Source organism: Pinus tabuliformis, chromosome 8 (assembly GCF_031772625.1).
Source record: "Pinus tabuliformis cultivar Carrire ecotype Pingquan chromosome 8, CPIR1, whole genome shotgun sequence".
NCBI classification, from domain to species: domain Eukaryota; kingdom Viridiplantae; phylum Streptophyta; class Pinopsida; order Pinales; family Pinaceae; genus Pinus; species Pinus tabuliformis.
The window spans coordinates 1801130781-1801202869 of record NC_142294.1 but is presented as its reverse complement, the minus strand read 5'-3'; the positions used below and the strand labels follow the sequence as shown (position 1 = coordinate 1801202869).

Sequence of the window (72089 nt, the reverse complement as noted above, 5' to 3'; positions counted from 1 at the left end):
CGAGTTGGCACTGCTGACGTAAGGAGAGGTTGTCCACGGTCTTGGGGGACATTCCTCGTGATCCTCACCAAGAACTCCGAGCCCCACTCCATCCTCCCTTCGAGCTTAATACACGGCCAGCTGTTCTACAGGAACAGCAGTTCAAAACTGCTCTACAGGAAACAGCATTTATGACCATCCTACAGGATCAGCAGTTAAACTCTAGATTAAACAGCCGAGCTCCTAGAATCATGGATACTTGTTGGATCATCGTTTTGTATAAGTATAGAGGCCTTAGCCTTGGTTAGGTTGTTGAAACTCTCGTATTACTATTGTAATTTTGGAGCACAGCTCAAGTTTCGTTCTCTTTTGTAAGCCAATTTGGCATGTTATCAGATCATGAATAAAGAAGGCCACTTTTGAGTTAGTTCTGAGTTTTCTCAAGGAGCTATAGCTCTCAGGTTAGGGCCCAACCTGAGAGCCATAGACCTCCTCAGTGTTGTAATGCATTTACAATTAGGTCCAGCACTTGAGTTTGTTTAGTTTCCTATGCAATTCGGATTTCCAGCTTGTTAGTTTAATTGTTTTCATTAGCATAGATAGGACTGGTATGATGCTTTGCTTTCAATATTCAAGTTTGATAGGTTGGTAGAATAAATCTCTTGGAGCTCCAACAAAAACAGGTTGTAAAGGCTCACTGCCATCTCACTGTTTGGGATTGGGGTGTAGACCATGATCAGCCACCAAAAAGAACAGCAGTCGTTTCATCTCCACGCAAGTTGCCACATGAACGTTTTTCCTTAAGGATTTATTCATACATTCTCAACATTGATCCATACTGCACTCTCACGCATTAGTTTTATTGCTTGGTTTCCATTTTGGATTTATAGGTTTCATGGCATAATAGGTTAATGAATTCCTTGTTTTCATGCACAAGTCATTTGTTTTATTTACACTGCTTTTGCTCAAGCGATTTCCTTCGTCGTTTTCTTCATCCACCTGCAAGTTCTATTCACCCTCTATCTCACTCACGTGCCCTCCAACTCTCTCATTTCACGTACAACTCCATCTCCTTCACTCTCGTTGATTCCACCCTTCCAAAACATCAACCCATTGCATGCACCCTTCCTTCGTCTGACTTTCCATTTCCTAAGACATCATTAGGTCCATCTCCATCTCCCTTAGCCTCCCACACCACTCCAACACTCCATCAACTCCTAAAAACCTCCACGGCCAACCATCCTGTAGACGTGCACAGCCATCCTGTAGAAAACAGAGTATCCTGTAGGATCCCCTGCAGCCTTCCTGTAGGAGGCCATTCACGTCGTTGCCGAGCTTCTGAACGTGAGGGACCTCTGTGGATGGGTGCTAAGGATCCTTAGGAACCTCTCCTAGCCTCCCCAACCTGTCCCACACTTTCCTTCCTTCTCCATCCCACCTGCACAATCAAACCCTAATTAGGCCAAGTTCACACTCATTCCACACACCTAAAGGAAAAACACAAAAACACATTTCTCATGATGCAAGTAGCTTAGACCCATGCATTTACACTTGTTAGAGGTAATGACAGCATTCATAGGGGTTGCATCCACATTCTTTGCATTATAGAAGATAGACTAGTTAAATTAGGGTTTCATGGATTTACATGCTTTAAATTGCTTTTGATTCAGTTTGTCAAGCAGCATAGCCTTCCTTTGAGTTAGCTTTCGTCCATCATTGATAAAGCTTCTTCTGTGAGCCTATAGAAGTTGGCTTAAGCCCTAGCGGACTTGTGCCAGCTGACCAAGTGACAGCTGCGACAAGGGCTAGTACTTGTGCATACAGCACCGTCGCTTCCAAGTTTGTACGAACTACCGGGTTGATAAAATTAAGAGACAGGAAGCCCCAGGAGTTGTAGCATTATTGCTACAATACTGGAGCTCACCATCTTTTTGGCGCCGTTGCCGGGGAAGCGTCAGAGTATTAGCACCTGTTGCTTTTCCTCTACTTTCCTACTCTTACCTTCTGCTAAGTAGTTTGCTTCATTTCCATTCTGCAAAAGTAGCATAGACTTTCCTGCTTTCCTAGACTAATCTTTCCTGCTTTCTTAGATTAGTATTTCCTGCTTTCCTAGACTAATCTTTCCTACTTTCTTAGATTAGTATTTCCTGCTTTCCTAGATTAATCTTTCCTGCTTTCTTAGATTAGTATTTCCTGCTTTCCTAGATTAATATTTCCTGCTTTCCTAGATTAATATTTCCTGCTTTCCTAGATTAATATTTCCAATTCCGCAAATTTCATTTGAGTAATCTAGTTAGTTGTAGATCACTTTGTTTCAGTTTTGCAGGTACAAGGAAAAAACAAAAGCACTAAAAACAGAGAAGAGTCCTTTCCCTTTCATGCCTCGTAGGAACCGAGATAGATCAGGCAAATTCCTACCAAACACCCCCACCACATCACTAAGTCACCCTTCTCTCTTCTTTGGTGACAGTGACCCAGAGGAACCTATAGGTGAACATCCCGAGATATAACAAGACCCTATAGAAGAAGAAGAGTTAGAAACCACTCCATCTGAAGCCATGGCTGATAACAGGAGAGAAGATGAGAGAATAGAAGGAGCTTTCCCCATCCGAGAGACCAATGGGGATATGAAAATAAAAAACATTAGCCCCTCTGCCTTGCCTCACTTCCATGGACTGACCACTGAGGATCCTGATACCTTCTTGTTTGAGTTTGCTGTCCTTTGTCGAACCTATGACTATACTGAGGATGAGCAAAAGTTGAAGCTTTTCCCTTCCACTCTTAAGGATGCAGCACTACGCTGGTTCATGGGATTACCTGGGAATAGCATCACCACTTGGGCTCAGATGCAGCACGCCTTCAATACCAAGTATAGGGATTATTGTAGGTCCAAGGAAACCAAGGGAGAGATCTTTCGAATGACCATGGGGAATGATGAGTCTTTAGAGGACTATGAGGAGAGGTTCCAACTTAGCTATAAACGGGCCAGATGCACACTTGACCCTGAATCCCTCAAGTTGGTTCTACTCCGAGGAGTCCCTGAAGATCTCCTAGACACCCTTCACATGTTAGCTGGGGGGGACATTTACCAACTGCCTTATGAGGACATCAAGACTGTGTTTCGAAATCATTCCAGGGCAGCTAGAAAACGAGGTAGAGGAAACCTCCTCTCCACCGGTGTCCCTTTCTCCAAACATGAGCTTACAAACCAATTAGAAGATCTTAAGAGTGAGGTGAGACATACCATTGCCATGCAGCTGGACACATTCAGGATCCAGCAAAAGAAAGAGGAAGCTGAGAGTGCCTTGGCTGTCTTCTGTCCTAGGTGCACCAGAAGACACCCTAAGAACGAATGTCCATTGCATTCGGTCGAAGTGTGTTTCGTTTGTGAGGAGGACCACCCAACAAATCAGTGTCCAACCTTGCCTGGGTTTAAAGCCATGTACCAAGGAACTGAAGCCCCCACTGAACCTCTCTACTTCATCAACCAAAGGAGGCCTCAAGGATCTAGACCTTATCAGTAGGGGATGCAAGGGGCATCTCAAGCTTATTACAACCCCAACCACTTGACTCCCATGCCTTCCTGGGGTCCCCCTGCTCATCCTTCCTGGTCCATGCCTCCTCCATGGTCTTATCCACCTCAGTACCCTACTCAACCTACTTCTCACCCATATCACTCACATACCCAGTCGCAGCCTCAATGGAGTGCTCCTCAGTCGGGGTGGAGGCCCCAATACAACACTCCTCCTGCCATTTTGCCTCCACCACCAGTTCAACCTCAGCCTTTACCTCCTGCTCCTCCAAGGCAACCTCAGATGCCTGCTCAACCGAACCCGAACCCCAATAATAGACAGGCTCAGCAGGTATATACTGGGGAGACCTCATGCCCTACCTATGCTGTGGAGATCCAGGAGATCAATCTTAGATCTGGAAAGACTCTTCCAGATCGCCAACCTCCTCCCCCAGAGGATGAGGAAACCCATCAGGAGAGTGAACCAAAGCCTACTCCACCCTTTCCTGAGAGACTAACAGCCACCACACAACTGAACCCAGAAGAAGATGAGCTTTTGGGTGAGCTCAAACAGTTGTGTGTAAAAATCCCACTTCTCCAAGCCATCAAGGATGTGCCAATATATAACAAGCTGATTAAGGAGAAGTGTTTCAAACACCCAGGCAGACGGAAGAAAGATGCCTCAACTATCAATGTCATAGGACAACTGTCTGACCTTATGCTAGGACAAGTCATCTACCCAAAGTACCTAGATCCTGGAAGTCCTGTAGTAGATGTACACATCAATGGCACCATTATCCCCCACACCTTGATTGATCTGGGGGCTGCCATCAATGTGATGACCAGGGATACCATGCTTAAACTCAATCTTCAGGGTTCCTTGAGAAAGACCTCGACAGTACTGCAGTTAGCAGATCGCTCCACCGTGACTCCCGAAGGGATTGTGGAGGATGTCTTGGTCTCAATTGATTCTTGGGAATACCTTGCGGATTTCCTGGTCCTGCAACCAAAGGCCAAGCTTACTGGATATCCTCTCATCTTGGGAAGGCCTTGGTTAGCTACTGCAGATGCTTACATAAGTTGTCGGGCAGGAAACATGACCATCAAGAATGGTCCCATGTCCAAGCAGCTAGTCCTATACCCTCCTGCCCAACCCTCTTTAGAGCATGATTTACCACTCTGGTTGGAGGACGGAGAGGAAGACGAGGTGTACTCTGCACCTCTGTGCACCCTAGATACCGCTAGAAGAAATTCTCCTACCGAGGATGATTTAATTGAGACCCTGATCCAGAATCCACCTTCCAGTGCACTATCTTTAGAGAAGTTGGTGGAGGATGCCCAAGCTAGCACCTTAGTGGACCTTTGTACAACCAGCCCTGTCACTCCCAGAGTCAAAAGTGTGGAGTTCGGCCCTGAGAGAGCGTTAAAGATCAGCTCCTCTCTATCTCCTTCCCAGGAGAAGGAGTTGTGTAGCCTATTGGCCAGCCACTTAGATGCTTTTGCTTGGAGCTATAAGGAGATGAAAGGAGTCCACCCCTCGGTCTGTACCCATCATATATACATCAAAGAGGATTGTAAACCAGTTAGGTAACCCCAGAGGAGAATGAATCCAGCCCTTAAGGACATTGTCAAGGAAGAATTGCAAAAACTGTTGGATGCTGGATTCATTTACCCCATCTCAGATAGTGAATGGGTGTCCCCTCTAGTGTTGGTTCCCAAGAAGAATGGGAAGTGGAGGATCTGTGTAGATTACCGGGAGCTGAACAAAGCTACCAAGAAGGACCATTTCCCTCTACCTTTCATAGATCAAGTGTTGGATGGACTGGCAGGAAAGAAGTTCTTCTCTTTCCTGGATGGGTTCAGCGGGTACAATCAAATCCAAATCAGCCCGGAAGACCAAGATAATACCACCTTCACTTGTCCTTGGGGTACCTTTGCCTACCGAGTCCTTCCCTTTGGGCTATGCAATGCTCCTGCTACTTTTCAGAGAGCTGTCTTGAGCATCTTCTCGGAGTTGGTCCATGATGCAGTGGAAATCTACATGGATGACTTTACCCCTTATGGGGCCAACTTCCAGGAAGCATTGTCCAACTTGGGAAAGGTCCTAACCAAGTGCATCGAGATGAACTTGTCCCTTAGCCCTGAGAAATGTGAATTCCTAATGACTGAAGGGACAGTGCTAGGCCATACCATTTCTTCTCAAGGATTGCAGGTGGATCCTAACAAAATTGCTCTCATCAAGAGGGTTCCACCTCCTCAAAAAGTAAGGGATGTCCAGAGTTTCTTGGGATTAGCAGGATACTACCGGAGATTCATTAAGGACTTCAGCAAGTTAGCCTCACCATTGTTTGGTCTGTTGGCAAAAGATGTGGAGTTTAAGTGGACTGACGATTGTCAGAGGAGTTTGAATGAGATAAAGGACAAGTTGGTGTCTGCACCAATCTTGAGAGGTCCAAACTGGGCCCTACCTTTCCACATCCACACTGATGCCTCAAACAAAGCCATAGGTGCAGCCTTAGGACAAGTTGAGGAAAAACTTCCATATGCCATTTACTTCGTTAGCAAAAACTTGTCCAAAGCCGAGCTGGACTACACTGTAACCGAGAAGGAATTCTTAGCTGTGGTTCATGCACTGAACAAGTTCCGACATTACATTACTGGTTACAAGACTTTTGTACATACTGACCATGCTGCTATTAGATACTTGATGAATAAACCAGATGTGAATGCTCGTATTATTAGATGGTTACTTTTATTGCAGCAGTTTGATCTAACCATTGTTGATAAACCAGGAAAAGAAAATGTTGTTGCTGACTTCTTGTCTAGATTGGATTTGTCTGCAGATGAAGATGGGACGGTGGATGACCAGATGCCTGATGAGCATCTGTTTGCTATCTCAGTACTCTCTCCATGGTTTGCTGATATAGCAAACTACCTTGTTTCAGCTCAGTTCCCTCCGCACCTCTCTTCAAAAGAGAAGAGCAAAATCATCAGAAAGAGTGCCTCATTTACATGGATTGGGGGCAACCTGTTCAAGCTTGGCCCCGATCAGATCTTAAGGCGTTGTGTAAGGGAGGAGGAAGTCTTTGACATTCTCCTCACCTGTCATGATGGGCCTTGTGGAGGACATTTTGCATCAAAGAGAACTGCCTTCAAGATCCTGCAGGCAGGCTACTATTGGCCCACACTTCATCAAGATGTTAGAAGATATGTTAGCCAGTGTGACCAATGCCAAAGAATGGGGAAACCGACCCAAAGGGATGAGATGCCTCTCCAACCTCAAGTGACTCTCGAGCCATTTGAGAAGTGGGGCATGGACTTTGTGGGCCCAATCAATCCCTCTTCGAGGCAGAGATCCTACATCATTGTGTGTATTGACTACTTGACAAAGTGGGCAGAGACTAAAGCAATCAAAGAAGCAACAGAAGAAAAGGTGGTCGAGTTCTTAAGAGAGAACATCTTCTACAAGTTTGGCTACCCAAGAGAGCTGGTGACCGATCAAGGGAGCCAGTTCACCTCCAACTTGGTTGAAGATCTATTAGCTCATCACAAGATCAAGCATAGGACTTCCACCCCCTATCATCCTCAAGCAAATGGGCAGGTGGAAGTCACCAATAGAGCTCTAGAAGGGATCTTGACCAAAGTGGTGAACAGCAGCAGAAAAGACTGGGCAGATCGCCTAGTTGAAGCCACATGGGCTTACAACACCACTTGGAAGACCACCACCGGTTTCACACCTTATGAGCTGGTCTATGGGAAGAAAGCTTTACTATCCATTGAGTTTGAGTATAGCACTTTGAGGTTGGCAGCTCAGCTGGACCTAGATCTCAGCCATGCACAGCAAGAAAGGTTATTGCAGCTGAATGGACTGGATGAACACCGCATGCAGGCCCTCCTTCACTCAGAAGTGGTTCAACTTCAGAGGAAGGTGTGGCATGACCAACATCTCCATGACAAGCAATTTCAGCCGGGAGATTGGGCTTTGTTGTACGATTCCAGATTCAAAGATTTCAAGGGGAAGTTGAGAACCAGATGGCTAGGACCATATGTGGTGGAACAGTGCCATGACAATGGATCTGTCCTCATTCGAACCATTGATGAGGAATCCATTCCCATGCTTGTCAATGGGCACCGATTGAAGATCTATAGAAGACCTCTCTCAAGACAAGAGTTTATCAGCACTATGGAGAAATCTGTTTTGGTCATAGAGAAGGGTTCTGCCTCCGCTTTGGGCATACCCTGAAGGATCTAAAACACAAAAAAAAAAAAAAAAAAAAAAAAAAAAAAAGAGAAAAATAAAGATCCTTGGGTGAAAACCTCTCTGAGGCGCCCAAGGCAGGCAGTAGGGGTGAAAACCTCATTGAGGCGCTCCTATTGTCTTTTGAAAAAGAAAAGAGAGAAAAATAAAGATCCTTGGGTGAAAACCTCTCTGAGGCACCCAAGGCAGGCAGTAGGGGTGAAAACCTCATTGAGGCGCTCCTATTGTCTTTCTAAAAAAAAAAAAAAGAAAAAAAAAAAAGAAAACAGGAAAAAGCAATCAGCACAATAAAAGGTTTGCATGCAGATGTTCTATGGAGGAGAAGAAGCCTCTCCACTCCAAGCCAGGGGCCTTCATCATGCTAGCAAAGGATGTCATCAGCACCTCCTCCAAGAACAGCAATGTTTTTTAAGGTATGTGCAATTATTATCATGCTTTGGATCTTCTACAGGAGGATACAGTTTTTCTACAGGAACAGACAGTCTTCCTACAGGAAGACGCAGATCTTCTACAGGAAAGTTCAAAATTTCTACAGGAAGCTCTGTGTTCTACAGGAAACTTCCTGTAGAAGGTTGCGACGGCCGAAATGTGTTTCAAATGAAGATCTAGCGACTGAGGAGTGGATTGAATGCATGCATGCCAATGATGGCACCCCCGAACATTGCCATTATCGTCCTCCACCATCCTCGTCGCCATGCAACCAAGATCCCTGCAGCAGCACAACAAAGTAATCAGTTCTCGTGAGGAAGCATCTGTCAAAGAAAAACTAAGCACCGAGAACCATACCACATCCACGTTGATACATCAGAAGCGCTGGGATCGTGATCGAGAAGCCAGAACCACCAGCATGCAGCATACACCCGAGGAGAAAGAACGGTGACAAGACCCCTCGCGGGGATCCTGTAACAGTTCAACCTGCTCAAGTGAAGACCGTTCACAGCACCGCCATCTGAGATCAAACACGGGTGCATGAACACAAAACCATTCACTCCATCGCCAGCATCCTGTAACCACGAGCCTACAGGAATGTGCAGCCACAGGCGGCAGGTAGATCCATCGCTAAAAAAACTGGAAATCATGTGCAGCCGCACGCAGGTAAGTGTTCTAATCCTTCTCTCCATCAAACTGCATGATTATTACTTCGATTTGTTTTGCATGGCATAAAGGTGAATGGTTGAGCGGCCTAAAGGCCAGTGATTGGCCACGTCGGTTAGTAAAGGGTTAGTCAGAGGACGAGGTGGCAGCCACGACGAAAGAAACACGCAGCAAGCACGTGAAGATCAGTCCCGTCAACCGAGAAGTGAAGTTTAACCAAAAAGGGCAGCGGCAGATCTGTGGGAATGAATGCGGCAACAAACGAATGTGCAGGCGGATGATGGGTGACGTCACCCAACGGTCCGGCGGGGACAGCTCACCCCCGCGCCACGAGCTGCGCTGATTCAAAATCTAATCGGCTCGATTAAGCGTGTATCTCCATCAACCTTACTTCAAAACTCGAGTAGATCCTCTGCTTACCTCTGCATGTTGATACGCCGAGCTCTCGCCTACCTGAACGCTGGTAAAGCACCTCTCGACCGCCAGCCAACTAAAGCTCTTCCCGAAGCCTGCACACTGCTCCTACAGGAACAGTTTCTACAGAAACGCCATCCTACATGAACGCGGCTCTACAGGAAGGTGAAGTCTTCACGTAAAAAAAGGTGGCAGAAAAGAGGTAACCCTGCAACTCCTTCCGCAATTGGTTTTTTTAAAGGTGGCAAGGCCATTAGTCACAGTGTGGTCATAAAGAATTGGATTGCCGTCCCTATACTATCGCTCCTACAGGATAGCTGTATAATCAAACTGTGGTCTGAAAATTCATTGCATGTTCTGTCTTTAAGACCGAATTTCCTGTGTATCCACCACCTCTGGTATAAACCACTATGTTCATCATGCCTGGCAGGTTTATCAGGCGAGAGCCCACTAATTCAAATGCATTAAGGAGAAACCCGGCAGTGGTTGAGCTCTTCACTAGAGCACAATGGATGCCTTTCTGTGATAAACTACAGGGCTACGATGATGAAGTAGCCGAGGAATTTTTGCGGGCTCTGCAGCCTAAATCACAGACATTGGCCACGGTAACCTTCAGAGGTCTCAGCCTCAAACTCACCCCAGAGCATATCAGTCGGATTACAGAGCTGCCCATGGGTCTGCCATGGGACAAAGAAGAGCGGAAGATGAGCCAGCAAGCAAAGAAGGATTTCTTCCCACCTGAGGAAGAATTCTCAGAGGATAAAAATGGGGTAAGAAGGACGAGCCTAACACCACCGTGGAATGAAGTCAGTTTGCAAATAATGAAGTATATTACGTGTGAAGGCCAGTTCAGTATAGTATATGCATATCATTTCCGGCTCCTCACTGAGTTAAGGCACGGAATTGACGATCCTGTAGACCAAAAACTAAGCATCCCTTATTATCTTCTACAGTCCCTCATGGAGTGTGCTACCAAACTAAGACAGGGCATCCCTGATCAGATAGCCCATCATGGGTTAATAAAATTGCTTGTGGAAGATGCCTTGCACTCATATAAAGTTCCCCTCTCCTGGGAGTCATTTAGGAATCTGACACGAGATGGAGACATTAAAATGTTGATCGAAGAGAGTGGCTCCTCCAGCACTGAAGACAAGGAAGAGGTGGCTGAGGAAGAAGAGGCTAAAGAAAAAGCTGACTCCCCCATCCTGTTAGCAAGAGAAATAAGGTCAAAAATCAGAAGAGACAGAGTCGGGGAAAGCCACGTCAGCCCAATTACCTCTCCAGCACTCGCAAGCAAACATAAGGATCAAACCCCCGTAGAAAAAAGAGAAAAAGGGAAGACACCTACCGCTACAGGAAAGGAAAAGTAGGCTTCTACAGGAAGCCCAAAAGCAAAGACCAAGGCTTCTACAGGAAGCCCAAAAGCAAAGACCAAGGCTTCTACAGGAAGCCCGACACCAGCGTCTACAGGAAGCACAAGGTTGCAAGAACAGGCTTCTACAGGAAGCCATGCACAACCAAAATCTGAGAAGCAGAAGGTGGATGTTTTAGCCAGAGAGGCAGCGGCTGTATTAGCTGGCCTCAGTACGCCACCTAAGCCAAAGGGAAAAAAGAAGAGGGACCCTCCTCTCTACTTCAAAGCACGGAGGAGTGTTCGGATAAAAACAGGAAAACCACAGCAGCAGTCCAGCAGCCCAATTGTCATTGAGGACACCCCTGTTTCTCCCAAAGACAAATCTCCCTCAAAATTCACAGTTACCTATGAAAAGGGCAGCCTAAAGAAGAGCACATGGCAAGACCGAGTGGACCTGTTGGACGAGAAAACCAGGCTACAGGAAGCTGCGAACGTCCTACAGGATACCTTAGCTCGACTACAGGAAACCGAACAGAAAGAAGAAGGAGGACCTTCATCACCCAGGGCGGATGAGGCAGAACCCCCTCAAGAAACAGCAAGAGAGCATATACCTGAACCCAGTCCTTCACCCAATCTGAATTCATATTACACTTTCTTGGAGGCAGGCAAGATCATCCCACAAAAATTCACCGTACCTCTATTCTTCGAATTGGAGAAAGAAAGAGTCCGCTCCCATACCTGGATGCAAATTGCCAAATCAAAGGGGTGGGGGACATAGGCCCTCTACAAGATCAGCTCAGGGAGGTCAGAAGTGAGTTCACTATGGCTAAACATGTGGCTAGCTGCCAGCAGGCACTTCTACAGGAAGAAAACCAAAAGCTACGGTTGCAGCTGCAGGAACTCCAGGCAAAGGCAGGACTATCCTCCAAGGGCATCACATCTGAACAAGAAGGCAAGAAGGAGCTGACCACCAATATTGAAGGACCAAAAACAGTTCTACAGGAAGAAGAACAGCAGCTAAGAATTGAGGTGCAAGCCTTAAAGGAGCAGCTGCAACAAAAGGGGACGCAATTGGCTTGCATGGCTAGTTGGGCCATGGAAGCCTTGCAGTGCAGACATCCTGCAAAGTCCTATGGGCTGTACTTAAAGGATCAGTGGCTACAATTCCAGATCAACACCCTAGCACAAAGAGGTATTGAGCAAATTCATGACCCACAGCAGTTTACTGAAGTATGCAACACTAGCTCAGCAGAGGATAAAGCTAAGCTAGCAGAATTTTATATCCACAATCTAATTTTACCCAATGAGGTCTCTTGGGATCCCAATATCGCCTTGGGCGATATGCAACTAATGGCTTTTGCATCATGGCTGAATCATGAGGATCAGAGAGCCACTGAATAGAAATCGGTCATGAACCGGGAAGTGAGTGAACCACTGTATATTCGGGCAGAACTAGAAGATCCGGTTGCCCTCACCTCAGCCCGCCAACAGTTATCCAATGATCCTGTAACTTCCTTGAGATTTATAGACTAGCAAGCCCAAGCAATAGCCCATTTTGAAGACATGGACAGACTCTTGGGAGAAACTGCTGGCCATGCTTGTGCACGTAGATGGCATGCTTTGGCACATAGCTTGAAAATCAGGGAATACCATACCCCGACCAGAATGAGGGAAGCATTTGCAATGGTGGACCTGTACAAGAAATCAGTGCAAAGACTTCAGGCCAGCTGGATTGGCCTCAAACTCAGCCCTCCATTGTTGCTAGGATTGGCTGAAGGAGGTACAGGAAAGGAAGAAAGGGCACAATTGGAAAAAGTGGAAAATACAGCAGGGTTTCATATCAACCATGAAGACATCACCACAGAAGCTTGGGATGTAAGGGGAGCAGTAAAGGCCATGAAGGATGAGGATCTTGACTAAGTTGCTCAAGGATGAGCAAATGGTTCAGCTGGGGGGTGATGATGAGCCCCAATTTTGGTACAATTTGGGCTCATTTTTGGCCTATTTTGCTTGCTCAAACCATTCATTTTTATTGTTCATGCATACACTTCTTAGTTTATTCATGTTGTTTGTAGGAGAAAGGATAGGCACTTTATCTACGTAGCTAATGCATTGTGATTCCAGGTTTTGGCATTAAAAGGGAGCAAAAGACAACGAAAAGGTGGCAAGGAGACAACGAGTTGGCACTGCTGACGTAAGGAGAGGTTGTCCACGGTCTTGGGGGACATTCCTCATGATCCTCACCAAGAACTCTGAGCCCCACTCCATCCTCCCTCCGAGCTTAATACATGGCCAGCTGTTCTACAGGAACAGCAGTTCAAAACTGCTCTACAGGAAACAGCATTTATGACCATCCTACAGGATCAGCAGTTAAACTCTAGATTAAACAGCCGAGCTCCTAGAATCATGGATACTTGTTGGATCATCGTTTTGTATAAGTATAGAGGCCTTAGCCTTGGTTAGGTTGTTGAAACTCTCGTATTACTATTGTAATTTTGGAGCACAGCTCAAGTTTCGTTCTCTTTTGTAAGCCAATTTGGCATGTTATCAGATCATGAATAAAGAAGGCCACTTTTGAGTTAGTTCTGAGTTTTCTCAAGGAGCTATAGCTCTCAGGTTAGGGCCCAACCTGAGAGCCATAGACCTCCTTAGTGTTGTAATGCATTTACAATTAGGTCCAGCACTTGAGTTTGTTTAGTTTCCTATGCAATTCGGATTTCCAGCTTGTTAGTTTAATTGTTTTCATTAGCATAGATAGGACTGGTATGATGCTTTGCTTTCAGTATTCAAGTTTGATAGGTTGGTAGAATAAATCTCTTGGAGCTCCAACAAAAACAGGTTGTAAAGGCTCACTGCCATCTCACTGTTTGGGATTGGGGTGTAGACCATGATCAGCCACCAAAAAGAACAGCAGTCGTTTCATCTCCACGCAAGTTGCCACATGAACGTTTTTCCTTAAGGATTTATTCATACATTCTCGACATTGATCCATACTGCACTCTCACGCATTAGTTTTATTGCTTGGTTTCCATTTTGGATTTATAGGTTTCATGGCATAATAGGTTAATGAATTCCTTGTTTTCATGCACAGGTCATTTGTTTTATTTACACTGCTTTTGCTCAAGCGATTTCCTTCGTCGTTTTCTTCATCAACCTGCAAGTTCTATTCACCCTCTATCTCACTCACGTGCCCTCCAACTCTCTCATTTCACGTACAGCTCCATCTCCTTCACTCTCGTTGATTCCACCCTTCCAAAACATCAACCCATTGCATGCACCCTTCCTTCGTCTGACTTGCCATTTCCTAAGACATCATTAGGTCCATCTCCATCTCCCTTAGCCTCCCACACCACTCCAACACTCCATCAACTCCTAAAAACCTCCACGGCCAACCATCCTGTAGACGTGCACAGCCATCCTGTAGAAAACAGAGTATCCTGTAGGATCCCCTGCAGCCTTCCTGTAGGAGGCCATTCACGTTGTTGCCGAGCTTCTAAACGTGAGGGACCTCTATGGATGGGTGCTAAGGATCCTTAGGAACCTCTCCTAGCCTCCCCAACCTGTCCCACACTTTCCTTCCTTCTCCATCCCACCTGCACAATCAAACCCTAATTAGGCCAAGTTCACACTCATTCCACACACCTAAAGGAAAAACACAAAAACACATTTCTCATGATGCAAGTAGCTTAGACCCATGCATTTACACTTGTTAGAGGTAATGACAGCATTCATAGGGGTTGCATCCACATTCTTTGCATTATAGAAGATAGACTAGTTAAATTAGGGTTTCATGGATTTACATGCTTTAAATTGCTTTTGATTCAGTTTGTCAAGCAGCATAGCCTTCCTTTGAGTTAGCTTTCGTCCATCATTGATAAAGCTTCTTCTGTGAGCCTATAGAAGTTGGCTTAAGCCCTAGCGGACTTGTGCCAGCTGACCAAGTGACAGCTGCGACAAGGGCTAGTACTTGTGCATACAGCACCGTCGCTTCCAAGTTTGTACGAACTACCGGGTTGATAAAATTAAGAGACAGGAAGCCCCAGGAGTTGTAGCATTATTGCTACAATACTGGAGCTCACCACCAGTCCCAACAATTCAGAATTATTGGGGATACTCTTTATCGTCGTGGGGTGGACTATGTTTTTCGACATTGTTTAGCCCATGAGGAAGCTGAAAGGGTTCTAAATGACTGTCACTCTGGAGCGTGTGGCAGTCATATGTCTGGGTATGACACAACCCAAAAGATATTACGCGCTAGCTACTTCTGGTTGTCTTTGTTTAAAGATTGCATTAACACAGTCCGAAAATTCCACAACTGCAAAATTTTTGATCGAAAGATGCACACTCCACCTGCTCCTCTGCACCCTATAATTGTCGTCGGTCCTTTTGTAAAATGGGGTATCGATTTTATTACATGTAACCCTCACTCGGCCGGGGGGCATGCCTATATCATCCTTGCGGTAGATTATTTTACCAAGTGGGCCGAGGCGATGCCTAAATTTGAGGCAGATGGAAAAATAACTGTGATTTTCATGTTTAATCATATAATTTCTAGGTTTGGTGTTCCACAAGTGATTATCACTAATCATGGGTGTCATTTTCGAAACGTTATGATGACTGAACTTACAGGCCAGCTTGGCTTGCGTCACGATAGTTCAACTCCATATTATCCACAAGCTGATGGTCTGGTTGAAGCCATCAACAAAGTTCTAGTCATCATGATCCGACGAATCATTGGGATTCATCGATCGAATTGGTATAACATGTTATTTTCAGCGCTTTGGGCGTATCGAACCTCAGTGAAAACGTCAACAGGGTTCACTCCTTTCCAACTAGTTTATGGTCTAGAAGTTGTGTTACCCATTGAATGCGAAATCCCATCATTGCAAATGGCCATCGAGTTACTTCCAGCCACTTCTGAAGAGGAAAAACGTTTGTTATACTTGGCTCAGCTAGATGAGAATCGACGTGACGCTGCGTTGGCAATCGAAACTCATGCAAAACGTATTAAAGCTCAGTATGATCGAAATGTCACCCCTCGAAATTTTTCAGGAGGAGGCCTAGTCTTATTGTACGATCAAGAAAATGATAAATTAGGCACTGGAAAATTCATACCTATGTGGCATGGTCCCTATGTTGTGAAGCGAAAGCTGGAAAAAGCGGCCTATGAATTGGTAGACTTCGACGGGGTCTCTTTAGGTAAACCCAGAAATGGTCTTTACCTGAAGAGGTATTATGCTTAAAAATGGGTGTGGAGATTTTTAGTTAGGATAGTTTTCTTTCTAGCTGGTGTGTTTTAGTTTAAACGTGTGCTTAGCTTAGAGAGTGCTTTTCGTCATTATTCCTGCTTATCTTGGTTTTACTCTTGATATTGCAGATGTCGACGCCTCTCCAAACATACATTAGGTTCGCTGATGGTGCTTGTCGTAATACATGGAACATTTCTTCCACAGCTTGGGTTATCTATTCGCCCTCTGACGAGTTGGTATCTATGCATGGGGTAAGCCTTGGTCAAACAACAAACAAAATTGCAGAGTATAGTGCAGTGATTGAGTTATTATCTGAATCTATTTCATTTAGGATTCGGAGTTTGATAGTGAGGTCAGATTCTGAACTCATTGTATTACAGCTTAATAGAGTATATGCCATTAGAAATCCAGTGTTATTGAGATTATTTTTGAGAGTGTGTCTCTTGGAACATGAATTTGATTATATTGAATATCAGCATATTCCAAGATCTTTAAATACATTAGCAGATGCAATTGCTTCTCGAATGTTAAGTAGACATTTGTAATAATCATACAACTAAATTTAAAAAAAATCCATAACATGTTTTACAAGATGAGTCGGTAATAGTGATATAGTATAATATAGGAGTGTGTCAAAATATACATCGTCCTCGATCATAGGTTGAAAAACACCTTATGATCGGCAAAAATGATAGTACAAAAAGCAAAAATGTCATATGTGTCTACAATAGGCGATCATCCTATCACTGGTGATGATCTCGATAAGAAACCACTGTACAGGCCACCTTACAAAGGAACCTCCTAAAAGGTCCTAGGACCCCAATCACATAGCAATGTAGTCGAAGAGGAATGTCATCTATGCCGGTCTCTGGAATGCCTCCTGTCAAATGCTCTAGATGGCTCTCCAATTTGGCCAAGGCCTCTGCTGATTCATCCTGTGGGGCTGGTGCCGCTGCAGCTGGTTGTTTCCTCTCGTAAGGCTAAATAGCGACTGGTCATTGTGGACCCACATCTGCATTTGAAACTTTTACTATCAATTTTGGGACGAGATAAAAACAAAAAAATTAAATTAGGAAAATGTTGAAAATGATTTTACCTGAGTCATCCCATTGCTCTCCTGGTGGAACAGCCATGTCTGGGTCACTGTGAAAATCTACCCCAGCGTAAGGAAAGTCCTAAATAGCAAAAACCTGGTTTTCCAACCAATGGAAATACTCAGGTTTGAATCGAACGACCTCTGTCCCCTCATCAGGATGACGGGCCATAACTGCAACCCATCGCATCAATTTGGGCTCTCGAGGAAGTCCAGCTCCAATAGTGAGGTGTTGTGGGACCAACATTGGGACCCTCTCCAGACCAAAACTCACGACTAAAGCACCATACCCAAAGGTCCTCAGTTGTCCATTTTTGGCTCTAGTCAGTTGGCCTTTTACATTAGCCAACATAGCATCGCACCAGTTGAAGATGGTGCCTCGAAAGGAGTCAACTGCCATCCACATTTGGGATCCAGTGGCTATATGTAGTGCTAGACTCCCACAAAGCCTAGTAATAGTAAACATGATTAACATGAGTTCAGGAAGGGATATGGTTTTGATGTCTATGCCTTTGTCTCTAGTCTAGTTGTTACAGAATTCTAGCCGGAGGCTATCGACAGATTGGCCACCTGGCCTAGTCCTGAATAGGGTCAAATGTTCACCTCTCTTAGGCAAACCAGTCAAAAAGTATATGTCTGTCAGTTCCATTTCGAGCTGGTGACAACCAATGAAGAAGAACTGGTCCTGTATGCTCCACCTGTCTACCAGCCACTGCAAGAAGTCCACCTGGGCCCTCATGCCAGGTATGGCCCAGAATTTGTACAAGTCGCATGCCTTCAATGCATTGATCGAAGGTTGGTGATTTATCGCGGCAAGATCTATGTCCTCATGCTCCCATTCTCGCCAATCAATCATGACATATACTCTACATCCAACAAAAAGGCGAATTAGAATATGCAAAATTGAAATTTTTGGGTGAATTTTGAGAAATTTGGGGTTAAAAACCCTTGCTGTGGGGACTGTGGCCTCTCTGTTAGAGACAGTGTGTGGGTCCGCACCTTGCCTTCATGGCAGGTGCGGACCCTGACTTTTTCCCCATTGAGAAAAAGTCAGGGTCCGCAGGCTGCCTGTGTTATGCCTGCGGGCCCTGCGCGTGGGTTTCTAGCCTAAAAATCCTCTAAAAAATGAATTTAAAACCTAAAAACAAATTTGAAATGGATGAAATTGAAGAGTAGGATGATGTGGATTACCTGGAGGAGACGGCGCTCGATTCCGATGGACGGATTTTCCGCAATCTTCACGGGAAGTTTCTGACCAAAAACTCTATTTTTTCACCCAAATCTCAAATGGTAAAAATGAATTGATGAAAGCCCTTCTTATAAGTTTTTTGAATAAATGAATTGTAAATTTGTTTATGTTTCACTTTAGAAAGGTAACTTTTGCAGCATTTTTATCCATTTTAAACAGGTATGAGTAATGTTTGAGTTTTTGTTCAGGATAACAGATTTTTCAGGCGAAATCGGTCATTTTCGATGAAAAAACATTAGAGTCACCTTTCAGATCTTTTTTGACTCCTAAAACATGAAAATATCGCCGAGTTTTTCTTTTTAAAACTCGTTAAAATAGAACTAAAAAGATGGTCCACTTACAGCTCTTTTCCTGACCATAAAAACATGAAAAGATTGTCGGATTTTTGTCGTTTCAAATTCGGTATTGGTTATAAAACGACGTGTCATGGATCACTTTTTTACTTTTTCGGATCAGAGGCACTAATTACGAAAAGTACTCCTTGGTTGTAATGATCAAGCGGTTCTTTCAGGTATTATTTTATACTTTTTCAGGCTTGGGAGACACAAATTTACGAAACGGGTCAACCATGGAGTCTTCTTAAGTTTTTTGAGACTCTCTAGAATTTAAAAACACCGAGTTTCTCCTATACTAGACTCATTAAAATTTAACAATAAAGGACCTGTTCAATTACAAACAGGAACGGACCACTCCTTCTTAGGGTTCAAATTTAAACTAAGTTGGACTCATCTGAAGGATGAGCTTATAATCAAGCAAATGTTATCCTCCTCAAGCTTGTCAAAAATAAAGAGGTACTTGCCAGAAATGGTGGGGGAAAAGAGAGAAAAATGAGCCTGTTTGTCATACTTTGTAACCACTCTTGAACACGACACTTTTATTCACCTGGGTTTGGAAATCCTTTGCCTAACAGTTGATCAAACCACATTGAAAGTCTTCAATCGGTTTCTGGGTATTAACTTTGGGTCAATTGTCACCAAACCATCTGCCGTGTCGTTATGTGTTCAAGAGGTCAGTGCAAATAAGCCATTCATCTGCAAAATATTTGGCATCCATCTTCACCATCCCTGAGTCAGTCCTTGAAACTAAATTTCTTCAAACTTGATCTATGATTTCGTGTTGTGGGCTTGCCTACGACGGATCGCTTTCTATCAACTTCAGCTCATTATCTAGAGAGATGATCTAGAAATCGTCAGTACCTTGGGATCTGCATGCCTCAATGGCAGGTTTCTCGCCTTAGATGATAGGTTGCATCATTGACCTTCGATCAAAGGACTCTGTGACATGTTCGACATCAACACATCTATTCACATCTCATGGATTGTACTGAGTACCTTGAGAGCCATTGACATTACTGGTGGTTTCTCTCACGCTTGTTAACAGTTTACATCATTGACTGGTAATCAAGTGGTTTCTACCATGTTTGACTTCAACACATTCATTCGCATGGATAGAATCGTATTGTTTCGGGAAGTAGAAATGAAGACCCTGGATCTAGTTTATGCCATCCAGGCTGCGAGGAATTTTGTATTCATTATACTGTGGACTATTCATCAACAGATGGCTGCATCCATACTGTGTCTACATGTGTCTATACTTGTGATGTATTACAAGATCATTCCTATATCAGAGCAGTAGTTAGTTTTCTAGTCAGTTTTGATCTGAGTATGGGAATGCCTACCTCAGCGATGATATGATCTCATATATATATTTTGCATTGAATGTTTTTTTACAGGTTCCAACCAGGCTCTCCACAAGATGATCCTCGAAATGATAAAGTACTTCACTCTTCCTAGATGATAAATGAAATTCTCATCCACTATAGACTTCACACTTTAGGGGGCAATCTATTACACAAAAATATCGTCACCATGACTATTTGCAGTCAATATGGGTCTATCATCACTTATACTGTCCTCCTAAGCAAGTCTCAGACCTCAACTCTTCATGTCAAGCTTTGAAAATGAGAGAAAGACATTAAAAATCAACAAAGATCTGGTTCCACACTTTCTCTCATTGTTGCCTACGGTCCCGCACCCCCGTTCACATTACCTTTGGACCTGCCCGCTCTGTCTCTAAAGGAGTGGGTGCGGACCCCTGTGAAAGTCAAAAAGGCGCAAGTTTATTCTAAAAAAATAACTTTGGGTTAATTCTAGATGATTCTAGAAGGAATTTTGACATGGATTGTTCGCTCTTAGGTGGTTCATGCATCCCAAAAGAGAAGGAGCTAATCCCTTGATGAGAGGAGCTATCCCTTTGAAGGAGGGCTTTATCCCTTTGAAGGAGGACCTAGTAACTTCCCTCCATTGCACTATAAATTAAGGCATTGGGTTGGTTGCTAGAGAGGTTAGAAGTTGAACATTTTTTAGGGTAAATGCTGGTGGAATTGAGACTTCCTAGTTAAGCTTGAGAGGAGAGATCACATACCTTTTGGCTTCATTGGGAAGAGAGTGAAACTTGTCAAAGTAGAGGAGACTTCTTGTTGGGCCCTGGGAGGAGCTTGTACAGCATCAAGGCACAAGTTGTAAAGTTCTTCTTTGATTTGAATTAATACAAATAGATTCATTTTTCTCAACAAATTGTCTTATGTCATTTGTTTCATGAATTCCTTGATCATCATGATAAGTATGCTTTATGATATTGGCTTTTCAGGTGATATTTAATTTGTTTGCTTGTTTGTGTTTGCAGATTCACTACAAGGGAGCTCATTTGGATCAAAGGAGTGAGGCTTCCACACATTGGACCCAAGGTAGGCCTAAAACACTTGTTTGCCTTTGTTTATAAATTGCATATTTAGAGAAAGATAGTTTTTGATTGGCTTGCTTGTCACTAGATATCGTTAGATACTAGGGAGGTCAATATTGTCCGCAAGATCGACTCATTCCGTGTGACCCTAGAATTCCCTACATTGTCACTTTCTCTGCCGCTCCATCCACATCTGTCTCTACCTAATCAGTCAGTTCCTACTACTCCACATCGGGGCTCCTGTAGCAAGGTCTCATCCAAGAGGTTGGGTACCTCAACGATCCTACCCCTCCTCCTTGGAACGATCACTCTATATCGCCCCACCTCCTACCTAGAGGTATGGCTACATGCAATCCCTCAGCCCACTTGGCTCAAAGTTTCCCCCTACTAGAGGTCTCGGCATGAGTAGATGTCTCTACTCGATCTCCACTCAGCTTCCCTTGTTGTGGCTACTCCACAACCTCCTGAAGCTGCTGCACCAATTGTGGCTCCTCCACAATCGTCTGAGACTTCTTTTGGCTCTACATGTTGAGAGGTAATATACCCTCCCTCTCAACCACCAAGTCTCCATCAGTTGCCTCGCTGCTCAAGGCTTTGCATGCATCTTGAACCTCAAGAGCATACAGGTTCTTGACCCGTGAACCAATTTGCTTCACCTGTTTAGTGATGATGTGTCTAAGGAAAACCTTTCCCTTACTGAAGACTACACCATAGCCTCTGTGTTCCATCATAGCGATTGAAATCAAGTTTCTCTTCAGTCCTGGTACATACTTGACATCAGTCAAGGTAAGGCGAGCTCCATGCTCTGCCTACACCTGAGACACTATACTTCTCATCATTACCCATCCCTATGAGTATCTAGAGATATTTCTCCTCCAAAGTACTGAACAAAATTTTGTCACCAGTCATGCGGAAAGAAGCTCCATTGTCAAGAAACCAACCACTTCCCATCATTGATGAAACCATGCATGCGAAGAGTGTGAAATCCAACTCAAACTGTGAAGCAAGTGCCTCACCTTCAGATCCTTCCCCAGATCCCTTCTTGGACTTCTTCTTTGGGCAATTAGTAGCATAATGGCCTAACTCATGACAACGAAAGCATCGCACCTTCGACTTGTCAACCTTCTTCCCATCATTGGAAGAACTGGATTCGGAAAGAGAAACCTTCCCCTTCCCCTTCCCCTACTTCACCTTACTCGCTAAGGCACAGTTCCCCTCATCATGCATAGATGAAGAACTATCTTTGGTGCGCCATCTAATCTCCTCTTGCACAAGATCCAACCAAAGTCTCTCCCATCCTGGCAATTTCTCCCTTCCATTCACCGATTCCTGGTAGCTATGCCAAATCTTAGGAAGGACAGGGAGTGGTAGACTCACCATATCCTCATCCTCAACAGTTACCCCCACACTTTCCAGCTCATCTCGACATTGGGTGAACTTCATGAGATACTGGGGCATACTGTCTCCATTCTCACACCTAATGTTTCTGAGTTTATCCTTGAGCGCTAACTTCCTCTGGTCGCTCTTGCTTTGGAATAATTCTATCAACGTTTTCCACATTAAATATGGAGAAGGCTTTCCATGGAGGCTGGACACAATGTGATCCCTCACACCCTCCAACAGAATCCTTCGACACTTTGCTGTCTTCTTTTGCTAATCCCCGACTTGAGCAGCATCAGTAGGTTTTGGGACATCGCATCTATGAACTCCTTCAACCCATTATCATCTAACACTGCCTCTATCTTGTCCTTCCATGCAATATAGTTCGAGCTACCCTCAAGGGCATACTCCAATCGCAATCCGTTGAAAGACATTTCAACTTTGACACCAAGAAAACACTGCTGCAAATTCAAATTCCACCAACTCAAAAAAACTCAACCGCTTCTGATCTAAAATTCGTGAGAAAAAAGTATTTCTCGTACAGAGATCGACTGTATGGGCATTCATCGAATATCTCACCTTTTAAAAGAAGGATGAATCCAGAGGCTACCTGGCCTGATCACAGACTCTGCCTGAAGAAATAAAATGTAAACACTTTCTGAATAATAGATCTGATGATCAATACAACACTGATATCATGTAGAACTTCTTCTACAAATCAGCTCGCTCCGATACCATGTAGAAATTTTGAATAATAAACACATATTCAACAGAGATTTTCCTGATCATGCACTATTGCATAATACATAACCTCCTCTACGTTGATCATCAATTTACAGAAGCAGAAACAATAACATGCGCACATAGAAGCATCAATCACACATATCAACACAGTATTTTCCCAGGGAATGCATCTCACTAAAAACCCCAACTATCTGTATATTATATTGATTGAGAACATGTAGCAAAAATAGTAAAATAGTCCTCACAAGTACTCAGTACTATCTCCACCTATTACACACAATACAACTCAGATCTGATCTCCAAATCTCCCCCGCTGCTTTGCCTGCCTCCACTGCACAATCCTGCAAGAGAATGAATGAATCCAAACTCGTTCCAAGTTCTATTTACCTTGGAGAATCACTCACACTGGAAATCACGTGAGCACAAGCTATATCATTGGACATATGCAATTCTCATGGGCATACTCAATCCTTTGATTGTGCAAAATCTCATGCACAACTATAGTCATAACCGATAGCAATCTCAACCTCTAACACCTGTCTCCACTGAACTATACATGCACTGAGTTAACTGATGTATTCTTCAGTTGCATTATGAGTTAATAATTAGTGAATTAATTAATAACTAATTCACACAACTCATCACTTAGTCTATTGGCCAGTTAGACTAAATACAACTAGTTCAACTAAGTCAAACTAAACACAACTCCATTAGCTGCTCATCCAACTCCACAGAACTCAACCACATGAGTTCTAACTGATGTCCTACATGCAATAGCTCAACTGACCCACAAAGAAAGCGTATTTCCTTCTGAAATCTGCATGTGCCACATTTGTAGATCAAACTAAAGTGCTCCAAGAGGATAAGATAATGTTTATAGTCTAAATATTATTACGAGACAATAATATTTGACTTTTCTATTTTTGACTAGCAGTCTAAAAATAGACTCTGATCACTCCTGCTGTGATCCAAAAATAGAAGTCCATCTATTTTTCCCAACATGACCAATCATCCATAAAAAACATCCTGCAACTCATAGACCACGATCCATATGTCTAAAAATAGACATAGTCTAAAAATAGACTTTGTGCCAAAAATAGCATGCGGGCCCACTTAGTGAAGGCGACTCCTTTCCACTAAGCTCCATCATCTTGTTGCATTTTCAACACTTTAAACCCAGGCCGAAGCATTGGAAATGGCCATGAGATTGCATGAGACCCCGATATGAGACCTTGGGTTGGGAGTTCAACAAATCCACATGCAACTACAGAATCTATGCCTGGAGATGCAAAGTTTGAAGCAGGATAGGGCACCACGACTAGAGGCGCGCGAGGAAGTATGGTGCATAAAATGCAAAATCCAAGGCCGGGACAAGGATCACTATCCAGTATTCGCGAACTACTTGACAGGAGGGGGACCAATACTGTTGAGACCAGAAGCACAGGCAGGGTCGAGTGCGACACCAGCATTATGGTGCGTGATCTGTTAGATAAGAGGAAAACACACGACATACAATTGTCATTTGCTGCAGAAGTATACACAGACCCCCCATCAATTGTTTTATAATTTATATAGGTTTGTAGGCCACAACGAGCCCACTTGTCATAGTTATGAGCTAATGATGGATCGAACCCCAGCCTATAGGATGCAAAAAGAAACATGAGTCCTCGACCCAGCTGCGGGGATGGCACACACTGGATTTCAAGGGCGAGATCGAGGATGAGGAGGAATGGGACCAGGAAGGGGCTGTGGATAGTTGATTTGCTACAATTGCAGAGGACCATGGCACTACGCTCATGATTGTACCAACCCAACGAGAATGTCTTGTTCATATTGCACTCAGTTTTATCATGAAATGATAGATTGTCCTACGTTGATCACACAAATGTGCGAGAAAGGGGTACTCCAGCCTTTTCCGACCCAAAATATTCAAATGATGGGGTTTGAACCACGCGAAGAAGACCCAAATGTGAACATGATGCTCAGAAGCGGCGCGACTACAGGGGAAGACAAGGGGAAGCAGCCTGAGGGGGATACAGGGGTTCTCAAGGCTCTTGCAAAGGAACCTAAGTTCGACTTGGAACGTGAAAAGGAGATGTTTATGGAAGCTAGGAAGAGCTTCATGGAAGCCTCCACTTCAAGTAGTAAGGACCAACTAGAGCCAGAAATGGATCCTTCCATGCTTACTAGCTTTATGGAGACATGCATGAAACTGTTGCACGATAATAAGGCAGTTAAAGGAATAAAAGAGTTGATCACTCAGTGCACAGGGTTGGGAGAACCACGTGTAGTTTGGAAATTGGGAAAGCATGCATTGCACATTGGGAGGGAAATGAGATTGACGGTGTAGATTGGTGAATACAAAATGGATCAGGTAATCCTGGACCCAGGGTCAGATGCAAATGTGTTACCAAAGAAAACCTGGGAATGCATGGCCAGGCCCGCATTGTAGTGGTCCCCTATTCAATTATGAATGGTGAATCAACTGAAGATTGTGCCCATGGGGAGGTTGCAAGGAGTAACAGTTGATATCTAATGCACGAGCACACAGATGAACTTTGAAGTAATAGAGGTTGTCGATGACAGCAATCCCTATCTTGAATTTTTAGGAATAGACTGGACCACTGATATGAATGGAGTTATCAACCTAAAGAAGCGGAAGATCATATTCGAGAAAAAGTCCCTACGCCTAGTAGTCCTGCTAGACCCAGTTGAAGGGGTGCGGTACACTGAGCCCGTGCATGACAATGAAAGCGACGACAAGCTGAATTGTATTTACCAAATAACTACGCAAGACTGGGATCAGGTGAACCTGACTACAGATGGAAGAATCTCGTGCGAGCATGACAGCTCATGCACTTCGGATTTAGACGAGGAAGTAGAACGCTGACAGAACCAATTGCACGAGGTGATGACACTAAATTTCAACATGATGATTAGATCATTACGGTGTGTGATGATAGAGGAAAGAGAACTGCCAACACATAATGAGGTGACAATGGTGGATGGATTCCTAGACAAATTTGAAAGTGCAGTACTGGAATAGCAGTGGTACGTTGCGCTGGAAGGGACACTGTGCACAACACCTACACAAGGGTGGAGTACACATCAAGAGACTAGGATAAAATGGTGCAAATGTAAAAAGAGAATGCGATTACGGGTTGGAAGCTCCTAGTGTTGAATGAAAATCAAGAAGCTAGGATAGAGAAGTTTGTGTGCTCACCTGTGTCGATGGGTATAGACATGGGCTGTGCTGTCCATAACTGCACACTCCAGACTAAGGATTGACACTCGGAACCAGCCACAGCAGTAGCTAAAGTGATGCACACCACAAACGTTCCACATAGAAGCATTCAAGAAGGTATGCGGTATCCTAAACAAGATTCATTAGGCCAGACGAATTGATTGGGACCTGAGCGTACCAGTGGTTCGACGGGTCCCTAGGGTCTTGTACAAGCATGTAAGCATGAAGAAGATCCCAAAGAGGATGGGCATCATTGAGACCATACTTTCGAGAGGAAGGAATCAGCACATAGTTAGAACAACACACAGGGACTAGGATGACAGACTTATGCAACCGCATGGGGTCAAACACATGCAGATTTAGGAAGCCATTTGGAAAGGGCACTTGAAACTTCTCAAACTTAAAGAAGATCGAGTACGACTAAGAAAGAAAAGCAGGATCTTGGACGAAGAGATCAACAAATTAGAAACTGAAATCACACACGCAGGTTGCGCCGAGAAACTGAGCCCGAAAACACAAGAGGTAGGAAGCCATACTACTGCATTATAAGTATTTGTGGCTCTGCTATCATGGCTAGGGTCGCACCTCACTAGACAAAGGAACTGGGGGACCACACCATATAAGGAAGAACGCAAAGCACTAATTGATGAGAGGGTAATTATGGGGTGCCCGCAGACTAGGCTAGAAGGTGCAAGGAAGCCTCGCCCAGGTGGTGTGACCACTTGAATATCCTTAGAAAGCACTGTCTCAGCGCTCCAAGTAGTTGGAAGAGAGCATGGGACTATAAAAGAGTCTGTACGGAAGCTGCGTGCACACAGGGTTAGTAGGTCACAAGGTCACGCCTGCACATGGGAGGCTATGCTGCCGCACGGGTAGACTGGGAAGTGACCGTTGGGGCCACTGTTCATAACAAGATATCCCATTTAAGACAATGAGGAGTGGACAGCGAGAAATTAAGACACAGAGTCTAAACTAGATTTGGGACAATCTATCACCAATCTCGCATTAATGAGCCAAATGAGGAGGGAATGGTCAAATTTGAATTCCATCAGGCCTATAAATTATAGATGGTCATCCGTTGAACAACCCTTGGCATCTTGAGAATTTAGTTATTGCACTATCAATTGGGTGTGGACCTTACAAATTTAGAGAATTTGAGAGCAAGTTCAGTGTTTGAAACATTGCCAGAATAGACGCAGGACTTTTTGAACAAAGTGATGTCGATAGCCGAGGGAGCCACGTTGAGCCCTATGTCACCAGTGGGGGATGCACCGGAAATTCCAAAATCACCCTGGACACCGAGGCCCATAAAGGACCCACATGTAGCTGGACCGGTTCGTATGTCTCTGTGAAACCCATGGTTTGGTAAGCTCTCTATGGAAGATAAGGGAAAGATGGTTAATCTTGAGACAGATGATGAGCAGGAGGATCTCCAGGCATTAGTAGAAGAGATTGAACTAGAGGTAGATATGGAGGAAGACATTAAGCCAGTACACACTACAGCAAAGCTACCCAAGTATGTTCCTCTGTGGAAAGGGAGAGTAAAAGTACCTAATGATTTGGATGTCGTTAAAAGCACACTCAAAACCCCATTCCTCCTTGAGGGAATTCTATTTGAAGGTTTGGCTCTGGGCGGCGTGCCCACAATGAAATTTGAAGATTGGGACTTGGCAGATAGTGAAAAGTTCCCACATTTGGAAACTAGCCAACTAATGAAACAAAGCAAGGAGGGGGCAGTTACAGCACTACAACCATGGAAATGGCTACGTGGGGTGGAGGAGGTCGGGCTACTCCACCTACTATGGATTCCACACTTTCATCGGGCACCAATCACGATATTTGTCATTAGGAAACTACTTTGCCTGGTGCACAATGGGTAATTGTGGCTGGATGAGCCCATTCCCATCACGACGGAGCTTATTCATAGGATTTCTCAGCTTCCTTATACAGGAAGCGACCTTGCGGAAATATTTGGTAGAAGTGGAGACATGGTTCTCGCAGAGACCATGAAAAAGAAATACAAGTTGGAGAAAAAGCAGAGGGCTTACGTTATTACTAGCATTCAAGATAAAGTGGTGCACGTAGCCACCCAGTTTCTAGCAAGAAAAGTGATGTGAAAATGTCGTGGCAACGAGGTATCAACAACGGTCATCGCACTGGCCGAAAAATGCACAGAGGGGGTACGGTTCAACTGGGTGCAGTTCCTCTGCGAGGAGTTCCTGATGAACTGTAGGGAGGCCTAGGAGTAGGGTAAGGCCTTCCACTGCATGTGGTTTCTCTTATCCTTCCTATTGGTTGTAGGGGAATTACCTGAGGACAGTCAGTTTCCTCCCCTTGACCAAGACTTGCCAGAGGCAGCAAAATACACGTCACTATGGGCGATGAAGGACGCCATGCGAATCCATGAGACCATGATCTTCTAGATACTTATGGAGGCAAACGTACGAATGTGGATCAACAAATGGCCGTGCCTATCACCCACAGTATATGACAGTCTACGAAGCTTTGCAGACTTTAAGGCAGATATGCACAATGTGTACATTAGGGTGTGAAAGAATCCAGAGCAAAAATGGACCACATTCCCCTTCATTGCGATTGATGACACTATGTTCATAGTGCTCGACTCATGGCCACCTAAATGGCATGCACCGGATTTGATGGTGTGTGATGAGACAATGATTTAAAGACAGAAGGATGCTGCCAAGTTGCTGGCACAACAGAAGCAAAACAAGCAGTTCGTTGAAGAGGTAAGGGCTTCCCGTGAGGCAGCAAAGCCACCACAGAGCTAACTAAGAACGTGGAAAAAGTAGCAGCAACACCGACATCAAGGGGAACCACGATGCAAGAGGAAAGAGGCCTGGCCCTGACCATAGGATAGGGGACAAATGACACGACGGAAGGCACGGGCCCAAAAACATCATTGACACAGCTAAAACGACCGCCCAGTATGGAACAGATACGGCCCTGGAAGAAGACCAAGGCTTCCAAATTAGATGAGGAACCTATTACATTGATCGAGGATAACCTATGTGAGATCAATGACACAATTCACGAGGTCACCAAGGAAGCGCTCCAGCAAGCAATGACGGAGCAGCAGAATGTGTTGGGGGCACTCAAGGTGCAACTACAGGGACTTTAGGTGCGACCCCCACAAGAGGGAACCGTAGCTGTCTACGGGTACATCAGTAATAGAGTAGTTGTTGTGGGCCAAAAGGGCTAATACTGTCATGTTGTTCGAAGGAGCACTGATAGTGGACAACATGGAGGATAGAGCCATGGTAGGTCGAATCAAGGGACTTGGCCTAAACTTGGCTGCCCTTCCATGAGAGATATTATACCAGTTGCAGGATGGAGTGACGATAGAGCTTTGTGCTAGGGAAGGATGCATAGTGCAAATTCTCAGTGAACAATGAATCAACATCGAGCAGTTGAGCCTCCAACGTGATGAAGTAGTAGCGCAAAATCAACAGCTGGAGTAGATCATCGAGGAAGCATGTCGCTGCATCCCAGATCTAGAGATTATGATAGACCTACCAGTAGGAGTGCGGATCCACAAATTAGCCAATGGATTCTGCGAGGCAAAGGAGGAAGCAACGAGGATCTAGCTGGACCTCAACTTGCATATTATGGAACTACAGCTGAAGGTGCAACCCTCTACACCCCCAAAAGTTAGAGAGCAACATAACTGTACCATTCAATTGGGGTTGGAAGAAATAGAGTGCACCATATAGGATTGCACGAGCTTGTTGGATCAGTCACTCTTCACGCTCACCTCACTGCAGGAAGATCCAACTACACAACATCTAGAGACAGAAGTGTGACAGTTGCAGTAGGCATATGACAATGTCCGGGGGACCATGCAGACAGTCACCCTTACTCAGTGACTGGCCAAGATGAAGGAGGCCTAGGCTCTAAAGGAACAGGTGGATGTCGCGCATCAGAAAGAAGCAGTGCTTAAAGCGCGCATCTAGCCTTGGCTCGAGGAAGCATTCACAGTCACCACCAAGATCGAGGGAAAGCTAACACAGATGCAGGGCATATATGCGCTAAGGCAAGGAGGTGTCCATGACAATGACGCATCGGAGATACGTGTCCAACTGGTACAGTGGACAACGGAAGAATGTGTTGCACACTTATGTGAAGCACAGAAGCTGTTGGATGGACTCCACATGAAGATCACCACACCAATGGAGTGACTCGAGGGCAAGTCACAATGTTTGTGTTGGGGGCCTGTTGGGCATCAAGTCCCCCACGCAACGTTTTTGGGGGCTTAAAGCTCGAATTTTGGGGAAAATTGTATTGTAAAGACTCCGCAAAGTGCACAGAGCGCGAGAGTCTAGGGTTTTCCACCCTAAAATAATGTAATTTAATGTAAAGTGTGTTGGTCTACCCATGGTCTGTGGACCATGGGATTGTATAAATAGAGCGAGGCTCTAAGGGTAGAGTCTCAGTTTTTAGAGTTGAGAAGTAATAGATAGATGCGAAGGCATGGTTAGAAGATAGAAGTCAATCTGAAGTGTATTGGGTCATAGTAGTAGGTAGAGGCTCTTCAGCTGAGTGCACAGAGGCATAGTAGAGTCTGCATCTGAGTGTGTGGACCCCTGCAGCTAGGTGCATAGGGTGGAGTCAAGTCTGTATTAGATCAAACTTTGAAGGAATAATTAATAAAGATCAGTTGGTTTGACATATTATGCATCTGGTTCAAAGATCTGTATTTGAATGTTATGTGTTGATGATATCTATTTATTTATCTGCACGCACTTATATGTATGCTTATGAATGAGAGTCTTCTTATTAATTAATGAACAAACTCTAATTAAGGAAGACTTGGGTAATTAACACTGGCCGCACTGCGCATGAGCAGCGCGAAGGTACTCCCTCAGAACACCAGAAGTTTGCGGGTATGTGTAATCTAGTAAGTGCAAAGGTTGAATCAGGTACCGATCTCCCACATCAATACATCCCTAGGGTGCAGAAACCTGGTTCTAGCACCCTCCCATACTACTTCAGGTGAGACCTCAGTCTGCGCTCCATGGACTGTTGCCGAAAGGGCTAGTAGTATCAGGATTTGCTTGGTTAAACTCACTGCTAAACCTGGTTCAGGCCCCACGTATCCAACAAAATTCTATCCTTATATCTCACTGTACCAACCCCATAATTCAACATAATATTTGCAACCAAACTACTTCCTTGCTTACATGAGTGGTTGCCATGTATTTTTCCTCTGTAGTTGAAAGTGCCACTACAAACTATCCCTTGCTGAATGCACCTCAAAATAGGTTGAGCACATACCCACTTCTAGACCTTCTCTGATCCAGATCTCTAGCCCAGTCTGCATCAAAAAAGCCAAGGATTTCCAAAAATCTGTCCAATCCTAGTCTTCCTTGGTAGTGCCACACAAATACCTAAAAACCCGCTCCACTATTTTCCAATGGTCCTTCCCTGGTTTTGACATAAACCTGCTCAATACTCCCACTACATGTGCAATGTTTGGTTTAGTACAAACTATTTCATATATCAGGCTACTGACTGCACTTGCATATGGAACACTAGACATACATGTCCTCTTCCTCTTCTTGTGTTTAGGGACAATGTTTAAGAGATAATTTTACACTTACAGGAATAAGAACCTTCACCGATTTATTATCCTGAATATTAAACCTCTGCAATATTGTTTCGAAATACTCCATCTGTTTTAACCATAACTTCCTCTTTGCCTGATCTCATTTAATTTCCATGCCCAAAATATAGTTTGTAGCACCAAGATCTTTCATGTCGAATTTGGAGGACAATTGGGTCTTCAAATCCTGGATAATTTCCTTGTTATTTCCAATCAACAACATATCATCCACATACAAGACCAAATAAATAACACAATAACTAATTAATTTAAAATACACACATTGATCTGGTTTGCTTCTGGTGAAGCCAAGTCCCCGTATAAATGTATCAAATTTATGATACCACATCCTTGGTGATTGTTTTAACCCATACAAAGAATTTTTTAACCTACATACTAATTCTTTCTTACCCTTCATAGAAAATCCTTCAGGTTGCTTCATGTATATCTCTTATTCCAGATCCCCATGAAGAAATGTTGTCTTCACATCCATCTATTCTACCTCAAAATCAAAAGCAACAACAACAAATAAAAATAATCTAATAGAATCTACCTTGGCAACAAGAGAAATATATCACTAAAATAAATTCTCGACACCTGGGAATAAGATTTTTCTACCAACTGAGTTTTGTATTTCTCCACCTTGCCTTCTGCATTCATCTTCATCTTAAACACCCATTTTCTTCCAATGGGTTCCTTTCCATCTGACAACTCCACGAGATCCTAAGCCTCATTTTTGTCCAAAGATGCCATTTTATCAACCATGGCCTCTTTCTAGAGTTTTCCATCCTTTGAATCTATTGCCTCCCTGACAGTTCTGGGATCATCATTAGAAATAGATAAATCAAAATTTGAATAGAAAGCAGCTAGATTATTCCTTTATGGTGACCTTCTTTATTGAATTGATCTTCTCATAGTTGGAGTTTGTGGCTCCTCATCTTTTAATTCCTCTTCTACTGTAGAGTCTGATTCTTCCTCCTTTAGCTAAAAATCTATCTTCTTAGGTTCCTTTCATGTTTAATAACATCTTTCACCTCTCTAAACACCACATCATGGTTGTACAACTCCTTCCTTGTTTATGGGTTTTGTCGATAGTGCCGGACCCGCCAACATGTCAAGGGATCTCCCTGGTAAGAAGTCCCAACTAGACCTTAGACCGGTTGGTGTAGGAGTTCCAGAAGTGGGTTGTACCCAGTATCACCTTAACCGTGGTTGTGCACAAAGGTAAGTAGGATGTCCTTGTTGGTAGAAAGGGTTGGACATGCGTAACAAGCCATGGAAGGTGCATGAACAATTCTTACACACAGAAACTGGGGGAGTGCACCTTTTGGAAACATGTGGAAACAAATGGCTTGGAAGGGAGCACATGAGCAAAGATGCATCATGAACTGGAAGGCATGCGAACCAACAATCCAAAGTGATGGTTAAAACACCAACACATCTCAGTAAGATTCATAAATACATATGAAGAAAGAGTTTATACATACATGCGTAAGAAAATAAATACATATAGCATTAGAATAACCAAGATAACTGAAATAAAATAACAACACATGCATGAAACGTGTTGGCTCTGTTATATTAAGAAGTGAAAGTTCCAATCATATAATACAACCATGACCAACCACTAGTCCCAATAACGAAATGTTACAGTCACTGCTACCTGCTCCTCCAAAGAGATGTACTAGCTTTGCACTATGGAGAAGTCAAGGCTCGTTACAATACTCTCCAAGCTTTCTCTAAGATACTCCTATCGAAAGCTTGGCTGCAGAAAAGCCATTACAATGAGTTATGAGGTTTTATAAATAAAAAAGGGTGGGGTGACCCTTAACATTCCCCTTTGTGACTCTTTACCTACCCTCATGACTCTTCAACTACTACATGACTGTTACATTCAACTATCGACACTTGGACTTTCACTTTACAAGATGTTACATAGAATCTTCACATGTACCCATGTGAGACAAAATAGGCTTGAGCAAGCCATGCAAGCCATCACTAAGACTCAAACAGTTGTGGCAAGACCAAATCTTCAACATCCTCATGATTATCGACATTGGTGAACTGATGGCAAGATTGGTCGTTCGTGATGGTGTCCGCGTGCTCAATGGTGACATCCTACTAAAAGCAAACTCTTGCCTCTGTTGCATCTAGGTACATGGGTATGGCTCCTCTATCTAACTCTTTTAATTAACATGCAAATCATCATCTTGAGTGTAGCTGGACTAACAAAATACTGATGCATAATGTCTATGTTGATGTCCAAGTGTGTGTTGGTGACTATGCACATCAACCTGTTGAAATACATGTTCAGCTCCGGTCGGACTTGGTTCTTGTCTTAGCCTCGGTGAGTGTGCTAATGGGTGTGATCACATGCGTGCACATAATGACATCCATTCTTCTGAACACCCTTGAATGTGATCGATGGCACTACCACCCTCTCTACTTCGAGCCAGCTACTAGGCCGGGTCTATAACCTATATGGGCACAATATCATCAGTATGTGCATGTTGCACCTCCTACTATAACTTTTCTTGCTGCAACTCTTCCTCTCTTCTATGCAGCTCCTGTTATTCCTTCAGTTGCCACTTCAGCACCTACAACTCCTCTGTTTCTCTCTTTGCCTTTGTTCAATCCTCTTGTCACGTCGTCACCTCATAACCTCAGTCTCCAAAGCTACTTTCATCACAAGTGGATCGTCTTGAACTTGGAACTTTTCTCTGCCTCTGCACTGTCAACAACCTTTCCATTGCATTTGTCGCATGCAAGTTTGCTACCTTCTGCTGTTAGCTAATGGTGTTGCTTGCTATGATGTCGTTGTCAATTCATCTTGATATCCTTATCTATGAACAACTTGATGTATTCATAGATAGGAAATTTCATAGTAACTTGATTGACTTCATCGCTAGTTACACTCTCAACGGTGTCTTGGACTCTGCTCTCATGGAAGCCATTGTATCTATGCTATGTGACTGTTTGTGAAGATTGCACAATTTTCACCGGGAGGGTAGGAGACTAACTACCAAAACTGTGTAAGGCATAGTTTGGGCTGCTGAGAGGCTGATTGACTGCTAAAACTGCACAATGCATAGTCTAGCTTGGCTTGTTGAGGACTGAAACTGCGTAATGCATAATTTTAGTTAGCAGTGACATGAAAACCAGTAAACTGCATTGCACATTTTCTGGGGCCAATAAGGCATTGCCTCCCAGAATTGCGTAATGCAAGCCTTGAGGTCAGTGCTAGGCAAAACTTGCACAATTTTTGGAGGGAAGGCAGATCCTTCACTTCCAGAATTGCGCAATGCTAGCCAGGAAAGGCAAGGTCTGGGCTAAGGCAACCCAGACACACAGACGGGCGACTAAAAACATGAGAAGTTTGAATGTATGGTGAGATTGAGTGTAAACAAGAGTGAATGATCATGCATAAAAATAGTAATTGCATGATTCAAAAAACGGGAAAAAATGCATGTGTGTGAAGCGAGTCACCGCAACAGCGATCATCCGTGCAAAAACAGTGTCATGCATGATAAAATAGTGAGGTGTGAACGAGAACTGAAATGGTGGTTCTACAAGCTAACATACATTAAAACGAAAACAAGTTCTCATTAAAATCAAGAAGACATCACTTACACAAAGCAAAACACAAAAGGCGACAAAAATGTAGCGCAAGACATGAGAAGTATACTTACTCTGAAACAACTAAGCTGAAAGTGCCAAAGAATCCTATATGCGATGTGGAATGTTAGAGCTACAAGATCAATGTGAGGAATGAGTTCTACAATGTCTGGTTCATAATTTTTGATAAAATCGAGGTTATGGTGCGTATGCTACAAATTTAGGAAAAGGTGACACTTGGCGGGAGGCTTCTAAAACAATCTTTGCATGCTGCCTTTTGCTATTTTAGGAAAAGAAGCTCTTGCATGCAAATCAGCTTTGTTCATTCTCAAAGGGAACCGGTCAACTTGAAGGCACATGCATCGGTCTGTGAGCCTAGGATGAACATTTCCGTAGTTTTTGGGCTGAGTAGAGGTGGTTTTCTGTCAGGAATTGCATAATTTATGGGGCTGAGAAGAGTTGGTTGTCTATTAGGAATTGAGCAGTTTCTGGGCTGAGGCCCAATGCTAGGTCAGATTGCGTAGTTTTCTGATGGAGGACTTCCTGACTATTCTGTGCAATTCTAGGGCCCAACAGGATGCCTAACTCATTTGTGAAATTTATGGAGGGAAGGATGGTTCCCCTCTAGAGTTGCACAATTTTTTGGGGCAGTGTTTCAGCAAGCAAATATTCTAAGTTAAGAATGTTGACCTATGGGAGGGAGACAAACAAGCTGACATGAACAGGCCGATAGGCCACCGAAACTCAGCTGAAGCCTAAGTACTTGAAAGTGCAAGACATGCTACTAAGGATGGTTGGTAGAGAGGCTCCAAAATGAAACTAAGGCATACTTTTGGAGGGTGGTTGTAGCCGAGACAACACTTGGTGACACACTGGTAGATCTCTAGCTCTCTGCATGGACCTTATTCATGAAAATCAAGTCTAACACCACCGTAAGTATTGTTCAGTTCTATGATCATCTTGGTTTCCACACATGCTTGATTGTAAGACCTAACATCTATCATGATGTTGATCAATCGGCACACATTTGGATGAGGGGTATATTGGTGCACAAGCCATATGATTGTCAGGGTTTAAGTTTTCATCTTTGGTGTTGCTCCGCTGTTAGCAGGCTTGGACAGTACCCCTGCAGATTCATGTGGGAACACAAGCATTGCTCTACTACCAGCGAGCCTGGTCAATACCCTGGTGGAGTTACTTGCATCACCTCTCTACACAGGAAGCCTTTCTCTTCTTTCGCCTTATTCATTTTTTCATTTTTTTCATTTTTTCACATTTTCATTTTTTCTTCATTTTTGTAACCGTGCATAGCACTTATTCATTTCAGAGGTGGAAGAGGGATCCTGACTTATTGAGAGCATAAGAATTTTTTCCTTCATAGAAGTAGTTTGTATATATCTCTGACGTGCTTGTTAAGGTTTTCCCCTCACCTTACTCTACTTGATTGAGTTAACAAGGATTAACCCAAAACAACTGACTCAAGTAGGTGATACTAGTTAGCGCAAGCATTGTGTTTTCACCAAGGTTCACTTCAAACAACACGTATTTTCCATTGATATATCATGGAATGAAGACACAAGCTCTTCATACAGAGGTATGATGACATATAACCAAGTATTGATAACTACAGAAGTCCTCTTGTACTTTACCCAACTTGTTTAAAGATTCACACACGGTTTCATGTGAAACTAATATAGGAATGTAAACAAGTAAAGAAAAGACAAAACAAAGAAAAAGCAGAAGAGAATGCGTAAGAAAAGAGAGTAATCAAACAAGAAGACAAACAAACAAACATGCAAAGTAAGAAGCAAACATACATGCTTTGGAGGTATGCTACCTTTTGATATTTGTAGTCACCGCTGTAGCCCAGTCAAAAATGGTGGGGCTAAGGCATTCTGTCGCTAGTAACAGATGATTCTTGCTTGCCTCATGGGGTGCTTGTACCCCGGCTACATGCGTGATAGTGAACAGTATCACTCTAAGAGCCAAGTCATGGATGGTGGCGATATCCACCTTAGCACTGTTTTTCCCAAATTGTGCCTCTGGGCACACACGAGCCTTCACTTCACCTATCTTCTCCCCGGAAGGCCTGCTTCTGGTCAAAATAGGGCTCGCCCCTCTCCGTGACAGCCCAGTAATGAAGTACACATCATATACATCCAGCTCTAAGGTCTGATCCCGTAAGCGAAATACTTGGTCATCAACATCCCAAGCATCCACTATGAACTGTAATAGCTCCGGTTGAGCTCGCAGATAAGAGGTGAGGAAGAAATTTTTGAGAGCACAGTCTCTCAAAGCATTCATACATCCCTCATCCGCTATGGCCAAGGCATCTACGGCATCATGCTCCCTTTCTTTCCATTCCACCACCATTTTTGCTTGTTTCCTGCACCCACAAGGATGAATAAATCATTAATGAAACCCTGGTAGGCTTACAAACTAGTCAAATTTCGAAAATGATGGGAAAATTCAAATAAAAAAATTAGGTCGCGCGGTTGGCGCGGTACCTTTGGGTAAATCACCCCATTGGCGCGGACCAGTGCCGGATACCCGCGCCAATGGGGCGCAACCCTAAATTTTAAAATCCCCTTGCTGAGGCTCAATTTAGGAACAAAATGCATAAAACAAGTATGGAAATAGAGCTAAATGAAGCGCCTCTTACCTGGAACTGGCGGAATCTCAAATGGTTGCCCGGATTGGCGGTAATCGCTGCTCGAAGTTTTCTCCCCAAATGGACCACCACCACTATGCAAAAGGTAAAAGGTAAAAGTAATTTTGTTTTTTACATTTTCACCATATTTATAGACTTTTTGACTTGCAATTAGGGTTAAAGAGTTGTTTTCTGAATATTTTAATATATTTTTGGTCGAAAATGGATTTTACGCTTGCTATTGGTGCTATGGAAGGTCATTTTTGCAACTTCGATGGTGAAACGAGTTGTATTTTATACTTTTTCGGACTCGGTAAATACACAAAAACGTCACTATGGAGTCATCTTTCAGCGCTTTTCTAACTCGCTAAAAATGAAAAGATTGCCGAGTTTCCCCTCTTGACTCGTTAAACATAAATAAGAGGCGGTCGTCTTTAAACCCTTTTCCGACCGTGTAAAAATGAAAAGATCGTCGGACCCTTGTCGTTTCAGGTTCGTTAATGGTTACGAAATGGCGTGATGTTGATTGCTTTTTTACTTTTTCAGATCGATATCACTACTCATGAAAAGTACTCCTTGATCGTAATGGTCGAGCGGTTCTTTCAAGCATTGTTTTATACTTTTTCGGGCTCGAGAGACACAACTTTACGAAAAAGGACCCCCTGGAGTTTACTTTTCTGCTGTCTTTTCAGACTCTCTAAATAGGAAAAGGTGCCGAGTTCTTCTTTTTTCAGACTCGTCAAAACTTAATGACATCGGATTCCGTCGTAATGACACCCACAAGCATATGCTATCCCCATCAAGCTTGTTAAAAATAACTGGGGTACTCGCCAGCAATGGTGGGGAAAATGGATCCATAATCATTGTCATGTCGGCAGTATGTCGCTCTTGAACATGGCACTAGTCTGCATTCGTGTCTGGGTGGGGACATCTCATCTTGTTTTACACTAGCCTCCGTGGGTTTGGGTTATCCTATTTGACCTCTCATCTGCTCATTGCCTTGTCACCATGACCTCTGCTCATTTGATGTCAGATACTGCCAAGTCCACTATCATGCCGCCGATATGTTCAAGAGAAGTTGACCTCTGCAGTAATACAACCTCCCTCTGATACCTCACATAATTCTGAATCACCACAACATCTTTCCTCTTACTCGTGTCAATGATGTGGGAAGAATTATGGCCCACCTTTGATCAAGGTCACTTCCTGTCGACTTCAGCTCAATATCCAGGAAGTTGATCTAGAGACTCCCTTCGGTGCCTTGGAGCCTGCATGCCTTATTGAGAGCATAAGAATTTTTTCCTTCATAGAAGTAGTTTGTATATATCTCTGACGTGCTTGTTAAGGTTTTCCCCTCACCTTACTCTACTTGATTGAGTTAACAAGGATTAACCCAAAACAACTGACTCAAGTAGGTGATACTAGTTAGCGCAAGCATTGTGTTTTCACCAAGGTTCACTTCAAACAACACGTATTTTCCATTGATATATCATGGAATGAAGACACAAGCTCTTCATACAGAGGTATGATGACATATAACCAAGTATTGATAACTACATAAGTCCTCTTGTACTTTACCCAACTTGTTTAAAGATTCGCACACGGTTTCATGTGAAACTAATATAGGAATGTAAACAAGCAAAGACAAGACAAAACAAAGAAAAAGCAAAAGAAAATGCGTAAGAAAAGAGAGTAAGCAAACAAGAAGACAAACAAACAAACATGCAAAGTAAGAAGCAAACATACATGCTTTGGAGGTATGCTACCTTTTGATATTTGTAGTCACCGCTGTAGCCCAGTCAAAAATGGTGGGGCTAAGGCATTCTGTCGCTAGTAACAGATGATTCTTGCTTGCCTCATGGGGTGCTTGTACCCCGGCTACATGCGTGATAGTGAACAGTATCACTCTAAGAGCCAAGTCATGGATGGTGGCGATATCCACCTTAGCACTGTTTTTCCCAAATTGTGCCTCTGGGCACACACGAGCCTTCACTTCACCTATCTTCTCCCCGGAAGGCCTGCTTCTGGTCAAAATAGGGCTCGCCCCTCTCCGTGACAACCCAGTAATGAAGTACACATCATATACATCCAGCTCTAAGGTCTGATCCCGTAAGCAAAATACTTGGTCATCAACATCCCAAGCATCCACTATGAACTGTAATAGCTCCGGTTGAGCTCGCAGATAAGAGGTGAGGAAGAACTTTTTGAGAGCACAGTCTCTCAAAGCATTCATACATCCCTCATCCGCTATGGCCAAGGCATCTACGGCATCATGCTCCCTTTCTTTCCATTCCACCACCATTTTTGCTTGTTTCCTGCACCCACAAGGATGAATAAATCATTAATGAAACCCTGGTAGGCTTACAAACTAGTCAAATTTCGAAAATGATGGGAAAATTCAAATAAAAAAATTAGGTCGCGCGGTTGGCGCGGTACCTTTGGGTAAATCACCCCATTGGCGCGGACCCGTGCCGGATACCCGCGCCAATGGGGCGCAACCCTAAATTTTAAAATCCCCCTTGCTGAGGCTCAATTTAGGAACAAAATGCATAAAACAAGTATGGAAATAGAGCTAAATGAAGCGCCTCTTACCTGGAACTGGCGGAATCTCAAATGGTTGCCCGGATTGGCGGTAATCGCTGCTCGAAGTTTTCTCCCCAAATGGACCACCACCACTATGCAAAAGGTAAAAGGTAAAAGTAATTTTGTTTTTTACATTTTCACCATATTTATAGACTTTTTGACTTGCAATTAGGGTTAAAGAGTTGTTTTCTGAATATTTTAATATATTTTTGGTCGAAAATGGATTTTACGCTTGCTATTGGTGCTATGGAAGGTCATTTTTGCAACTTCGATGGTGAAACGAGTTGTATTTTATACTTTTTCGGACTCGGTAAATACACAAAAACGTCACTATGGAGTCATCTTTCAGCTCTTTTCTGACTCGCTAAAAATGAAAAGATTGCCGAGTTTCCCCTCTTGACTCGTTAAACATAAATAAGAGGCGGTCGTCTTTAAACCCTTTTCCGACCGTGTAAAAATGAAAATATCGTCGGACCCTTGTCGTTTCAGGTTCGTTAATGGTTACGAAATGGCGTGATGTTGATTGCTTATTTACTTTTTCAGATCGATATCACTACTCATGAAAAGTACTCCTTGATCGTAATGGTCGAGCGGTTCTTTCGAGCATTGTTTTATACTTTTTCGGGCTCGAGAGACACAACTTTACGAAAAAGGACCCCCTGGAGTTTACTTTTCTGCTGTCTTTTCAGACTCTCTAAATAGGAAAAGGTGCCGAGTTCTTCCTTTTTCAGACTCGTCAAAACTTAATGACATCGGATTCCGTCGTAATGACACCCACAAGCATATGCTATCCCCATCAAGCTTGTTAAAAATAACTGGGGTACTCGCCAGCAATGGTGGGGAAAATGGATCCATAATCATTGTCATGTCGGCAGTATGTCGCTCTTGAACATGGCACTAGTCTGCATTCGTGTCTGGGTGGGGACATCTCATCTTGTTTTACACTAGCCTCCGTGGGTTTGGGTTATCCTATTTGACCTCTCATCTGCTCATTGCCTTGTCACCATGACCTCTGCTCATTTGATGTCAGATACTGCCAAGTCCACTATCATGCCGCCGATATGTTCAAGAGAAGTTGACCTCTGCAGTAATACAACCTCCCTCTGATACCTCACATAATTCTGAATCACCACAACATCTTTCCTCTGTCTCGTGTCAATGATGTGGGAAGAATTATGGCCCACCTTTGATCAAGGTCACTTCCTGTCGACTTCAGCTCAATATCCAGGAAGTTGATCTAGAGACTCCCTTCGGTGCCTTGGAGCCTGCATGCCTCAATGGCAGGTTCTTCGTGTTCGATGAGAGTTTTTCATCATTGGCCTCCTATCGAATGATTCTATGAGTGTTCGATGCCAGCTCATTAATTCACACGCCGTAGATTGTACCTATAGTACCTTGAGGACCATTGTCATTATTGGTGGTACCTCTCGCGTCTGTTAACAGTTTTCATCATTGACTGGTAATCAGATGATGTTCATGCATGTTCGACTTCAACTCATGTATTCGCATGCTTGAACTTGTACTCAATTCGGGTCGAGATGGAGCGCAAGACCCTGGATTTTGTCTATTGGGATCCAGGCTACGATTTGTGGCTTATTGCGATCATTACATGACTCACTCACTGGATGGCTGCGACCATGCCTGAGTCTATTTATCGATCCTCTCTGGATGGCTGCGTCCATACCTTGGATCTAGATCGTTATATACTCTATTATGGATGGCTGCGCCCATACCACATACATCATGTACCTGAGCTATCAGTTGTACTTCTTTACGCAGGTTCTCTGGTGGCCGTGTTTTCAGTCACTCATGTTCTTGTAAAGCATTTCACCCCTCTCTCTTTCGGGCCTCATGCTTTAGGGGGCATCTGTTACACAGCAATTTGTCACCGTTTATCACCGTCCCTGTTACCCCTCTCTTGCATGCTGGAGGACTCATTCCGGGACCTGTGAGAAGTGACATGACCTGAAACCACTTGCATCATATTCCTCTAAGTATGAGCTTCATTTGCCCTAAATACATCTCCTGCAAAATCCTCATGAAAACAACTCCTTTTGCATTAGCGCGGGTCCACAGTTCACTGCCCGCGCCAATGAGGGAAATCCTCTAAAAATGGCGCGCTATTGGTGCTCTATCTTAGAGTCACACTCGCGCCAACCGAATTGAGTAAAGTTTTCAACCAACAAACTCCCGAAGGTTCTCTTCAACCCATTCACCAACTGAATCTATGTTGAGCTAGGATGGTTTGGCTTCGAATATCCATAGAAGGGAAAGTGGTTTGCCACCTTTCATGGAAGTTTCCAAGTGATAAAGCCAATCCCATGAATAATGTGGTTGATCCTATCTCTTTCTTCTCTATCTATAAAAGCTTACCTCTATGCCTTGAGCAAGCTAGTGATAGTTACAGTAGTTCTGGTCCCAGCATAGTGATAGAGAGTTTGAAGCTACAAGAGCCTTCTTTGCACCCATAAGGCCAAATCTAAGTAAGCAGATTCTTGTCACCCAAAGAGAGAGAGGCTTGTTCCTCATCCCAACAAGCTTTGCAAGACTTGTGTAGCTGATCACCCAGCCAAAGGAGGATTTGACGTCAGAACAATGGTTGTATTCTTCTTTGTTACTTATTAATAATAGATGACTATCATTATGGTTTCACTCTCATTGTCTTATGTTTGATGTTGAGTTATATCTTTTCTGATTGATATATAATTGCATCTACTAGATTTTATGCTTGTTTTCGTGTTGTTCTTTGCATGTGCAGGTGTCCAATCATGGATATCGTGGGGATCGTGACCGGCCAAAGCAAAGGAACGAGGGCGACATCTCTTCTACGAACACTAGCGTTGGAATCCAAGTAGTTTCTCACCATCTACTTTGTATTTGCAATTAGGAACTTGCGTGATAGCATTGTGTGATTGTTGCTAGACCCGGTCTGGGCTAGTAGGGATCGTCTCTGTCCGCAGAGAGGATTTACCTCCACAACAATAAGTGCTATGCATAGAATTATTTGGAGGTATGCTCCACGAATGACACATTACCTTTGGAAGAAGAGGCGAAGAAGGAGAGCTGGTCCACTGTGACAATCTTCCCTTGATGAGGGAAACGAATGACACGGAAAAGGGAGGAAGCCACGGCTTGCATGGCGTATGTCCAGCTACGTCCGAGGAGAAGGTTGTAGGTAAGATTAGCGTCGACAACTTCGACCTCCACTTCTACCATCTTTCCTTCCAAGGAGATGGGCAAGCGTTGGAGGATACCGTAAGGACGGGATTCTCTTCCATCAAAGGCTTCTAACGTAGTAGGAGACTGGCTCAATGTTGGAGAACCAATAGCTTTCCAGCAAGCAACAGACATGATGCAGGTTGAGGCACCTTCATCAATGACTATACGATGGATCGTTTTACCATTGATGATGACCTGTATAAGGAAAGAGATTTGGTGAGGCAGTCTCGGTGTATAGCCCTCAAGATCAAAAGAGATCAGATCTGAGTCAGCCGGGTCTATGCCACTGATGGTCGATAGCAAGGACTTCCTCTAGGAGGGGCAGCTCTGGAGGACTTCTAGAGTGGACATAGCAGACGGAGCCTGGGCTATGTCCTCAACAATGCTGTAGTGCTGAGCAGCACGAGCATTCAGGTTGTAAGAAGACTTCCGGAGTACACCTTTTGGAGGGGGTCGGATCGTCGTCTCAGTGCTAGGTCTTTCGATGTGGAGTGGACCAGAACTGGACGGAGGAGCATTGGAGGGGACCTCCGACTCTTTCCCGGCATGAGATGGATATTCTTTCGCTTGAGTGGTGACATGGATGGGAATCGTCCCAGCCATGAAGACTTGAGAGCCGAATGAAGAAGAGGGTTGCGATGGATCTGCCACCATTTGAGTTTGTTGTGAAGGGAAAGGTTCTTTAAGTACAGCAGGAGTCCCAGGAGCACCTTTCAATAATCGACTAACTTCGGACCATCTAGGGCAGTCTTTAGTGTAGTGATCCTCATCACAGATAAGACAAAGATACTTAGGTTTACGTTTGGCTCCTTCCTCGGGTGGAGGTTTAGGGGAGTCCTGTTTGGGCTGTTCGGATTTATTCTTGGCTTTCCCTTTCTTCTTCCCTTTCGAGAGTTTATCCGCCGTGGTGGACTGAACGAAGTTTACCTCGGAGGTACTTCCAGAATTAGATTGACCCTGAGAAGCATTTCCATTAGAAGCACTCTGTTTTTGCTTCCCAGGGTTCGCGGATGATTTCTTTGAAGATGCGTTTACAGAGCCAATAACTCCGTCAACAGATGGTTTTGGTGGAGCTTTGGATGTTCCAGATCTCGGGGCGTCTGGAAAATAATCATATAAAGTACCTGACTGAGAATATACCAAGTCGAGGTACTAAGCATGCGCGATAGCTTGCTCTTCAGTTACACAAGCTCCCATGGCGATGTCTCGTGCAATTGCAGGGACAAAGGAAGTCGTGAACCAAACGGTCAGGAGCTGATCAGGAATCCAGAATTTGATCAAGCGACGACGCCATCTCCATTCATGTATATGATCGGATATATGCATGGTCGTGTCCTGTTTGAGAGACATAAGGAGATGTGTCCCTGTCTCATACCGAATGGGTAACTGAAAATGAGTTAAGAATTCCATAACCAGCGAGTTGAAATCTTGAAATGTTCCGCGATTCAACTCAATATACCACTTAGCGGCCGAGCCGGTGAGAGTCCTTTAGAAGAGGCAGAGCTAGATGGAGTCATCAAGCCATGAGTTGGATGAGAAGCAAAGGTGATAAGTCATGACATGGGCTTAAGGGTCTTCACCAGCTTTGCCGTCGAATTTTGGGCAATCACCGGGTATCTTAGTTCGAACTGGTGGCCAATATGGATTATGAAGAATGGGATCATTCGTCAACTTGGACACATCAGGAAGTTCCAACATCGCTAAGAAGGGCAACTGAGGATTAAAGGACATTTGTGGCTGTGGAAGAGAGATAGTACCAGGGTTCCAACCAGGTGGTGGTTGCCCCCACGGACTTTGTCCGGATGGACCTGGCCCATAAGGGTTCTGCCCATAGGGATTTTGTCCATAGGGGTTCTGTCCATACCGATTCTGTCCATAAGGATTCTGTCCATATGTAGACAGTTGACCCTGGGTCTACCCCCCAGCACCCCATGGATTAGCAACTTGACCTGCAGGTGCAACGTACGGTTGTTGATAATTCTGGTAAGGAGTAACCTGCATCTGTTGATAATTTTGATAAGGGGTAAACTAAGTTTGCCCCTGGGGTTGCTGGTAGCCATACATTTGTTGAGCTCCATACTTAGCTTGATAAGAAGGCTGCACTTGGTAAGAAGGTTGGGGTCGTGGCCCACCTTGCATTTGATAACCAATTTGAGTTTGGGGCCCAGAGGGATGTCCTTGAATAGGTTGAGCTTGGACCATTTGGCCGGAAGGTTGGCCTGGTTGGGTTTGGGACGGACCTGTTTGCCCAGAAGGACGAGCTTGCTAGGTACCAGGTTGTCCTTGGGCAACCGAGGGTTGTCCTTGCGGGACAGATGGTTGAGCGGGCTGGACAGCCGGTTGACCTTGAGGTTGGCCAGCCTGTCCAGAAGGATGACTAAGCTGGGTAGTGGGTTGGCCTTGGGACGAACTTGTTGTATGTAAGGCTGCCCCCCTTGCCGAGAAGGATACCCCTGTTGGACTGTCGGTTGACCTTGAGGAATATAAGTTTGTCCAGCCTATCCAGAGGGGTAACCCTGCTGGATACCAGGTTGGCCTTGTTGGATGTAAGGTTGTCCTGGTTGTCCAGACGGGAAACCTTGCTGGGTACCAGGTTGCTCCTGATAACCAGAAGGTTGACTCAGATAAGTAAACGATGGACCACCAGCGGCCGAAGGTTGTCCCTGATAGGGTTGCCCTCGTGGGCCCCCAGATTGTCCTGGGTAAGGCTAGCCATAATACTGCTACCCTTGGGGGGTTTGCACATAAGGTGGCTGGCCTTGGTTAGGCGGTCCTTGAAGTTGTGCAGGCATTGCTTGGACTCCATGGAAAGAGTGAGTACTAGGGTCCCAAGCAATGGATAATGGTACCGAAACCTCAACAAAATGTTGAGTAGGCAAGGGTTGAGAAAGTTGAAGGTATTGACCAGTAGAATCGTAATAAAAGAGTGGACCTTGCGTGTTCAGATCCTGAACAACTTGCCCATAGGAATCATATGGCCCCCCTCTTGGAATAGGACTAGAAGAGGGTGGAGCACTTTGCGCAAGGTGGACAACTCTAGGCAAGAGTGCCGGCTGGCCATTACTCACTTGACCGTGAGGGGGACCAGCACCAGTGTTCAGGGCTGAAGACGTTGTTACGGCACTAAAAACCGGAGTTGAATGCGCTACACAAACAGTTGGATTTGTCGGAACTGAAGTAACAGGTGTAGTGTGGACTTGTGAAACAAAAGATCCCGTGGTGGGAGTGATATGGGGATCCGACATAGTCGAAGCGGGAGTCCTGGCACTTACCCTATCCCTCAACGACTGATAGCGTGGGGGGAGCGGGGAAGTAGCTGGGATGGGATTGTCGATATTTGACAACACAGGTGTCTCACTCACTCTAGGAGACGTCTCATCCATGTGAGAGGTAGACATTGGAGACGAAACACCAGGGGGGGTAAAAGGAATATCGTCCTCGTCAGGCTCCCAGATGGGGTTCCAATGAATTTCGTAACCTTCGTCGTCCGGAGCGCGAGAGTTGATCGGTTGGATACTCAGGATAACAGGAAGAGTATCACTTACAACCGGTACCTCAGGAGCAACGGAAGACGGAGACCCTTGATCACTTGGAACGGGAGTCGACGGTTCAGCCAGGATGACAAACTTCAAACGAGACCTAAGGGAGTCTAACGATAAAGGACCCTACTCAAACTAACGCACACAAGATCTAACCAGGTAATGTTTATCGTGGCCAAATGAATTTTAAGACGCAAGGACACAACTTGACCTTTTCATGTTTTAAGAGTCGAGAAAAGGACAAAAAGGTGACTCTAGTCGCCTTCGAATGTTTTGTGAGCCCGAAGTGACAAACTGCTCAAGTGAGCCTTTTCTTTTAAGGAGTCTAAAAAGGATCAAAAGTGACTACTCTGGAGAACTAGGCAAAAGGGTTTACCAAAAAAATCCGTAAAACTGCATATACACCTTGGCAATCATATGAAAACCAAGGACTTCCCGTACGGTAGTCAATCTTCCTGAATGCTGTGTTCGGTGCGTTACGGCTTGTAAGGCGGCAGACATGGCTTCCTATGGATAAAGGATGATAACCTAGTGGGGTCTCCCCTATATACGCGATGGTACATGGGAGCTCAAGTCCGTGCTAGACCACTATCGAGTCACAAAAGGAGGAATCACCCAACCGTAGTGTGAAACAACAGTGACTAGGTTTAACGACGCCGGAGCACGTCTCTAGCCTAGACCTCTAATTAGTGAGCGTTATGTTCCAATGCGTTTTTAAGTTCATTCAGTTCATTTTATGGTTGATCTTTAGTTAAGTTTCAATTTCCAGGCCCTACCGTATGTGATCTCTCACAATTCCCTAAATGCAAGCTATATGCCAAAGAATATCATTTCGTTCGATGAATACTAACTACAAGAGAGTTGAGAATTTTTTCAAACAAAATGACCACAATCAAGAAGCACTCTAACGTAGCTAATGACAAATAAACGAAACTTTTCTTTGTTTTAAATCACTTAATCAATGAAAAGCTTCTAATTTCAATTAACCAATGCAACGCAAAAGAGATTATTCGTTTTTCTTTTCAATGCCAAAGTGCACTGAACCAATTTTGAGAGACAGTAACACCGAGCAAAATATCAATTTCACTCAATGGAAACACAATCTAATCCCCAAAACACCAGAACAGTCCTTCAAAGAAAACACAAAAAACTCTATGAGCTATGTGATCTAAGCCCAAACAAAGCCAAGTGAAAACCAAGCGAAAAAGAAACAAATCACTTGAAAAAAGCTTTAACAACTACCGAGCAAATTCAAAAGGTAATCACAAAGTCGACTGGACGATCAAAGAACCCAAGACTCCTACGGAAAGCTCGATGCACCAAGCCACTAGATGCCCTAGGGCTAAAAGGTGTAATCGATAGAAAAAGGCAAACACCCGAAGGATGAAGGTCTAAAACCAGTCAAACCAGGATCAACCACACTCCAGTAATTGAAAAAGACACAACAAGACACAAAATCCAAGCTCAGAGGGCTTAAGGACAAGCAAACTGAAAAGTTGTCAGGCCTGGCGCGATTGTCAGGCAGCAACTCGCGCTTTTATAGGATTGGCGCGGGTTGTTTTTGAGCAACTTGTGCCAATTGGCACGACTGTAGGGCTAAGTAAGGTTTTCTTGTAGTATGAGACTAGAGGACGGATTAAGCAAAGTGTGGATAAAGTGAATCAGGGCAAAAAAGCGCGCTAATCAAGTTTGCTAAATCAAAAACAAAAGCAAGCGACTCAGGGCTTGAAGACAGTATCTAGGCAAACCAGGAAGCAAGAAACAGCAAGAAATCCAACCCAGAAAGCTATCTAAGAAATCAAAGTAAGAAAAACCAAAGAGACAAGACAAACTCCAAGTTGTTTAGCCCGTAAACCAAACCAGAGATTGGCTGAAGTGGCATTGATCTACTTCGCTAATGCAAAGCAATAGCGTTTCGAAGGCTACCTGGCCGTACTTCAGACTCCGTCTAAAGTTTACAAATCAAACAACAAGATCTCCCCAGTGGAGACGCCAAATTGTTGTGGAGGTAAATCCTCTCTGCGGACAGAGACGATCCCTACTAGCCCAGACCGGGTCTAGCAACAATCACACAATGCTATCACGCAAGTTCCTAATTGCAAATACAAAGTAGATGGTGAGAACCTACTTGGATTCCAACGCTAGTGTTCGTAGAAGAGATGTCACCCTCGTTCCTTTGCTTTGGCCGGTCACGATCCCCACGATCTCCGTGATTGGACACCTGCACATGCAAAGAACAACACGAAAACAAGCATAAAATCTAGTAGATGCAATTATATATCAGTCAGAAAAGATATAACTCAACATCAAACATAAGACAATGAGAGTGGAACCATAATGATAGTCATCTATTATTAATAAGTAACAAAGAAGAATACAACCATTGTTCTGACGTCAAATCCTCCTTTGGCTGGGTGATCAGCTACACAAGTCTTGCAAAGCTTGTTGGGATGAGGAACAAGCCTCTCTGTCTTTGGGTGACAAGAATCTCCTTACTTATATTTGGCCTTATGGGTGCAAAGAAGGCTCTTGCAGCTTCAAACTCTCTATCACTATGCTAGGACCAGAACTACTGTAACTATCACTAGCTTGCTCAAGGCATAGAGGTAAGCTTTTATAGATAGAGAAGAAAGAGATAGGATCAACCACATTATTCATGGGATTGGCTTTATCATTTGGAAACTTTCATGAAAGGTGGCTAACCACTTTCCCTTCTATGGAGATTCGAAGCCAAACCATCCTAGCTCAACATAGATTCATTTGGTGAATGGGTTGAAGAGAACCTTCAGGAGTTTGTTGGTTGAAAACTTTACTCAATTCGGTTGGCGCGAGTGTGACTCTGAGAAAAAGCGCCAATAGCACGCCCTTTTTAGAGGATTTCCCTCATTGGCGCGGGCAGTGAACTGTGGACCCGCACTAATGCAAAAAGAGCTGTTTTCATGAGGATTTTGCAGGAGATGTCTTCAGAGTTCTTCATCTCCAGGGCTAGCAAGAGATGGAAATCAATAGATCTACGTCAAGTTATTTGCTCACAATCAACAGTTAGTTGCTCCCCCGTCCATTTCTCTAAGGGGCGGTAACGTTTCTAAGTGACCCTCAGCAAATTGAAAGCAAATGAAGCTCATACTTAGAGGAATATGATGCAAGTGGTTTTAGGTCATGTCACTTCTCACAGGTCCCGGAATGAGTCCTCCAACGTGCAGGAGAGGGGTAATAGGGACGGTGATAAACGGTGACAAATTGCTGTGTAACAGTCCTCTTGTACTTTACCCAGCTTGTTTAAAGATTCACACACGGTTTCATGCGAAACTAATATAGGAATGTAAACAAGCAAAGAAAAGACAAAACAAAGAAAAAGCAGAATAAAATGCGTAAGAAAAGAGAGTAAGCAAACAAGAAGATAAACAAACAAACATGCAAAGTAAGAAGCAAACATACATGCAAGTAAACAAACCAAAAGCAAACACTACTCCTACTCCTAAGCTAATGGTGCATGGGTTTGCTTATGTAAAGTGATACTTCCAATGTAGCCATCGAAGCATTGGTCGACCCATGTTGGCAAAGGCATAGTTCATGAACAGTACATCTGTGCGAACCAACAGACATGAAATATATAATAGAGAAGCCAAACACACTTTGGGTTTAAGTGTGTCCATAGAAAAGAAGTGAGTGAAAGTACATGACATGCACTTTGTGGACTTTCCATGGTGTCGTGCTAAACTAAGTGTAGATGTTAAGCATACACATTCTCTTGATTGTTACATACAAGCAAGCATGAGAAAGGTAGACCACTTACATTATGTAAGTGTGCTTGCTGAATAATATTCCTCCAATGCATGAGTGATGGGATCATGTATTTCGAGTGGGGGAAGTGAAATATGAGTGTTAGACTGATCTTTAGTGCATACAAATGAGTGATGAGGAACCTTGCGTGTTTCAAAAAAATTTTGATCGGAAGTGAAACCAACCTCAGGAAAATAAGGGCCTGACATAACCATCAGCTCGGGTTGAAGTTCCTCGACAACCTGCGGGGCTTTGACTTCGTCAGTAGGTAGATCATCGGAGACCAGTGGCTTAGACAGATTAACAGTGAGTGAATCAACATCATGATCAAATGAAGAAGTACGAAGATAATGACAACCATGATCAAAAAATTCTAGATGTTTATCGTCATCCTCATGATTTGATGAATCGCACAGAGGGGTATATGAGAAGCAAGAATGTTCAACTTTTGCGTTTCTGGAAAAAGTAGATGAAAAATCAAGTGGATTTTCAAGGAATGATTGGTCCTCTCCATTGTCAGATAATGGACTGACATCTGGTGTGTTCTGCGAAAGATCAACAATGGGTGCAACCGTAGACAGAGATACACATGTCAAACCAAGGATAGCAGAATCACCAAAGATGTCAGGGAAAAACGGAGGAGGTGCGAACAGAAGGGAATCATCTTTCGCCGCGGGTTGATGTTCAGGCTCCCAACCATACTCTTCATGAATGATAGTGCAGGTTTTTTGTGCAACACCAACTCCATCGATGGCTTAATCCTCATTCACAATAGGTGTAGAGTTTAGAATGGAAGAAAACAATACAGTGCAATCTAGAGGATCAACAGAGCATGAAGACAGAGGTTGAGGTAAGACATGCATGTGACAACCCATGGGATTCACAACCAAATCTGCGTGAAAATTGAGAGAAGTCATGTTGGGAGGATGTGATAGTTGAACGGACGTGTGTGCATGTTCCCCCACATCACTCTGCCGTGGTGAAGCTGTTTGATGAGAGAACAATGGATAGTCATTTGTGACAATGACTATGTCCATTTATGATTGTGCAGCTCCATCATTGAGTATGCTGAGCGGGGTTTGAGCTTGAACTTATTCTTGGGATTGGCATATTTGGTAAGGCAATATTCAAATCTGTCCATGTGATACTGGAATTTCATTTGACTTTTCGAAGCTTCAAATTACCATACACGGAAGCGGTCCCAAAATTACTGAGGCGATTCTTGAGGAGTCTTTTGTTGTTTTAACAGTTTTTTGTCAAGAGGTTCTAGATCAAAATGATGGAAAGTAGATTCAATGAGATCACAAAAATGCTCAAGTGAGTGCACACTGCCAGGTGGCAGACTGTTGCACCATCATTGTGGGGATTCGCGAAGTGTGTGTGCAAGAAGCACACTGGTATCTTCTGCATAGAACTCATCTACATCCTCAAGGAATGCATAGAAGTCTTCTAAGTACTTAGGCCATGCTACTTCACCTTAACGATCATACGTGAATTATGACAAGAGATCAAAAAACTCCATTGTGATGTCGAGAGGTTCAACATGAGAAAAGCATTCCGGAGGGATGAGATTAACAGGATCCATGACGAATGTGCAAAGATTAAAAACATGATGAGAGGACACAACTTGTCATCTAGCCCTCCTTCTAGCACCAAAATGTTGATGGTGCTAGACCCGCCAACATGTCAGGGGATCTCCCTGGTAAGAAGTCCCAACTTGACCTTAGACCGTTTGGTGTAGGAGTCTTAGTAGTGGGTTGTATGGTATCACTTTGACCGTGGTTGTTTGTAGAGGTAAGTAGGATGTCCTTGTTGGTATCAAGGGTGTGACATGCACAACAAGCCAAGGAAGGTGCATGAATGGTTCTAACACATGGAAAGTGGGTTGAGTGTGTCCCTTGGAAACCTGTGGAAACATGCAGCTTGGAAGGGAACACACGAGCAAAGATGCATCACGAACTGGAATGCAAGCGAACCAAAAATCCAAAGTGATGGTTAAATCAACAACACATCTCAGTAAGATTCATACATACATATATAGAAAGAGTCTATACATACATGCGTAAGCAACAAATACGTATATCATTAGAGTAACCAAGATAGCTTAATAAAATAACAACATATGAATGAAACATGTTGGCTCTGTTATATTAAGAAGTGAAAGTTCCAATCATACAGTACCACCATGACCGACCACTAGTCCCGATAACGGAACGCTATAGTCACTACCTCCTGCTCCTCCAAAGAGATGTACTAGCTCTGCACTGTGGAGAAGTCAAGGCTCGTTACAATACTCTCCAAGATTTCTCTAAGATACTCCTATCAGAAGCTTGGCTACCCAAAATCCCTTACAATGAGTTATGAGGTTCTATAAATAGCAAAGGGTGGGGTGACCCTTGACATTCCCCTTTGTGACTCTTCACCTACCCTCATGACTCTTCAACTACTACATGACTGTTACATTCAACTATCGACACTTGGACTTTCACTTTATAAGATGTTACATACAATCTGCACATGTACCCATGTGAGACAAAATAGGCTTGAGCAAGCCATGCAAGACATCATTAAGACTCAGACAGTTGTGGGAAGACCAAATCTTTGACATCCTCGTGATGATCGATGGTGGTGAACTGATGCCAAGCTTGGTCGTCTGTGATGGTGTCCGTGTGCTCAATGGTGACATCCTAGTGAAAGCGAACTCTTGCCTCTGTTGCATCTCGGTACACTAATATGGATCCTCTGTCCAACTCTTTTGATTAACATGTGCATCATCATCTTGAGTGTAGCTGGACCACAAACATATTAATGCATAGTGTCTGCACTAATCTCCAAGTGTGTGTTGGTGAATATGCGCATGAACATGTTGAAATACATGTTCAAATCCAGTCAGACTTGGTTATTGTCCTCACCTTGGTGAGTGTGCCAATGGGTGGTATCGCATGCATGTAAAGAATGACATCCATGATTCTGAACACCCATGCATGCAATCGATGACACTGCTCACACTGTCTGCTTCGTGCCAACTGTTAGGCTTGGTCTATAACCTGTATGGGCACAATTTCATCAGTCTATGCATGTTGCGCCTCTTGCTGCAACTCATCCTCTCCTTTGTTCAGCTCTTGTTCTTCCTTGAGTTGCCACTTCAACACCTGCAACTCCTTCTCTGTTTCTCTCTCTGACTTCGCGTGATACTCTTGTCACATCATCACCTCATAGCCTCAGTCTCCAAAGTTGCTTTCATCACAAGTGGATCTACTTGAACTTGCAACTTTGCTCTGCCTCTACGTTGTCAATAACCTTCCCCTTGCATTTGTCGCATGCAGGCCTGCTACCTTCTACTACTGCTAATGGTTCTACTTGTTGTGATGCCACTTCCATTTCATCTTGATATCCTTATCTATGAACAAATTGATGTCTTCATATATAGGCAAGTTCATAGACACTCGATCGATTGCATCCCCAGTTGCACTCTCAATGGTGCCTTGAACTTTTCTCTCATGGAAGCCATTTTACCTGCGTTGTGTGACTCTCTATGAAGATTGCACAATTTTCATCGGGAGGCTCGGAGACTGATTGCCAAAACTATGCAAGGCACAGTTGGGGCTATCGGGAGGCTAAATGATTGTTGGAACTGTGCAATGCACAGTCTAGACTGGCCTGCTGAGGACTAAAACTACGTAATGCACAATTTCAGTCATCAGTGACATGAAAACCAGCAAACTGCATTGCGCAGTTTCTAATGCTAGCAAGGCACTACTTCCCAGAATTGAACAACGCAATCCTCGAGGTTAGTGCTGGGCCAAACTTGTGCAATTTCTGGAGCGAAGGCAGAGCCTTCACTTCCAGAAATGCTCAAAGCTAGCCGAGCAAGGCAAGGTCTAGGCCAAGGTAGCCTAGACCTACCGATGGGTGACTGAAAACATGAGAAATATGAATCCACAGTGAGATTGAGTGTAAAAAATAGTGAATGATCATGCATGTAAAGAGTAAGTGTAGGATTCAAAAAATGGGAAAGCATGCATGTCTGTGAAATTAGTCACTGCAACGACAACTATCGGTGCAAAAACAATGTCATGCACACAATAATAGTGAGATGTGAATGAACTAAAACGATGCTTCTACAAGCTAACATACATTAAAAATACAACAAGAGCTCATTGAAATCAAGCAACCAACACTTACACAAAGCGAAACACAAAAAGCGATAGAAACGCAGCGCAATACATGAGAAGTAGTCTTACCCTGAAACAACTAAGCTGAAAGTGCCGAAGACTCTTGGATGTGATGTGGGATGTCAGAGATACAAGATCAATGTGAGGAATGAGCTCTGCAGCGTCTGGTTCATAAGTTATGACGGGCATGACACAAATCTAGGAAAAAGAAACACTTAGCGGGAGGTTTCTAAAATGATCTTTTCATGTAACCTCTGGCTGCTAAAAATAAATCCCTCAAATCTAGGGATTCCTTTTACATGCTACCTTTATCTATTTCAAGAAAATCAGCTCATGCATGTGAATCAACTTTCTTCGGTCCCGGAGGGAACCAGTCAACTTGAAGGCACGTGCATCAGTATGTGAGCCTGTGATGAAAATTTGTGTAGTTTTTGGGCTGAGTAGAGCTGGATTTCTGTCAGTCATTGCACAATTTCTGGGTTGAGAAGGTCACTGCCTCCAAGAATTGCAATTTCTGGTTGGAGGCCCAGTGCTTGGTCAAATTGCATAATTTTCTGAAGGAGGACTGCCTAACTATTCTGCGCAATTCTGGAGCCCAACAGGCTGCCCAATTGATTGCACAATTTCAGGAGGGAAGGTTTGTTCCCCTCCAGAATTGCACAATTTTTTGGGGGAGTGTCTCAGCCAATAGATAGTCTAAGTTCGAAATGCCGGCCTATGGGAGGGAGACAAACAAGATGACATGCACAGGCTGGTAGGCCACTGAAACTCTGCTGATGCCTAAGTACTTGATAGTGCAAGACATGGTGCTAAGGATGGTTGGTAAGGAGGCTCTAAATTGAAGCTAAGAAAAAATTTTGGAGGGTTGTTGTAGTCGCTACAAAAGGTTCCAAAGCTTATAACCTTTTAAACCATCCTTATACCCAATAAAGATGCACCTTTCAGATTTACTATTCAACTTGGTTCTTTTCTCCTTTGGAACATGTACATATGCATCAAAGCTAAAGACCCTAAGATGTGAAAGAGAGGGTTTCTTACCAGTCCATACCACTTGTGAAGTCTTATCCTCCAATGCTGATGAAGGTGATTTGTTGACTAGGTAAAATGTAGTCTCCACCACCTCTGCCCATAATTCATGTCCTAACCCAACACCACTGAGCATGCTTCTTACTTTTTCCATCAATGTCCTGTTCATTCTTTCTACAACTCCATTTTTCCGAGGTGTGCATGTAGTATTATTATGTTGTACTATACCACAATTCTTACAGAACTCTTCAAATTCCTTTTTGCAGAACTCCCCTCCATTAGCTGTCCTCAACACCTTTATCTTCTTCTATGTCTGGTTTTCCACTAGAGCCTTAAATTCTTTAAACCTGTCAAAGACTTTAGATTTATTCCCGAGGAAATATATCCATGTATTCCTTGAGAAGTCATCTATAGATGATACATAGTACACAGACTTACCCAATGATGGAACTGACACAGGTCCAAACACATCATTGTGCACAAGCTCTAATATCCCTTTTGCCCTCTTAGCACTAGAGGGGAAACTCACCCGATTCTGCTTCCCATATACACAATGTTCATAGAAATCAAAAACCAAAGAAAAATTAGATATACCTTCAACCATACCATTACCATGAAGTATTCAAAGGCCCTTCTCTCTAATATGTCCAAGCCTTTCATGCCACAACATGGTGCTTTCTCAAGAGACCACTAGATTTTCTACTCCACTTTTAGTAACCATAGAACTATTACACCCATCAATAATAATGCTACCCAAAAACTTGTACAGAGTTCCAATCCAAACTCCTCGCATCAATACCAGTGCTCCTTGAACCATGTTGCAAGTATATTTCTTGAACACTATTTTTACACCTGCATCATCCATATTTCTTACAGAAATCAGATTTTTGGCCAATGCAAGAATATGAAGAACACCCAGAAGTGTTGTAATCCTTGTGCATTGCAACTTCAGCTTGAATTTTCCACATTCGACGATTATAGCCTTCCTGTCATCCCCAAAGAGGACATCACCACCATCATATTTCTCATACCCGCATAACCACCCCCTTTGGGGAGTGAAGTGAAAGGATGTACCTAAGGCACTCAATCATGCCTCATGATCTACATGTGTACTTGAAGAAGAAGACAAGTACACATCCCCACCTTCATTTGAGGTGGTTTTCACCCGCAACAACCCCACCTTCATCTAAGGTGGTTTTTGCCTCTACAGAAGGAGTATCATTAGATCCCTTTCCTTTCTTAGGAGCTTTAGATTTACAGTCCTTTTTGAAATGCCCTTCCTTTCCACATTTCCAACATACCTTTATATGTTTTCTTGGAGATTTAGATCTCCTACTCGAAGAATTACTTTTTTTTTTGTTCTCGGACCATCATCATATAGACAAGGAATCACCATTATGGCCCTTTCACCTATATCTCAAGCATACAGTTTTCATGATATTAATCATAATAGTTTAAATCAATTTTTCTTCCCTTGTCTTTTATTTTACAAATGTGCTTCATATAGGAATACAATTTCATAAATATGAGATTGTTCTCATGATGTTTGAATCCTACATATGCTAGTATTCAACCTTCATTATCATAACCAAGGCCATTTCAATGGAAATTTGTACTTTCAATAAGCTAAAGAGTGGTAAGCTTTCATACATAAAATATCTTCATTGCAAGGTTTATAACATCACCTAAATTGACCTCAGAATTATTATACACATAACGATTCAATCATTTTCAATTGATTTAAAATAAATTGAAATGAAACTATCATTGCAGTATTTATTTGAATGGAAATTATTCCAAGCATTCCATAATGAATTCAAACATTTATTCCAACAACCAAAGGGTCAAAACTAAAATATACACCTCTAAATTCATAAGTAATTAGCTTCCACATTACTTTGCAGGATGAAGGATTCATCCCACCACTCAACAATTCATCAAAATTATTAGAAGTTATTTCTTCTCATGCAATTCAGTCATGCAATTGATTCTCTCATACAAGCATGCATGAACTTAGTGCACCTAATATATGTACCATCATGATTCATAATATGAGTGTCATGACCAAATAATATTATAATTTAATTCATGGATGCATCACACGAATTTTAGTAATCTTTACACACTTAAGGCTTATTTCCTTTGTCATAGCCCTTTCAGATTTATTATCATTAAGTTAGTGCTCAAATTTATGAAAATAATTGATTGAATATGGAATAATAAGTAAATAAACACAAGAAGTCACTATGTGAAATCTTGTGGGCACAATTCTAGCCACTAGTATGAAGCAACTCATATAAGTTGGCATGGCATGGGGAAACTACAATCCCTAGATGATTTGGAGGATTTAGATGCCTCTAGGTCATGAGTTTTGAAGTCTGGGGTTATTCCCACATGTTTGAAAACAAAGAAAATAATAATATATGTTTTTCCAAATATTTTATATAATATATAATTTGTTATTATATTTAATAGGTGATTTCTTTTTAAGTAGTCTAACGAGGCGGAGGAGTTTCCTGAAAAGTTATGAAAATTCTAATCATATTTAGAGAAAATCTGGCCAGGATTGTTGTAAATCCAAGTTATAGTTGTTAAACTTCAAAATTTTAGGTATCCTAGACATTTTTGATGGTGCTGAATCCATTTCCACCATTGAAAACACGATTCAAACACTGCCACTACAAGATTTTTTGAATTTTTTTTTCCCGAATTCCGACCACTTTTGGCCGTCCGGGCAATTCCTCCGCCTTGTTAGACGAATCCAATTTTTTTGTTAATTTAAATCAAAATCTAACGGAGATTTAAAAAAAACTGAGTCTAAGTTGTTAATCAATAGAACTTGAGTAGTCGAGAGATTTTTCATGGTGTTGAATCCATTTATGTATTCAAAAGTATATTTCACATTCTTGTTTGAAGTTGTATCACTCGCAAAAAAAAATTATTTTATCTATAAATTAGATTACACCTATTTAATATAATTGATAAATACTTATTAAAAATTAATTTAATTATTAATTATTATATCTTTTAATTAAAATAAATATATTGACTCCATTTATAACTAAATAATTGGATGTTAATTATTATATAATAATTAATGATTTATATTATATAATATAGATTAAAGAATTATATCATAATATGTTATATTATATAACTCGTTAATACTAAATATTCAATTAGATTACATTATATATTATAATTAGTTAATAATAAATTTTTATAATTAATAAGTTATAATATATAATTTACCCTATTATAATTAAATATTTTTATTTATTATAAAATTCTAATATTTTTATTTATTTAATTTTATAATGAAAAGAATTGATAACTAAGTTGGTTGGTTGAATATGTATTCACCTAATGTGATGGAAAGTAGGTTAACTTTGTACTCACATAATCTCTAAGTGAAATTTACATGTGAAATCCACAATATTTTAAACTAATAACCCTTATGCAAGAACTACCTTTATAATTTACCTATTTATTAACTATTTTACACTCTATAAATTAATTAAATATTTTTTAAATATAAACCATTAATTATATTATATAATTTAATTAGTGGTATTCAATATATTACATTCACTTAGTATTTTTTTTAGATTTTAAATTTTTGTGACGACCTTATCACTCCAATCTTATTATGATAGGCCACGTCTCCAGGGACTTGAACTAGAGTGGATGGGATGGTATACCACCATCTCTACTGCTCGAGCTAACAACCTATTGACTCTTAACTGAATAGTTGTTATACAATGATTAATATTTAGTTATGAGGAACATTACCTTTAATTCTTATTAGATTTTAAGTTCAAGTTTTATAAGGTGAAGCTCAAAATGGGACCCAATTGTGAAAGTTACATTGTTCCAATAAACATATTTAAATGTGAAAAGGACAATCATTTATACCTACGAACAAAACACATAAGAATACTATTTAGTTATAAGAATCATATTCCTTTAAAAATATATTTTTACATGAAGTAGACAATGATTAGTATTTGTACAAAATAAAAAGTATTTAATATTTAGTTATGGACATTAATTATTATGATTATATAAAAGGAGATTTTATAGAACTTGAGAGTAAGAGCCATTTCGGGACATTAATTATCATAATTATATACATGAAATAGACCCAGGCACTCGAAATCTACATATTAAATAATTTAAACTAGAATTTTTAAAAGTCTCTGTCGAAATTTAGTTACAAAAAATTATTGTGAAAAAAAAAATTCCTTTCTAAATTAGACTACATGTATATAAAATAGCATCTTATAAAACTAGAAAATAAGAAATAATTATAAAAAAATTACATTATACCAACATCATCCCATCAATTAGTATTCATATCCTAACTAAACCACCCTTAAATTTACACACAATAACAAACCATAATTAATATTTAATTACGAGGAGTTCCTGCCCAAAAAAAATTGTCAAATGATTAACATTAAAAAAATTACGTGGTCACAAATATCTTCCCATTGATTAATATTCATATGCTAATTGAACAACCCTTAAACTTACACACTAACAAACGATGATTAATATTTAATTACGAGTATTTACTTCCTCAAGTTGTTTTATTATGCCATTTTTTGAAAAAATTACCGGCTTATTTTATGATCTAATTTAATTACGAGGAGTATTTAATTTCCCAAGTTGTTCTATTATGCCTTTTTTTTGAAAAATTATGGGTTTGTTTTATGATCTAAATTGTGTCTAATTCGGGAGAGATTCATCTAAATGACAAGTTTGACTAGTGAACTATGTAAGCGAAGGGTTTTTTAGATCGCTAGATCTATACATGTAGTTAAAAACCAGTTTAAATAACATAAGTAAAAAAAACTAGAATGTTGATGTATATATGCAGTAAAAATATCAGTTTAAACAACACAAATCAAGATTTCACCACAAAATATTTCATAGAAAGTCCAAAAATAATACTTCCATTAATTACTATAATTACTATGAGTACTATAAATATGAAAATATGATACCAAGATGAAACACCATATTATGACATGGGATGGGAAGTAAAAATTGTCACATGCAGTGGAAAATGGAAAATTACTAAGATTTAGTTAGAGCATTAATTAGCATGACTCTGGGAAATAAAACACTGAGATGGGGCAACCATGTTATGACACGGCATGGCCACTATATAATTGAGGTTTGACATACAACAACAACCCAAGCAAGTTTGCATAAACTCACATGCAATCTGATCGTGTTACCTCTATCTTCAACTTTTGCCTCAAGTTTCCAATTCTAGGCACATCCATGCATCAAATGAATTTAACTCCTCATATGGCCATCGCTGGAGCAGCATGGATGTTATTAGCTCTGATTTCGGTGTTGTTGCAAGCAGCAGCACCCACACCATTGACAACTGCTAGAGAAGAGATGCAAATTGGGCGCAGAATCGAATGGAGCTGGCTGTTTGTGCTGTGGGCTTCGGAAGCGTCGCCAATGGAGGAAAAGGAGGGCATATCGACACCGTCGCTACCCCTAATGACAATCCCACAAATCCGTTGCCGATAGTTTAAGATATGGAGTGACCCGCAAGAATCCACTGTGGATTATTTTTGCTAAAGATATGAACATAAAGCTTCAGATGCCCCTCTCTGTTGCAAGCCACAAGACTATTGATGGAAGAGGGGCCAATTTTGAGATCAGTAATGGGCCTTGCATCCGCCTTGACAACGTGAACAACGTTATTATTCATGGGTTGAACATCCATGACTGTAAACCCAGCGTCGCGGGTAACGTTGAGGTGACGGAGTCCGTCACCTGGATGACAAAACAGGATCCAGATGCTATATCTATCACTGGTTCTAAAGATATATGGATCGATCACAACACCCTCTCCAGGTGCTTAGACGGTCTCATTGATGTTTCGCTTGCTTCCACAGCTATTACTATTTCCAACAACCGTTTCACTTATCATGACAAGGCAAGTTTACTTAAAGTGTGATAGTGATTATTCTTGATTAATTTTTCATTGTATGAACGCATGCAGGTAATGCTGCTAGGCCACAACGATGACTATGCAAGTGATAAAAACATGAAGGTAACTGTTGCATACAACCCCTTTGGACTAGGTGTCATGCAGAGGATGCCAAGGTAAGTTCATCCCACGGTTTCTCTCCTTGCACTAAGACAATCCCAGCTTGAATATACTTTAAAACCAGGTAGCAATAATTATCTTGAGGACGATTTTGAATGGTCGGGACGGTTTTGGTTTTTTATTGATTTGGTTAAACTTGAAAGGGAAAAGAATAGTAGGTTATTGCCAACTCATAAGTTAATAGCATGTAAATTTGATCCAAACAAACAGACAGATTTATTTTTTCCAAAGTCAAAAAAAAAGTTTCAAATGCACATAATTCTCTTCCTACCATATCACTCAATAATCTGGCAGGTGTAGATATCACTCAATAATCTGGCAGGTGTAGATATGGATACGTGCATGTCTCCAATAACAACTATGAAGGGTGGGGAATATATGCAATTGGAGGAAGCATGCATCCCACCATCAGAAGTGAAGGAAACCGATTCGTGGCCCCAAACGACCAGAATTTGAATCAGGTGACACGGCGTGAAGTGTGTAATGATGCTTCTTCTTGTCCCGGGGGATGGTTGTGGGAGTCAATGGGTGATATGCTTGTGAATGGAGCATACTTTGTTCCATCTGGTAAGGGAAACACTTTTCCAATGTACGCGGGAAGGCAAGGATTTACAGTTAGCAGTGCAACTTTAGTACCAGAGATTACTCAAGATGCAGGAGCTCGCGCATGTATCCCCTCCAAGCCTTGTGTTTGAGGGTTATAAATAATATTGTATCGACACACCTTGATTTTTGTTAATAATGGTGTATATAAATGGCCTAACAATTTTGGTGTTTACTTATTGCTGGTTTACCATCATCTAATTTGTGGAAAGTATATATTAATGATCATATATATATGGGGTGACATTCTGCTGGTTTATTTCACAGGTAAAAGGTTGATGTAAGTAGTTTTCTTTTTCAATATTTAAATTAAAATTAAGTATAATATTAATATAAAAGTTTGATTACAATAAATATGATTATATTTTGAGGTTTTATTTTGATGATAATGAAAATTAAGACTTATAGGGTTTACTGGATTTATTTATATGATAAGATATTAATATAAATTCTTTAAAATTTTATTTTTATGTTAGAAAACAAAAGTGAGAGAAGTGAAATAATCATAGTTTTGTTGACTTAAAAGGTCAGGAAGGTTGGTAGTGGAAAATATTTTGAAAATTAGATTAAAATGTGAGTATAATATGGACAATATAAAGAAAGTGCTTTTCATCTTCAATCCTCTTAAAACTACACATAGGATAGAGCCTTTCATCCCATGGCATTGTGGGAATTGACCAACAACCAATTTTACTATGAATCTCATAATAATTAGTTCTTATCTTAGTAATGCTTATTTTATTCTCAACACTATTCAAGAAAAAAATGACAACTTAGCTTTTCCAAATTGGAGTTGATTAGCTCCTTATAATATCTTAGTTTCCTTTTTCTCTTTTACTTTTTTATCACCCACATTTTCTACTTAAATTTGGATGTAATAATATTTTTAATATTATCATTACTTTGTAAGGTGATCCACTCCTTTATTCCTCAATGGTCCAACAAGACTCGTCATCCTTATGCTATCCTTGCTCAAGGATAAGTTGAGGGTTTTGGCTAGATTAAAGAATTTTTAGAAAACCACTTGTTGCCTTTGTTGTATAATTTCTTCTTATACATAAGATACCTAGTCATATCCATGATTTCACTGTGGAAACCACTTGCTTCAATTATGATGATATGGTAGGGAGTACTTCTTTTGATCTCGAGATTGTGGGTTATAAACTACCTTTGGATCTATTCAATCTTTCTCCATGACTCTTTGGATATACTGCGACCCCAAATTTCACATCCATATAAAATGATATCCAAAGACATATATGGACTTACAATTGCTTTCAAACACCTAGTATGCTTTCCAACCTCCATTTATCATTTTCTCATTGCTACAATTACAATTGTGCTTATGATTGATGTTGATTTCGACATATTTGTATGAAGGAACTTCGTCCAAAGATAAGAAAGTATCGTAGGTAATTTTTTTTATTTAATTATCATGAGAAATCTTGAACGATTCTAAAAACCGTTGGCCAAGATATTAATGATTCCCAAAAAATATATTATTAAGATAAAAAAGAAGATTTAAACCTATGCTAGTGATCCTAATAACACCGTGCATTTTCCAAACACTCTTTTAACTTGTCAATATATTCACAAAAAAAAAAATAGAGAATAAAAAACACCCTTAGTTCATACTGATATGTAACATTTAAAACCCAATAATGGGGAGGATATACCAAAAAAATTTCAACTAGTATGATATCTAATAACTCTAAATCACAATTTCCTAAACCATATACTAATTCTACCAATCATGATCGCAGTAACTAACTAAAAATATATACATTTAACATAAACAATAATGTAAATTAATTTAATTTATGTCTTTGCTAAAACAATCACAAATAAAGAAATATGGAAGTACAATATTGTAAAATGATTTTAAAATTCTAACGCTCATACCATTTTAATATTTAAAATTATATTTATTATCCTTCATATTAGATTATATAATATAATTTTTTATTCATTTAAAAAAAAATGTGTTTGTAATAGATGGTTTTATAAATACAAAATAAGGTAACTTCATTTATATTTTTATGAAATTTAAATTTGACAAATAAATAACCATAAGGAAATATAGAAATGTAAAAAAAATTTAAAGCATTATTGTTATAAAATATTCAGTTACATAAATTAAAGAAACGTTATAAGGCAATGGAATAAGAAAGAGCGATATAGAAGAAATAAGTTTTTAGTGGTCACTATTGTCAGATGATTTTCTTTTACTAATGCTAGGTTTGGATAAACTATTGTGAGATTTCTTTTACAATCATTTGGAACAAAACTTAGTACTCATAGTAGAAACACAATTAGGCAAGATGAGTTCCTCTGCAGAATGGCCATGAAGAAGAAATGATTGTGGCAAGCTAAACAATGACAATGTTGGTTACTCTCAACCTTCTTTCCTTACCTGAACACCATCAACAATGGATCGATCACGAACAATTATACAATAGACCTTCACAACATATGATATCTTATAATGAATTCCAATGCTTGATTCCCAACTTCCCATGGAAATCCTCTTGATTAATTACAATGTTGATCTATACAATCTTCAAAGTATATGGCCGCTAATTGTTACTTCATCTATCACACTCTGACACCTCACTGCACCAACTGCCACTGATCCATCCTATTGGTGCATACTATGGACTCCTGAGCAAGGTATTGATTCATGAAGTGGACATCCTCAAGAATATTTCCCATCCTGTAGATCTCTTGGGCTACAAAATGAAATCATACCACCTCAACCCTGGAGGTATCTCGGTGATCATGGAAAACTCCTCCTCTAATTTAGAGAACAACCTGTCGACCTTTACGGATGCAGCCTACTGATCTTGTTCTCCTCCTTGGCCTTCTTTCTAAGAGGATATTGAGTGTTGTAGTGACCAAGCTCACCACATTTGAAGCATTTTACTTTGGAAATTTCCTTCTTCCTCTTGTGTTGCTCCTGTCGCCCCTGTGATGCGAGGGCTACATTCTCCTCTTCCTTTACTTGCTTCGTCCCACTACTATTGTTGCTACCACTGATGTTGCTCTTCACCAAAGCTCGCCTCATCTCTTCCTGCTACAAATCATCCCACATATGATCCCAATCTGAAAATTTTTCCCTGCCCATAATACTTTGGATGAAAACTTGCCATTCTTCAAAGCTAACCACACCAATTCTGTAGGTTGGGGCGCTCACCCTACTAAAGGAAGTTGGTTCTGGAAATTTTGAAGCCTAGTAAGGGCAGGGTCTATATGCTCCACTTTCTGTGTCCTCTTGCATCTCAGCTTCTCCTTAGGATACATCTTTTGTTGCTTGAAAGATGCTTCGTACAATGGAGAAAGTGCCCCCCACATCTATCAGGAAGAATCTTTGCGAGTTATTTGAGATATCACGTGATCTCAAACCCCATGTAGAATCATACTCTTTGCTTTATCCATCTCCATCTTGTACTTCTTAAGAGGATTTGCATCTGTGGATACAACTACCACACTATCGATGTAAGTCTTGAGATCATGTTCATTTAGAAGATCGGAAATTATGGCCTTCTAGATCACATAATTGGAGGCTCCCTCTGACCGATATTGATCTATCAACCATACTAATTTCATCTCTCCAAAAAAAAATTGAGTTCCTCCTCTTCTTCTTTACGCAGTTGCTTCCTAGTTATTCGTACTCCCTTCTGGAGTAAGAAACTTTGCACACAACCATTGTTGCTCTGCTAGGAAAATTCAAACTTCTTGGCTAGAAGTACCCTAAGGAAAGAATTCCCTCAGTGTGTGATCTTCCCCCTCCTGACATTATTTTGCACTAGAAAACTGTTAGAAAATATCAGCATCCCAGTTGAAGATTTTCTCTACAAGGAAATTGTTGCTACTCCCTTTGCCTATGGCATACTTCAATTTGGAAAACTTAGCTTCTCTGTCAACTCACTCAGAGAAATATATTTTCCTCAGAAACTAACCCTCTTGGACCGAGGGACTATGTTGCCTTTGGGGGTTTCGAATTGTTGCCTCTGTAGAGATTCTAACATCCTCCTTCCTTCTGTGCCGACCTCTCCAGCTTATAATATGTGCTCCAATACCATGTGAAAATTCAGTGACCCCAAATCCTACTACAGCAACTAATAATGTTTCTTCTATTTGTTAAATTAATCAAACAAATTAATTGCAGTTTCCTATGTTAAATATTGAAACATATACATTGGATCCTTCATAAATATAATATTGCATAAGAAATAAAAACACTAGAAGAATAAATGTACACACACAAGAATGTTTGCGATTTAGGAATTGTATTGCGGTTGTGTAGATGTGTATTCTGAGTGAGAAAGAGAGAGGAGATTATGTGAGAGCAAAGAGGAAATTACAGTGGATTTTTTCTAGGTTGTATCTCCTCATTGTGCTAGATAATATAAAGGAATGACTAGTTGTTTCTCCATGGATGTACCCCAAATTAGGTGAACCATGTATATTTGTCTCTCTTATTTTATGTGTTTTCTATGTCTATGATTCTGTAATATTTTATATGTTACATTGCTCCATAATATATAATTTTCTAACAAATGTGTTGAATATGCTCAATCACATTGTTAGCCCTGTTGGCTTCGGAATAGACGTGAGTCAAATCTGTCTGAGTAGATGCAAATGGTATGGCCAAATGAATGGGACATAATTCCTTAAATCCGAGCCCTACCTGAAAGGGACTATGGCCCGTTGAGATATGGAGAGCTCTATTATACTTGTGCTAGACATAGGGGAGGCTTTCATCCCATGTCTGTGGAAGCTTCAAGTTTTACATGCAAAGAATGTGCACTATCATCCTGTTGATGACCTCTGTTTGGCCAACAATTTGGGGTTGGAACGACGTGGACTTACTAAGTTTGGTATCCATCATCGACTAGAGACTTGACCATAATGCACTTAGGAATCTACTATCTTGATATGAGATAATGGACTGTGGGATCCCAAAGTATACCCACACTCGCTCAAACAAAATCTTAGCAGTGGCCTCTGTTGTGATACTCTTCTTATAGGTCGTCATGATGGCCATCTTATAGAATATTTCGACAACCATGAAAAAGAAGTTGTTGTCATGCATAGTAGAAGGAAGGCCTGAAATGTAATCCATGGAGATGGATTCCCAAGGTTGACCAAGAGTAGGTAGAGGAGTATATAGGCCTTTCTTCTTGATGGTTTGTTTGGAAATGGTGCAGGATCTAATGTACTTCCCAACATCCTGATGAATTTTTGGCCAATATAAATACTTTTATAATACCACCACTATTTTCTCTACTTTGAAATGTTCAATGATAAATGTGTCTCAGGTGGCATAACAATGCATCCTCGAATTGAAAATTTGGAACTTGATTCCTTCCAAGAATTTATGGTATGTGCTTCTGAATTCTGGATCGCTCTCATAAATATGCGACCACCCTGAAGTGTCATTCCCAAAGGAGTCAAGCAAAGTGATAAGTGCCATGACTAGTGGTCGGTTGAGGCAGTCTACAACATTATTGGTGTTTCCCTTCTTGTAATTAATGTTCAAATGGAATTGTTGCAAATATGTGTACCATTTATGATGGTGATCATTCTATAACTTCCCTTGTGTTTGTATGAACTACAGGGGTCGGTGGTTTGTGTGGATCACCATTTCCTTCTCCATAATGTAATGATTCCATTGATGGAAATCCTACATAATGGAATACATTTCTTTGTTGTAAGTGGGATACTTTCAAGTCGTGTCTAAAATTTTCTCACTATTGTAAGCCACTGGATTCCCCCGCTGAGTAAGAATTGCACCAAGAACATATTCTGAGGCGTCGGTCTCAATCTAAAATAGTCATTTTAGTTTTGATAATGTGAGCACTGGTGTAGAGAAGAGGCAATGCTTCAACTCAGAAAATGCCTTCTGTTGGGTTTCAAACCAAAAAACACTTTTCTTTCACTCCACCCTTAGTGACTTGACTTAAAGGCCAAATGATATGAGAGAACCCCAACATGAACCTACGGTAGAAATTGGCAAGACCCAGAAAGCTGCAGAGCTCTGTTAGAGTGGTTGGGGATGGTCAATCCCGAATAAATTGCATCTTGGTTAGGTCCACATGCACACCCTGATAATCAATGATGTACCCCAGATGTTGAACTTGTGTCATGCCAAAAGGGTATTTCTCCAAATTGGCAAACATCTTGTGTTGTCGCAGGGTTTGAAAGACCGTCAAATATGGTGGAGGTACTCTTCTAAACTTTGGCTGAAGATCAAAATGTCATCTAAATACACCACCACGAATGAATAGGTGAAGGGCTGCAAGATGTCATCCATCAATCTCATGAAGGTTGCGGGGAAATTCGCCAATCCAAAATGCATGTCAACCATTCGAAAATGCCCTCCTTGGATTTGAAGGTAGTCTTCCACACATCAGAAGGTTCGATAGGCACCTGGTGATAACTAAACATTAAGTCAATCTTGCTGAAATATTTGTCCCCCTTAACCTAGTCTAGAAGGTCACTAATCCATGGGATTGGGTACCTATTCCAGACAATGATCTTGTTCAATGCCTGATAGTCACTACAACGTCTCTCGGTCTTGTCCTTCTTTTGTACCAATATAATCGAGCTCCCATAGGGTGATAAGCTTGGCATGATGTGCCCTTTCTGTAACAACTCTTGAATCTTCCTCTTGATCTCATTGTTCTCTAGAACAGAGTGTCAATAGAATGGTCCATTGGTAGTGGTGCGTCCGAGGTTAGATCAATGGATTTCTTTACTAACAATGCAGAGGTACCCTGTAGCTCAGGCGAAAATGTCTCTGTTTTCCTCCATGACCTTGTCCTCGTCTGTTTTTGTTGTGTGAAGGAGACCTTTTTGGAAGCCATGGCCATAACCTTCTTCTTTCCTTGAGGGTGAATCATAAGGAAAATAAATTTCCTGGCATGGGAAATGATCTTACTGCATTTCTTTGTAGTGATTGAAGAGATGGTGGTAGGCTGGGCTACCTCTGGTATCCTATACAACTTACTTCCCAAAGTAATAATCAAAGAACAAGATCTAGACTCATATATAGCATGTCGCTTCCATAAGTATGGTTGTCCTAATAATAGATCAAAAAATCAAGAGGAGAAACATCACACAGTACCTCATCCATGAAGGGATTTATGTTGTAGGGAAAGTGACATTGCTGACTGATGCATATATCTTGTCCTTGGTGAAGCCACCTTATGGTGTACAAATGCAGATGTGCTGTCATATTTAGGCCCAACCACTTCACAACCTCTGTTGAAATGAGGTTCTTTTGGCTGTCGCTGTCGACAATGAACTGTAGCAGAAATCTCTACACCCACATTTGTAAGTGGAAGATGTGATCCCTCTCCTCTAGATCTTCAGGGTCATTCTTCTGGATCTTGGTGGTGGCCATGGTAACACCGGGATCCTTGTTAATGATCTACTTCACTTTTTCATTCCCCTTGTCAGGTTCTGACTCAGTCAGAGCATGCGTCTGATTCAAAAGCCTTCAGCTCGACCACTAGTTACTGCTTGGACCAGCATTCACTTGTGTTCTGAGTGAACTCTTATGGAACTCACACCATTTTCCCATGTCCTTCTTTGTCTTCATGGTGTTTTTCCTTTCTTGCGGCTTTGACAGGTTGTCTTGGGTTGCCTCGCGTTCAATTTGGCCTTTTCTTTATGGTTTTGGGGCGTCTTTTCCTTTGGATTCATAGATCCAAAGTCTCGCTTCTTCTATTTAAACTTATTCTCAATATTGATAGCGTATCAGTATTTCATGCCAAGCGAGGAGATGTTCAGGAACTCCATCTCATCCTAGATGTACTTATGTAGATAGTCGTGATACCTAAGTACCAAATACTGCTTAGAATCCTTGATACCTAACTTCCTGCGTTGGGTATGGAAAAAATTTGTGAACTCCGACACATCTTGGTCCCTTCCTTGACATAGTGTGGTCCTTCATAGCTCCCGACAAGGTAATATTTTTCCTTGATGGCGTCTCAGAAAGAATCCCAATTGGTTGCAGTTGAAAATAGTGAGGATTCACTCTCGTCCTTTTATTCACAGTAGGTTTCCCACCAGTCCTTGATGTGTGGATTGGCTTTGAGAAGTGAAAATGTAATCTTTCCCTGACTAGAAAATTCATGGACTGAAAAATATCCTTACAACATATTCAACCATTTATCTATAATGCCTGCGTCTATCTAGTCGTCATATATGGGAATATCAAGGTTAACTTGTACCTTAAAAGGAGTGGCACCTCTAAAGTGCATGTTGTATAAAGATGTGTCACCTGTGGGTAGTCATCGAAGGATATGGGAAAAATTATCCATCATCACGTTCCTATGTTATATGAATTATTAATTTATATGAATAATGTTATAAGATATATGTCGATTTTTCGATGATTAACAGATTTTAAAAATTACAATAATTTCATTGTGACACGTCAATGTTTCCAAAAATGAGAAAATCTCATTCAAAATATCGATGCATCTACGTCATAAAAATGCAATGGTGCATTATGTTATATAAAGGAACTGTGATGACATCTTTTCGCATGACATATGCATTATAAGAAAACAACAACACAAGTGCGTTTATCTCTTCAAGAATTGACCGTGTTTGAGATTAATGCCCCAGCATTGTAATTATTAACGCACCAGTGCTTTCATATAATTAACACCTTTGTTCTAAAAAATATTATTTCTAGCCTTGTACATTATGAAAACTAACAACACTAGTCCTTTTGTATAACTAATGCACTAGGGAATTTGTACAAACAATACGCATCGATGCTGCAAGTTTTAAAAAAAGCACCGACACAA

At 41.9% G+C, this 72089-nt stretch overlaps 1 pseudogene; it reads left to right on the top strand.

Moving 5' to 3' along the window:
- Positions 1–27706: 27706 nt before the first annotated feature.
- Positions 27707–63356, top strand: LOC149243430 (pectate lyase 1-like; annotated as a pseudogene).
- The last annotated feature ends 8733 nt before the right edge of the window (positions 63357–72089 follow it).